Here is a 72,089-nt window from a genome sequence, read left to right as displayed (position 1 = left end):
TCACCAATGGGCTCTGTAGGGTCCTCTAACAATATCTAAGAGACTAACTAGCTTCACATTCCAAGCCACTTAAGACAAGGAGTTCTGATTGTTCTCTGTGAGGAAATCAAGTGACAATCATAGCTGGTAATTTAGGGTAGTTTCTTCAGGGCCCAGGCAAAACCTAATACACAAGTAATAATCATTGTTAAGTGCATCTCTGACAAGGATTCATCAAGTAGCAAAGAGGTCTATAAATTGGGAGAAATTATGATCAAAGACAAACATAGACCACAGTTATTTAATTAATGCTCAATTATTTATGAGTTTAACTTTGGTTAACCTCATTTTCCTTCTTCTAGACAATTTCCAATTCATCTCCACAAAGAGACCAGAATACTTACCTTCCAAAACAAGATTTATTGTGTTCCTTTAATTCAAAGCATACAGTGACTTCTACATTCACTCCACCAAGTTTTGCTAGGAGAGAAAAGGAGACATTATATTTTGTCTTGAATTACATATGCCACCATACTTGACTTAGCCCATCCTACTGGAAGCACTTTGACGCAGATTCTACAGTGTTGTCTTACATCCTCTACGGAATCAAGCCAAGGGAATCACACATAGTTACAGCTGGAAAAACGTTTGTTCTGGGTTGATACTTTTAGCCTTTACCACCAAGACTTTATCACCAAGATCTATCTTTACAGTCTCTAAACAGGAGACCTTCTTGGCTTCCATTTTCATATTGACAAGGAAGGTAAAGGGAAGAACTGAGAAGTACCCAAAGTCAGCTAGCAGCCAGCACAGATAAATCATCTGTGGAGATATTGTTTCTTTCAAAAGATATAAACATGAGAGGAAGTCCTAGTGTTTGAAACAATTGTGCATAATAAAATTCCATGAAAACCTAGAAATCCAGATGCAGATCAGTAACATATTGGCTAAATAAGCTGTTATGTTCATGCAATGGACAAGTGTACAGACATTAAGAAGAACGAGATACTCATTTCTATGAGATTCTCTTTTCACTGAACTCATCAGTGCTGCAAAAACAATGTTACATAATACTTTTTCTTTAACATTATATCAGGCATCCTCATCTTGTCCTGCATTTATTGCCAGTGTTACTAAAGTTTATCATTTACCTCTTTCTCTTTTAGACATATAATTTCTTCTTATTTTGGAAGCATTCATCAATCCCTATTTTACTCTTTCTTCTAAATTACAAATGAATATTGAACTTTAGAAACTATCTTTTGGGGGCTATTTCAAGTGATTGTATAGTTTGGCTCTCCTTGGACCTTGTTATATGGTAAATTATATTTTGTTATTTTATATATGCTATTTATTATATTTCGTATTATGTTTACTAATTACATTTATTATATTATAATTACATTATAATTAAGGTAGCATTTTGTTTTAGATAGACAAAACAACCAGTGGAATAGGAAGCATCTTAAAATTAAATGCAAGAGCATAAGGGAATTGAGATTAAAATAAAATTCACATTTTGGATCAGTAGCAAAAATTATTCAACAAAAGTGGGAAAATATGGCTATCATTACTAAATTCTAGATACAGCAACTAGTTAAAAGTTAAAAAAATAATGAAACTGTAAAAGTATCAGAAACCTGGGAGACATGAAATAAAGTATTCATGAGGAATACCTTTCTAAGATACAAAGAAAAAAGGATACATTTAATTATATAAGAATTAAAATTTGCCTCATGGCAAAATGCACTACAATGGTCAGAAAACAAGCAAAAGAAATTGGGAAATATATTAAGAAATGGATATGCTTTGTTTACAACTTTTGAGAGAAGCACATGTTTCTTTTTCCTTTAACCTGTTATGGGGGTATTCATCTATAATGTAAGTGCATGGTTCCTTTCCTTTAACCTGTAATGTGAGATTTAATCCATATGGTAAGTGCATGGTTCCTTTCCTTTCATCTGTAATGTGAGTGTGAACATGTGGCACTGTTCCCAAGCACAGACTTTGGATGTTCCTGTACTGGTCCCATCACTGACCATCCACAAAAACTTACAAATGTTGCTTCACTTTCCTGGGGGTTAGAGTCTTAGCTACGAAATGGAAGCAAAATAGAACTTTCCCACAGGGATGATAGAAGGTTTAAAGGAGTAAATATGTAAGTGCCTTAGCACAGTGCCTAGTACAAGAGAGATCAATATAAGTACTTATCAATTTTTTAAAGAGACAGATGAAAGAAATAAAATGTGGTAATTTCAATCTATTGATATATATTCTTTTTTTTTTTTTTTTTTTTTTTTTTTGCGATATTTGCTCTATTGCATATTCACTTTATTGCAGTGGTCTGGAACCTGGTATGCCTGTATATCTTTTTCCATTCTTTCTTTTTTAATTAATTAATTTATTTATTTTTGGCTATGTTGGATCTTCATTTCTGTGCGAGGGCTTTCTCCAATTGTGGCAAGCGGGGGCCACTCTTCATTGCGGTGCGCGGGCCTCTCACTATCTCAGCCTCTCTTGTTGCGGAGCACAGGCTTCAGATGCGCAGGCTCAGTAGTTGTGGTTCACGGGCCTAGTTGCTCCACGGCATATGGGATGTTCCCAGACCAGGGCTCGAACCCGTGTCCCCTGCATTAGCAGGCAGATTCTCAACCACTGTGCCACCAGGGAAGCCCCTTGATATATATTCTTGACTTTAAACTACCTTTTCATTCATTGGATGACCTAACTTGCTCATGCTTTTTCTTACTCTAGTGAACTTGGGTAGCTAATATCATAGTTTAAAATTTTTGCTTTTATATTTACAAGGAAATTTGACCTGTAAATTTCTTTTTCCTTACAGTCCTAATCTATTTTCAGTATTAGGATTATATAGACTTCATAAGATGAATAAAGGAGCATTCTTCCGTCGCTTTCTCTAGAAGTTTTTCTTTGTTAATATTAACGTTATCTGTTTAATAGAAGTTCGATAGAATTGACCTCCCAAATGATCTGGCTGGGTCTGGTATTTTCTTGGTGAAAGATTGTAAACTATTGACATAATTCCTTTACTGGTGAAAGAACTCCAGCTATAGATTTCCTCTTGTGTCAGTTTTGGTAAACTTTAGGAGCTAGGAAATTGTCCACTTTACAGAAATGTTCAAATTTACTGGCATTTTATATATTCTCTGTTTGTACTCTCTGCTATAACATTGTCCTGATTCTTTCTGTATATTATTTACTTATGTTTTTGTTTTGCTTAATCAAAGTGTGTTTTTTAAATCTTTTCAAAGAATATTCCTTTGACTTACTAAATCACCTCAATTTTATACTTTTTTCTGTTTTATTAAGTTCTGCTCATGTATTTATTATCTATTTTTCTATGTTCTCAGGGTTTATTGTTTTACTCTTCTGATATCAATTAAAACACTTGATTATTAATTTTTAGAAATCTTTTTAGTTATAAATAGTTGAACTTTTTGAAGATTCCAGCTTAGTTGTAAGTATCTAAGGGTCAGCTCGTCCACATTGTTGCTAGCCTAAGGCTTAGTTCACCCTATCGCAATGTATATATTGACATTTTTTACCCTCGACTTTCTGTGTTTTGCTACTTCTCACTTTTCTTTGGAGAGAAGCCCTTTGAAATACCCTTAACTTATTTTACAGCCAATAAGTCTTTAAAATAATGTGTATTTTTTAAAGATAGATCTACTTATATAATTAGGCAGAAAATCTGATCTGCCATATTTTTAAAAACAGCATAAATTCACTCTTCTCCATGATTAATCTGCTGTATTACACGACCTTCGAGTTTTTAGCTTTATCAATGACATGTACTTGAAAATGTTTTAAAGATCCTACCCAGTCTTTTAAAACATCCTTGTTCCTTGTTTCAGTTCTAGTTTTATGTATATTTTCTGCCTTGCACCTGATTATTCCAACATCAGATGGATGGCCTTGGGAATCTAATTCTGGTATTGATTGCTTTTTGCTGATTCTCTTCACTTCTAGCTGATTTCTTCATTATTGTGTAAATTTAGATCATGAGCTCATGTTTAGCTAAACTTTATCTGTGGGAATGCTATAGGCCTGTGTTGAAGGTCTACCTCTCCAGAAAGGGTTTAGTTTTGTGTTTGGAATACCACCGATTTGGGAGCATTTTAAGTTAATTTCTTAGCTTCTGTTTGCAAGACCGCACATAAGTTTGCAACCCAAACACTGGGAACACAGATCTGGGGTTCAGAATTCTGAAGATTTCCTACCTGTTTCCTACCCAGAGCAGAGGCCAAGAGAATTTGGTCTTAGTCTCCCTTTGCCAGCAGATATTTTTTCTCCTGGCACACCCTTTCATTGAAGGTGAAGCTAGGGATAGATAGGTTTAGTTCTAACTTCCCATCTAGTAGGAATGGAGTCTTACCTCCTGCCTCTCATGTGGTCATGGCCATTTAAAAACAAGTTTCTATGTCAGGTGTGTCATTAAACTAAGGCATCCAGACAGAGGCCTGTTTTTATGGCCTATGAGCTATGAATAATTTACACATTTTAACTGGTAACGTTTTAAATGGTTACCTAAGTACCTAAATAATATCCTCAATTTTGCCTCTTTGGTCTACAAAGCCTAAAATATTTGCCACTTGGCTCCATAAAAACAGGATTTCCAGCTTCTGTTCTAAGCTATCAAGATCTTCAATCCACTCCTAATATAGCTATAACTCTCACGCATGTACCACCCTTCTTTCATGGGTCCTGGAAATTTCTACTGCATACTTCAAAAATCAACCACGCACTTAAAAATAAGTTGTGTACATTTAACCTAGCATACCTAACCCTTTTCCTTTAGGAGAGTTTTTCAAGTAATCTTGCCCACCGTATTCTTTAGAGCTTCATTAATAATGGCAAAAAATTAAAACAACTTAACATTTAACAAATGGGAATTGTTCATAACAATTATAGAAGCACATACAGTAGAAAACTATACACTCTTATTGAAACAGTGAGACATAACTAGTTTTATTCTTAGAGAACTATGTTTATTTAGGTCCCTTTTGTGTAAATAAGTATATTTCTGTGTATGTATGTATATAGTCATGTATTTATATACACATACATTATTTGTATGATATAGTTATATAAACATATGAAATACATACCTATACACATACCTTTGATTTATATTTGTATACATACACAGGAATATAATTATATATATTATATAGTTATATACATTGAACTGAAAACTGGTAGTATACATATATATAGTGTATAAATGTGTGTCTATGTGCATGTGTAGAAAAGCAGGTTGAGAGATATGGAAGCATGAGTTAGACAGGGTTCACGATTGTAAAAGTAGTTATGTGTAGGTAGTGAGGTTAAGGCCTATTTGATTGAAAATATTGCATATTTTTACATCAATTGTTATGATGAACAGATTCCTATGTAAGTAAAATTATAAATAGCTATACATACTTGTATGTGTAATGTATAATTAAAATATATATAGTTTCATAGATGTATTATATTTATATTACATAATATAATTGTCTTATACTAATACATTATGTATTGTGTTATATAGAATATATTAACTATAGTGTATTATATCAGATAATAATAATTATATATTTATAATATATATATAAATATATATATTTATAATTTATATATTATGATATAATTGTTTTATAATCAATATTACAGGATATATCATATTAATATTATGAACATATTAACCATATAAATACATTTCATTACTCATATATTTTGTATATAATATATGCTAGGCAAAAATATATATTAATATAATACATAATTGTTATACATTAATATAAATATTAGTATATTACATTTATATATCAATATAATATTTAATATTGGTATATTATAGTTAATATATACATAACTAATGCTCTGCTACAAGTAGAATAAGACCAGGAGTATGGCCAAAGCAAATTCTAAAAATATTAGATTACTTCTATTCATTTATATGTCATTTTCCTGGAATCTGCATCTGGCTATTAGAGAGGACACACAGCAAAATCAACACAAAGTGCCCAGGAGGACATTGGATCCTTTGTTTATCGGAGCCTCAAAGGAAACACAGTGCTATCCAGTCCCCCATCAAAGAGCCAAGAGCAAACCTTGAAGCACCCAGTAAAAGCCCATTCAAACAAAAAAGCTTTTCCGGGCTTCCCTGGTGGCGCAGTGGTTGGGAGTCCGCCTGCCGATGCAGGGGACGCGGGTTCGTGCCCCGGTCCGGGAAGATCCCACATGCCGCGGAGCGGCTGGGCCCGTGAGCCATGGCCGCTGAGCCTGCATGTCCAGAGCCTGTGCTCCGCAACGGGAGACGCCACAACAGTGGGAGGCCTGCATACCGCAAAAAAAAAAAAAAAAAAAAAAAAAAGCTTTTCTACTTAAACTGGAAAAAGTTAAGTTCCCAAGAGACCCCCTACATCGACCACCAAAGCTCATTTGGCAGTAAAAGCAATAACGTTCACCGAACAACAAGAAACCCAAAACAATAGTTGTTTTAGCACAAACACAAAAAAGCAGCTAATTAGTGTCTCTCCCGTTTGAAAGAAGGGGGTGGGAAGTGGGCAGAAGACCTGATAGGAAAGATAAAAAGCAAAGGAAAAGGAAAATAGAAGTTTCCAGTTTGACACTCAAGCTGTCTTCTGCATCCATTTCGTCAAGACCACCAAGTCAATGTGGAGGCTTTTTCCTCCTTCCCTTTTCTTTTCATGAGACTGATCACAACCAGCACTGCAGAGTCCATCGAATTAAGGAATGCTGTTGCCTACATGTGTGAATGCGCTGTGAGTAAAGTACTGAAGTAGAGGACACCTAAAGTGAAACGTCTTCATGAATGTCCATGTGGCTGAGCAGGAAGTTAACCTTTCATAGATGTGCTAAAGAAGAAGAGTTGGCTTTTATTTTATTTACTTTTCCCTGGACTCTGTTGAATGACTATCATCTACAAGTTCAGGCTACTTTTTGCTGAGGATTAATGCACTGGGAGAGCTGAGAGAAAACTGAACAGTAGAGCTGTCTTTTTCTTGACCAGTTCACCTTACTTTCCCAAACTCTAAGTCTTTCCCTAATTCTTTCTCCTTTTTAGTGTAGTAAAATGAACAGAACACAAAATTCACCATTTTGATCATTTTACAATTCAGTGGAATTTAGTACTGTCACAATGTCGTGCAACTATCACCGCTGTCCAGCTGCAAAACATTTTCATCCCCCCAAGAGGAAACCTACACCCATTTTAAGGACTCATTCCCTATTTCCCTCTGTTCCAAACCCCTGGCAACCACTAATGTATAATATTTGCCGTGTGTATGGATGTGCCACTGCTGGACATTTCGTAGAAATGGAACCATACCATATGTAGCCTTTTGTGCCTGATGATAAGTTGTGCAGTGGTAGGAAAAACTAAAATGCGATGTACTGTATGATGTATGTTTTACTGAAGTGGCTTGGTCAGATTATAATGATTTATGATAGAAATCACGTAAAGCAAGCATCACAATTCTCCAGGAATGTTCTGAAGAATGCTGATGTTAATTATGAATATGTGAATCCCAAATCTTTCATTTGTATTGACCTTATCTCATTAATTCTTCTCCCAACACTGCCATAACTAGAGTTGAGTTCTAAAACTTACCTTCCTCTTTCCCCATAGAAATTGTCCCACAATTTCAAAAAGTTCTCAAAGGTGAAAAAGTGCACACGACGTTTATCACGTTTGCAAATGCCGATGGAAATGCTAAGCTAACACTGTCCAAAATGCAATATTCTTCTGTGAGAGCACCCAACTTTAAACAAATACACATATTCTAAATACAGCTTAGATCTGTGACATGTTTTGGTCACTGAAGTATGAGCAGACATGATGGCCCTTAAATGAGCAGAAGAGGCCTTAAATGGGCTTGTGCGGTTGGGCTCACCTATGTTTCAGTGAACTTTTAGAGAAGACAGGGCCTGGGAGCTGCGGCCTCACAGTTGGGCTCCAGACGAAGAGGCGTGTGACAGACCTCAAACTGACCCAAAACACGGAGCAAAACTAGCCATCTAGAGGTCTAAAAGAGAGCCACTGCAGCTAGCCCATAGGTCCAAGAAAAATAAATTCTTGTTTATGTAACTGAGTTTGGGGTGATTTGTTCCAAAGCATTATCACAGCAAGAGCTGACTAACACAACATCCTCCAAATCATTGTTATGTAAATGGATGCCACCATGCCTACATTTAAGGCAACTGTGTCCTCAAATTGTGAGAAATCTTGAACCCTTGGTGCCTCTCCAACACAATGTACATGGCTAAATTTCCACAAATAAGTTCACTAATATACCACAAAGATCTCCCTAAACTTGTATTAAATGTAATGCAAAGTTCTTTCTTTTCATTTTCTGCTTCTACATAGTTAAAATGCTGTTTATCAATGGAAAACGGTTCTTGCCGTTTGGCTTCTGTCGTTAGAGTCCTTTGAACTCTTTGGCTTTTCAGCTCCTAGGCTGTAACATTTCAATCAGCAAATGCCCCAAGGAGAAAAGCTGCACCAAATGTGAAGCTTGCGTCTGTGTTTCCCTTCTCTCCAGAACTTGGCCCACATGTCTTGGTGTCTCTCTAACACTCAGACGCCAGCGAACAGAAGTTCTCCTACTCTATCCAGCTTCTCTAACATTTCTTTAGACTTCGCCTGATCTTCTGTTATTATTCAACTATCATCTCAATTAACCCTAGGAAGCAAATCTACCATTTTTAGAGAAAACAGAACCCTGGTACACCGTTGGTAGGAATGTCAACTGGTGCAGCCACTGTGGACAACAGTATGGAGGGTTCTCAAAAACTAAAAATAGAACTACCATATGACCTCGCAACTCCAGTGCTGGGTATAAATCCAAAAAGAACAAAAACATGTGTTTTCAAAAACATGTATTTGAAAAGATACATGCACCCCAATGTTCGGAGCATCAGTATTTACAATTACCAAGATATGGAAGCAACCTAAGTGTCATCAAGTGATGAATGGATAAAGAAGATGTGGTACATATAACCAATGGCATACTACTCAGCCTTAAAAAAGAAAGAAATGTTGCCATTTGCAGCAACATAGATGGACTTGGAGGGCATTGTGGTAAGTGAAATAAGTCAAACAAAAACAAACACTGTAGGATATCACCTATATATGGAATCTAAAAAATACAGCAATCTACCGAATATAACAAAAAAGAAGGGGAGTCACAGATATAGAGAACAAACTAATGGTTGCCAGTGCGGAGGGGGAGGAGGGGGCAATACGGGGTGGGGAAGTGAGAGATGTCAACTACTGGGTGTACGATAGGCTCAAAGATGTATTGTACAACACAGGGAATATAGCCAATATTTTGTAATAACTGTAAATGTAAAGTATCCTTTAAAAAGTATACAAAATTTTTTACAACAGAAATCATACTGAAAATTGGAAACAATTTAAATGTCCATCAACAGGAAAATGCACATATAAATTATTGCATTTCCCTACATGGGAATCCTACATAGTGAGGAAACTACATGAACTAGACAGATCTTTACGTGTCAGCATGGATGAACCTAGCAAAGATAACACTAAAAAAAGCAAGTAAGAAGAGAAAACATAGTAGAATACTATATGAGGTTTAAGAATACTTAAAAATGTAGCCTAAATAGAAAGACATCCATGCAGTGATGGAGACCAAGTTCAGAAGAGTGGTCACCCAGAGTCAGCTGGGGAGTGCCTGTGTTTGGGAAAGTGGTCACAGCAGGCTCTTCAACAGGAATGGTAATGTTTCACTTCACATGCTGGCTGGAGGACGGAGGAGTGTCTGCAGTGTTATAATGTGAGCACGCTGCATGTGAAAGCCATTGCTGACCACATCTAGGGGATCTGATACGCGGGAGCTGGTAGTGGGTGGAGGCATCCAGAAGGTGGTGGTAGAAGAGGAACGTTGTATGCATAACGCCTAAGGCCTGACCAGAGGACGACCACTGTTCTAGAAACTGGACACAAATCCAACTTCTACGGCCAATGTTAAAAGACAAACTGAGGCATGTTTAAAAGAAGACTTTACGTGAGCAAAAATAGATTCAATTCAGGCACCGCCAAAGCGGAAGTGGTGAGGAGCACTCCAGCCACAGGAGCTGCAGAGATTTTTAGTTTCAAAGGGCAGAAGCAAAGCAAGGAAATGACTGACTTGCTATCGCTTTAAAGCCTAGTTGGTGGTTTCTGACTAGCTGTCCTCAGCGCTGTGCGTCACCCTGAGGCGTTGACAGGCTTAGATTTCGGTTGCTTTACGTAGGCGGCCGCATCACTAGAGCCACCGCAGGCTAACGGCCTCCTTGCAGGGTTCATTTACTAACACCAGTTGTCTGAGTCCTTACTCTTACTCGGCCACTTCACTTCCTACGCCTCAATTTCTCTTCTGTAAAGTGGATATTCAGTAGTAAATTCTCTGTGGAGTTGTCAGTACAAAACAAAGTGATTATTAGTAACCACGATCATGTCCTGAATGCATGGAACACGTCACCATTTGCCAACTACCGTGTCAAGTTAGCAGAAACTACGGAAATTAAGAGCTCTCCGCATAAATTCACACACCCGTGCACCAGGTAAGGGACCACAGGCAGACGTTCACTCAGCCTTTCGTGTGTCCCTCACGGAATACACGCTCTCTCCTGGGCGGGGGGAGCACAGACACTTACGGGAGTTTACTTTTCAAATGCGTTGATACAACCAGGTCTCACTTTTGTTTGGATGAGTCAGCAAACGCTTTTTGGAAGCCCCAAAGTCTCCACACCTCCAACGTTTCGCGCTGCCTTAGTCTCAGAGCTCAAGCCCCTACTCTTCAGGCCGCGTCACCATGGGAGACAGGGCTGCATGCGGACGTGACGCACGGCGAGCGTGCTGACGTCCTCGAGCCCCGCCCTCACGGTCCCGCCCGCTGACTTATAAACGGCAGCCCCGCGGCGTGGAGGGCGTAGATGCGTGCGCCAACACCAGGCCCTGCGGGGTCTCCGGAGCGCGGCATGGGGGGGTTGGCGTAGCTGGGGCCCGTGGCCCTATGTCTTCTGGCTGTGACGCCGGTCCTGCGCACGCTGCGGGGCCGCAGCCGCCGGGCGGTGGGCGCCCGAGGGGCCGGGAGGCGAGCCGGGGCCCCCAGGCGGGTGTGGGCATCATGTCCGCAGCCAGCGTCCCCAAGGCCGCGCTCGGGCCATGATCCCTTGGTGAAGCTGCGCCGGGACGGCATGGCCGATATCTTTCCGCGCTCTGAGGACCTGTGCACGCTGCAGGACTCGGTGCCTCTGCCCTCCGTGCGCGCTTCCCTACAGGAGGGCCTGCTGGACTTAAGGCTGACCGCCTCCGCGGGGTGCACTGGGCGCCGCTCCTGAGCACCCGCTGCCCCTGATCTGTATCCAGAGCTTCTTCCAGCCACGGCGTGTCGAGACAGGTTTGTACTTCCCGCTTCCAGGGCCCCTCGTGTGGGCGCTGAGAAGCGGGGTTTTAAATGGTGCAAGGTGGAGGGTGGGCACTAGAACCAGTGCCCAGTGACCGGGTGTGCGTGCACTAGACAGGGCGTGTGGCCTAGGACTCCTGCCAGCTCGGTGACCCCGGCCGAGTGCCTTAAGGCTTCAAGGTCTCAGTGTTCTCATCTGTAGTGTGGGCTTAACAGGACCCAGTCTCTGTGGCGGTTACAAGGATGCACTGTGTTAATGCTTCTAGACTCTACAAAGTAGAACACTTAGCACAGTTTGGAGCATCGTTAATTGTTGCACAGATGTTACCTGGTCTGTTGAATGACTTTGCCTGGTACACACCAAAGCGATTAGGAAATGGATATATCCCAGCTTCATTTCCTTTCCATTAAAACAGGGCTCAGGAAAGAAAAAAATCTGTTTTTCAGTAGTCGTATCATATAGTGGAAAGAGCACTGGTGTGAAGGCAGCCTAGGGTTTGAATTCCAGGGCTTATGCTGTCTGCGGCCTGGGCAGGTTTCTTTTGCACTACAATCCCCACACTTGTAAAATGACATTAATAACCACTTTTTCTGTGGGTTCTTAGAATGAATTAAGCAGGTTATGTGTGTAAAGTAGCCTGGCACTTGAATGAGTTGTCAGAACCAAGGGCTGCTGGAGACGATGCTTCTGCCCTAGGTAATCTTCCCTTCTACTGGGCAGCAAGTAAACACAAGCACAGTAGTCAGTGCTCTGGAAGAAGTGAGTTCTGGTGCTATAGAGCACAGAATCTCTTTTTTCTTTAATTTAATTTTTATTTTATATTGGAGGATAGTTGATGTACAATATTGTGTTAGTTTCAGGCGTACAGTAAAGTGATTCCGTTATACATGTATCCATTCCTTTTCAGATTCTTTTCCCGTACAGTTTGTTCCAGGCTATGGAGTAGAGTTCCCTGTGCTGTGCAGTAGGTCCTTGTTGATGATCTATTTGATATAGAGTCGTGTGTCTATGTTAATGCCAAAGTCCTAATGTATCCCCCCCCACCTTTCCCCTTTGCAGAGCACAGAATCTTGGAAGGGAAAGTTCAGGGTAGGCTTCTTGGAGGAGGTGCCATCCTTTCTAAGGATATGTAGAAGCTACTGGGGTGGCAGGAGGGAGCAGTGTGTGTCAAAGTTTGAGAAATATAAGAAAATATGGCAAAACTAAGGTATAGGACTGGAACTCAGGGTTTGGGAAAGAAATGAGAGTTGATACTGGAAACCTAGTGGGGCCCAACAGAACGGGGCCTTGTTTGTCCTGTCAGAAGTTTAGATGTTTATCCTGAAGGCTGTGGGAAACCCTAAAGAACAGTGAGATGGACTTCTGGTTTAGAGACTTACTCGGACCTCCATGTGCAAGGCACTTGATTGGGTGCAGGGTGAATTGTAATCTAAGATTCCCACTTAAGTTATAAAAGGTTGGACTGGAATTTGCAGATCTGAGAGAGGATGGGTGGGGCCTGGTGACCAGTTAGAAAAGAGAGGGCAGCAAGCGTGGGTGACAGTTTACAGCTGCATCTTTTTGAGAGATACAGAGCACAGTAGGGAGGTATTGGGGGTGGGGAGAGGATTTTAGTTCATCTTCATTGCTTTAGAGGGGCCTGGTAGACAGGTCTGGGCCCAAGGTTCAGATCTGGGCTTTTGGGGAGGAGAGGTGTTTGAAGGCATGGTAGAGACTTAGGTTATCCACAAGAAGATCCAAAGAATCATAGGTCTGAGAGATTTTTAAGTGGGTATATTTGAGGATGTTTATAAGCTGTGAGAAAGTAGCCAGCAGAGGAAGGGTGTAAAGATCTAGGACAGGAAATGATTGTTCATTTGATTTTGAAAAGCTGAATACTTATCGTGTGCCTGGCCCTTTTCTAGGATCTGGGGTTCACACCATCTGTTATCTCTTCTGCAAGGATAGTTCAACTCCTCCCCTGGTGAAGAGAAGTCAGATTATTCTTTGCGTCCCATTCAGGTATAAGAACTGTTCTGTACCTCTGAAGGGACTTTACTTAACCAGAGTAATAAGTTAGAAATCAAAAGAAATTAGAGCTGGAAGGGACCTTAGAGGCCACTGTACTTAATTTTGCCTGATATTTGACATTGAATGTAAGAAAAATTTATTGTAGAGCCCATTCTCTTCAGAGTTCCTTCACTGAACTTTCTTTATGTCTTGCATCCAGTGGGTCTATCTTGTAAATTTTGGCCTCCTCCTAAATTTGCTTCTTCATCCATATTACATTTTGCCCAGACTATGGCAGAAACTCCTGGGTGGTTTCACGGCCCCTGGTCTCAGTTCCTCTAAGTTCATCTGCCTACTCGGGTTGAGTGATCTTCTAACACGACAAGATATGCCTAAAATAATGCTGCTAATGGCTTGCCCACACAGAGTTAGTGCATACTAGCCGCCCAGCGTGTGCTCTGCACAGAGGCCTGTAGTCTGAACTGTGCTTTGCCAAGCCTCCTGGGGCTCTTTGGCCTTGAGGAAGGGGAGCTTTTTGTGATCACTCCCTTTATCTAATTGGTCCTTCAGCAGCGGGGCGCCTTTTTCTAATCAGCGGAGGCACCCTTACTCAGCCAGTGGTAGCCCCAGGCCTCATCACCTGTGGGATACAAGCCATGCTCTCTCCCAGGCTTGCTTGGGCCAACATCTCTATTTTTATTTCTGTCTCTTCTCACACTTGGACCCCTGGTCTTTAGTCATCCCCACCTGCAGTATTTACAGTGCCCAGCAGGTGTCAGGCTTGAGTGTCTTTGCACAGGTGCTCCCTGTGCAGTTAATGCACCTCCTACTCTAACTCTGCATAGCCTCATCTTTCTAGACTGTACTTCAGGGTTATCATGAAGCCGTCACTTAGATATAACTTTTGGCCTCCATAGGCACTTCTGTGCTTAAAGGTTATGGTTCTTTATCTCATGTGATTGAAATTTTGAGTTTATAGATCTTCCTCCTTAATGAGGCTTTAAGGACAGGAGTCATTTCTAATCCTTAGCACAGAGCAGATGCTTTTTGACGGTGATAAAATGTATGGTTTAAATGACTCATTTTACAATAATTTTGCTTTAGCTTCCGATAGAAATAAAGTTTCCAGATGTTGTGTTCCTGCAATAAGAAATAAAGATGTGACCTTCCAGTTGTGTAAAGCCCATCAATGCTGTGTAAGTGCATCGGGTGCGCTAAGGAACGTGGAGCCAAGTGGGCTAGTTGTGAGAGAGAGAGACTTAACTATGTTAACAAAGGTAAGCCTTCATTGTGTCCTGCCAACATTTGATAGTTGCTTTTGGGCAAACTAAAGCAATAAAATTTTAAACTGTTCCTCCCCATTAAAGGGGTTGAATATTTGGCCACTTTGGTGCACCTGTGTCTTGTGAATTGTCCAATTGGAGATGGAGGTTTAGAAAGTGAGTTTCAGTCTTGTTTCAGTCTCTTCCCATCAGACTGGTCTCGTGATTTCCTACACACCATGTTACTTCCTGTCTACCTTTCCTTGGTGGTGTTCATGCCTGGATTATCTCCTGTACCTGCTCAAACCTTGGTCCATTCTCATTTGTACCATGGAAGTTTGTCATGCCGGATACTGTCAGAACTAATTTTACTTAAGTTTGTGTTAAGGTGCAAAGCACACGTTTTGTATATTATCTGTTTTTTGTGTTTGTTTATATTTTTATGGTTTCTCTTCAAGAAATATTATGAGTAGGGAAATAACAAGATGTAAAGAGCAAAAAAGTCATCATTCTCTTTTAAGTTGTTAGAACATCTACCTGCAATCATAATGCACTGTGGTATGTGTTAAAATAGGAAATATATGTCATGTCCCGTAGGAGCAGGAAAGTCAGTGGTGTTAGTGAGGGTGTGTCATGGAAGTAATCACTAAGCAGGTGACTGCTGGTTGGGGTCCTGAAACATTAGTGTGTGTTCCCTGTGTCCAGTAGTGGTCTGGAGAGGTCAGGAAGCCTGCCTTTCAATTTGAGGGAACAGAGGGTTTGAGGTCCTCTCTGTTCTATTGCTCTAGTATAGTATACTTCATAGCAGCTCATAAAATACTGTGTTTATAGTTGATATTTAAATCGCTGATTGATCATCAAGATTGGGATGTATCATTGGAAATGAAAATAGGAAGAGTCTTATGCTTTTTAAGTTTTTCCTTTTTTCCCGATGTCTCAGAAGGCTCTTTGACGGGGGACTTTTTATTCTCCCATACAATTCCATGAATACTTATACCCTGGCACTTATTTTAATGTCATTTTCAATTTATAAATGTCTCTGAAACACATACTGTAAACTATTTGAGGGTAATGACCATGGCCATTGATGACACATCTTAAATGTGCATCGTGTTAATGTTTGAGTGTCAGGTGGTCTACCATCAGTGCTTCCTTCTTTCACCCAGTTTTCTTCCTCATTTCCTTCTCCAAATTTGTCTCATTTTTCTACTCTCCCTTTTGCTTCTCTATTCTTGCTTTCTCTTTCCCATTGCATGTGTCATTCTTCTTCTTCTTCTTTTTCTTCTCCTTCTGACTTCATTATTATGGCCAACCAAAACCTTTTCCAGGATTGTCTCTATCTTCCTTTCCTCTTCATTGCCATCCACAAACTCTTAGAGAATATTCTTGCTTGACTCCCTTACTTCCTAGCATACCCATGTACTTCCTGGTCACTTTAGAACATTGAAAAGGGTTGGGATTTTTAAAAATAGGTAATTATAATCAGTCTTCTTTCACCTCTGGCATAAGACTCTTCTTCCTCAATCTGACCATTCTTAAATCTAGAAGTACTCCAGCTCATTGGTCTCCCTTACCCCCATGTTTAGGCCAAAGAACTTGTGAAACCTTAGCCCTGTTTAATACTTGAATTTATCAAAACATAAGAGGGCTAATTCTGCCTAAGGGCACCAAAGAAGAATAAAGATGCCACAAATAAATGTTTAGTCCAGATTTATAATGGACTCGTAAGTGCCTAGTTGAGTGCTAACCGTTAACTCACTTGAACACCAGGGAGGTCATGACACAAACTAACATGTTAATTGTAAAGACACTTCACTTCACCATTCCTCAATGTAGCTGATAAACTGCATCCAGTTAGCTTAAATAACATGAATGATGAATTTCCCTGTGTATATAAATCGGGAGTTTCTAAAGTTTTCTTTTTCCCTTTGTACAACTACTGACTGCCACCTCGCTTGGTCAGTGCAATAGGAAATGATGACCAAGAAACACATTGTCTCAATATCAGTGGACATAATGTCCTAGTAGTCTATAAAAATCTCAAAATTCTTAATCTAAAAGGTAGGTCTGCCAATCTTATATCCTTTTCCTTTGTTAACATAAGTATCCAATCTATGAAGGTCTCAGTTTCCTTACTTAGAATATGAGGTGGATAGATTTGCTAATATCTAGGGACCTTTCCAATTTTAATATTCCCTAGTTATAAGGGCTGAGCCAAATACAATGGCTCCCTTAATCATTAACCTCGCTCATGATGAAAGTTATCAGCAAGTTCTACTTGTAAGAGATCAAACATTCATATCCATGTATATTGTAGCACATTGACTTTTACAGAACTCAAAGTAACACAACATAGTTACATTCATAGACTTAAGGTCACTGTGGTATACTTTACAATTTTTCTTTTCCCTAGGAAGGAAATGTAGATCCCTAGGAAGGGATTTCTTTCTCTGCCTTTCAGTAATGTAAGCCTTTTATTATCTCTTGGATCCTAAAAATGAGTAGGGTTTTGGCAGGTGGAGCTTAGGACAGACATTCCAGGTGACAAGGACAACAGGAGAAAGGGCAGAAGGAAGAATGGATTTTCAGAAAGACTTGATATCTTACATGATGAGAGCAGCGTTTCACAATCTCTGTCCTGCAGAACACTGGTTTTAGATGATGTTAATGCAGTTACAGGACAGAAGCATTTGGGAAGAACTGTACTCTACATCCCGACATGAAATTCAAGTTTCACTTTGTTTCATTACATACTCTGAAAAGTTTTGGAGGAAGGAATTGATTTATTTTTGTTTAATTCAGTCTTACTCACAGTTACTTGACAAACCTATATTCAGCTGATGGGACTGTATTTTGTGAAAGGCCAATCGGAGAAATGGTGAGATGGAGCTTAGGCTATTTCTCTGTTGGGACAGGCATGTGATTATTTTTCTTATAATTCTTTACTGTTTGTCCTAACAACTGTTACTTTGCAGGCGTCAGTTTTTTTGTTGTTTTTTTTTACATCTTTATTAGAGTATAATTGCTTTACAGTTTTGTGTTAGTTTCTGCTGTGTAACACAGTGAATCAGCTATATGCATACATATATCCCCAGGATTCAGTTTTAAGCCCTCTGTTTTTATCTGAGTTATTGGGACTCTTAGAAAGCTCAGCAGTCCTGGAGTCTTCATCTCTGATGTAGTTTCCAGAAGCTCCTGGCACTTACCACTATTTCCTCTTGATTCTTTTCCTCCGACTTCAGACTTCTTACAATTATGAGCTGATGGTTTTCTCAGCCTCTAGTGTCAAAACCAGCTACCTCACTCATCTTCATTGTCTCAGTTACAAGGTGCAATATTTCCCATGTTTATATGTGTCAAAATAGAAGTCAGGGATTGATACATAGCATATGCGTAATAAAAATTGTATTTCTTTTTTTTCTTTGTTCAAAGGTATCCAAACACTGGCCAACTTCTTAAATTGAAAGTAGAGTGATCTAACTTATTCAGCTCATCCAACCATCAAAGTTGAATATTTGTCTTTTTTCTTACACATATTTCTTATATTCCAATTGTGACATTCTAGAGCACAGTGAGTACATTTATAACTTATTACTGCATTACTACCTTGGCTATTCCTTGACCAAAATTTACTTCATACAACTGACAGCCTAATTAACCTACTAGAGTTTTTTTTTTAATGTACGCATATATTAAAAAAACTCTAGTAGGTTAACTGCATTGCTAATAACTGAATTTTTACATCTCTATGCACCCATGTATCCAACACCAGATCAAGATATTATAAAATATTTCTAACACCCTACACGGTTCTCTGTTACTTCTTTCTGTTCCATACTCTCCCAGGGCAACACCTAAGCTGACCTCTATCACCATATATGACATACGTGGAAACACACAGTGTGTATTCTTTGGTATCTGGCCTCTGGTTACATATCATTGTATCAGTAGTTTATTCTTTTATTGTGTTTTCCTGATTTTTTTAAACCTAGACATTCATACAGTGTCAAAGTACCACTGAGTTCTTCATATTATTTTGCTGACCTCCATCTTCAGGGGCTTTCTACAGTCTTCCATGTGTCTTTGCACCTACTTTCTCTTCCGTCTAATTATGTTTCATTTAACCAACCTCAGCCAGCCTTCCTCCATATTCCCCAACACGTAGCACTCCTGTGTTCAGCTTTTTTTTTTTTTTTTGTCCCCTATTCCATAAGCCCTTTGTGCCATTCCTGACACTGTGCCTGTTCCCTGCCCGGAAGGCCTGTTCCCTACCCTCTATATACTTGTTCAAGACTCAGTTTAAATGCTACCTGTTCTGAGAAGTCTTCTCAGAAGGAGCCAGTACTTTTTGGAATCCTTCTTTAATGAAATCCCATAGCAAGTGTAATCTGTCCTCCCTGATCTGGTAATTAATTATCCATTGTTCCTATCATATAGTGTTTGTTTTCCTTGTGTGCTGTTATTATTTACTGAAGCAGATTACAGTGACTTGAACCAGGAACTGGGTCATTTTCCTCTTCATTTTAGTGCAAGTTTCTGTGATATGAAGTTAAACTCTTTTTCCCTCACTTCCCATTCACCCTCAGCAGTTGTTAAACATGAAGTACAAGTGAAACTTATTGGTTAACAGGTTTTTGTGGTCCTTGGTTCTGGTCCCTAGGTCTAAGCTGCACTTCTGTAGTGCTAATTTGACTGATTTCTTATTGTCACATAACTCAGGCATTAACTAAATCCTTACAAATTTAGCTACATATAAGATAGTATTAAAAAAACCCAGTGGATATCAAAAGTTTTGGCCTGGAGGAGAGTGTTGTATGAGTCCTAGTTTGGTGGGGCTCACACTTAATGATCGAGCCTTCCAATATTCCACTGTAAGTAAGAAAGAGGTATGCAAATATATGGTTAATATTTAACAGTGTTGATAAGAAAGAGAAGAGAGAAAGGGACGACAGATACTTTGAGGGCCTTTTGGAATTCATGAACAATTATGATTGGATGAGGAAAAAGAAGAACCGAGGGCTAACCTCCCACAAGTGAAGTCAGGAAAGAGAGAAGGGCTCATCTGGTATGCAGGTAGAGAGGTTTGACCTACAGAATCTTAGAAAACCTCAACAATCTGAGCAGCGTTTGCAAGAGGCAAACTAAAGGGCTAACAAAAGTCTGCAAAAGTCTCACACAAAGGACTCTGGCATGGTGTTCATCATCTAGCTAATCCTAACATGCAGACATTTATGAGAGTAAAGTCTGGTCTTTACCAGAGTGGGTTTCTTATTTGGGCAGCTGGGTCAAATGAAGAAAGGCAGGTGTAGGCTGCCAGAGTAATAAATAAGGAGAGGAAAAACAAAAAGAACGAGACATATGATTCATCAGTGATTTCCCCCCAGTATTCTTAGCCTCCAGCTTATCTTCATCTTACTGCTAACACAGGAACTAGACCGAACAGTGAGGTAAAAGGTCTCTACAGAAACTGAGGTAATATAGAAAATAAAAAAATAAAACATAAAATTGTCAATTTTCTTCCTAGGGGTAATTGAGATGGTAGTTCAATAATAACATAAGATGAGGGGAAGTCTAAAGAAATTTTAGAAAAGCTGGATCAAGTAAGAAAACATCTGTTCGCTGCCATCTGAATGTTAGAGAGACACCAAGACGTGGGCCAAGTTGTGGAGAGAAGGGAAACACATACACAAGCTTGACATTTGGTGCAGCTTTTCTCCTTTGGGCATTTGCTGATTCAAATCTTACAGCCTACGAACTGAAAAGCCAAGGAGTTCAAAAGACTCTAACCACAGAAGCCAATGGGCAACAGCTCAAGCTAAAGGCAACAACTAATGGAATGACAAGCTAAGTGTATCTTTAGTCTCACAGGGCTGTGGGAAACATTACATTTAAAGCCTAACAAATACAAGGGTAGTTGGGAATAGGGAGAATCCAAACTTTCACATGGTAATCCCAAAGGGCAACACCCGTAGAGGAAGGACAAGACAGGAATAGACCAACCTTCACACAGACTGAAAAACGGCTTTGAATGAGCTCAAACTGAGAATGGACTAAGGTTACCAGTCCCTATAGTAACTGTCTGCCATGGGCCAAAGTAAATCTTCTGAAGAGAAAGATAACAACATCCAGAATGTGGAGGTATCTTTATAGTTTCCTAAAATAAGTTAAGCCCAATTTTAGTATAAAAAATAATTGGACATAACCAGGAAAAAGACTAAATGATCAAAAGTTCAAAAAAAGAAAGAAAGAAAAAAGACAACATAAATAGACATAGGAGGACAAGAGTTAGCAGGCCTTGGTTAAAAAAAAAAACAACAAAACTACTATGGTTAAACAAAGAAAATAGACACATGGCAAATAAGCATATGAAAAGATGCTACACATTCCATGTCATCAGTGAATTTTGAATTAGAACGATAATGAGATACCACTACACACCTATTTAAATGGCTAAAATCCCCAAACTGAAATACCGAAGTTGGTGATGATGCAGAACAATTGGAATTCTCATTTGTGGCTAGCGGGATACTTGGCAGTTTCTTACAAAATAAACGCACTTTTACCATACAGTGATCTAGTAATCCTGCTCTTTGGTATTTACCCATAGGAACTGAAAAGTTATGAAAGTAAGAGCCTTTACAGTGAGAAAATTCTATGATTCTATGGTTTTTCAACTCATTAATTTGTGTAGTTCATCCATTTTACTCATTGTATACACTTAAGTATATTGTTCCTTGAAATGGCCATTCAGAGTTGTTTCCTGTGCCACACACTATGAATGTTAGGGTTGGTCCTGTGTAAATCTTACCCCCATTGATTTAGTATTATCCCTAAACAAGCAACTTTCTTCCATAAGGAAACAAAAAAGAGGTTCAGAAATGTCCAAACCTAAGTTTTTATAAAACTGTGTTATCAAATCTTATTTATCAAAAAACTTCAAACTTAGCAGTATGAGTTCCTATATACCCTTTACTCAGCTTCCCCAAATGTTAACATTTTATATTACTAGAGTATAATTATTAAAAGCAAAAAGTTCACATTGTCACAATGCTACTAATGATTTATAGACTCGTATTCAAATATTGCCTATTGTCTTGCGGTCCAGATTCAAATCTAGGATCCCTTATTGCATTTGCTTGTCATATCTCCCCATTCTTCTCTAATCTAGGATAGTTCCTCAGTCTTTTTTTGTCTGTTATGACCTTGAACTAATGGAAAATCTTAGCCAGTCATTTTGTAGAATTTTTCTCAAATAGGGTTTGTTTGATATTTTCTCATGGTTAGACTGAGGATATGTATTTCTTGACAAGAACACTTCAGGAGAGATATTATGCCATTTTCAGTACATATTAGAGGTACAAACAAATCTGTATGTCTCACTACTGGGGATGCTAACTTTGATGACTTAGTTATAATGATAGCTGCAAAATCACTATTTTTCCCTTTGTAATTATTTGAGATTGTTGAAATATTCTGCTTCTTGTTTAATTTTCCCATACTAATTTTAGCATCCCTCAATAATTTTTGACTCCACCAATTACTGTGGTGTTTGATGATTGTTCATTTTCTATTCCCATCATTCCCTCTACATTTATTAACTATAATTTGAGTATAAGAAAGAGCTGTTCTTCTCCTTCATTTATGTATTTATCTGGTTATTTGTTCATATATATACATACATCAGTGTGAACTTGTGGATAATTATTTTATTCTACAGGTTAAAATTTATTACTATCATTAATTGTTTTGTTTCTCAAAGTGTTCCATATTTGGTCACTGGTACTCCTTCCAGCTGTCTCCTATATTTTTCCTACATGGCCATACAATTGTTGGAGTAATATCTTACTTTCTGACACCACAAAATGCTCCAGACCCATCTTTTACTTTCCTCTGTCTCAGCCTTGAATCAGTCACTTCTCCATGGAGTTCTTGTTCCTTGCATTAATAATGGTATTCAGAAACCAGAATCTTGGTATGAGGTGGATTTATCACTATCCAAGCTACCTCATTGTGTTTTCAGCAGAGAGAGCTAAAAACATATATACGAATACATAAAAATATACAATATCTCTATTTTCATATTATCTACCTGGGTGTGTGTGTATATACACACACATGTGCATGCACACACATTATCATCTGTCTATCTACATATATATATAACTTCAAATTGATATATGAATTCAAATTGATACCTTGATTCCAATCCAACAGCACAGGGTTTATTCTAGCCTCCCTTACCCTTTCCTTATTTGTCACTCTTTAACAATTAGAAACCTGATTCTCATTATTTGTAGTCTATTCATTTGCTCAATTCTGGAATACACATAAAATATTTAAAAATCATTAACCTGTACACGTGTGAAAAATAAATTTACTAACAAGTTCAATATTTGTGTACATTTCTTTTTGTCTTTAGCTTTTCAGTATATACTGTGCATGGTTAATTACAGTATATTAAAATACTGTTTTCCAAAGTTACTTAGGTTAGCTCTTTCCCACCTCCTTCAGTGTGTTTTTTTTCTTCTGCAGTGTGAGAAAATCTAGTACTTTGTGTTCAACTCAGACTACCAAACCAGAAGTTCTAGCAGAAAAGGTGATAATCCATATGTGCAATAAGATCCCCAAGTGATTCTTTTCATTGGAGAAATATGAGGAACACTGCTTGACGTCTCTACAACTAAGATGTCTAAAATGAAACTTCAATGATTCCTTCTTCCAAACTTTTCCATCCTGCAAATCTTTTCTTCCTCAGTGAATGGTGCCATGATTCACACAAAAAGTAACTCCATGCAAAAACCTGGGAATGATCCTCAGTTCCTTCCTTTTGTTCACTTTCTGCATAGACTGCATCATTAGGTCCTCTGGAATCTCATCTCTCTCTCTCTCATCACATATATAATGTTTCTCTTCATCTTCATTGCCACCGTCTTAGCCACTACCATTTCTCCTTTGCTCTACTTGAACAGCCTAGTATCTACACAACTATCTTTTCATTTAATTGCTTTCTCTTGCATCTAAGATAAAGTCAAAATCCTTAGCCTTATAGATTCTGGCCTTGCCTTTTCTTGTAAGTTGTATTTTCATACTTATAAGTACAGGCACATTCTCACACACACACACACGTATAGTTGGTATTGTTAGTTTAGGTTTTGTTTGCCCTCCCATCCTAGCATGAGAAAATTAAGAAACAAAGTCAAACCAAAAAAAACACTTTAAAAATAAATTTGAATAATATCCTTTCCCTCCAGAACATTTCTCTAAAGCAGTATTATCATTAATGGCAGTACAGACCAGAATTTTTTCCCTTAGACATAAAGGCATGGTGAAGAAGTCTCATTAAAAACTGGAATCTAAGCTTTCAATGTCAAATTCTGTCTCTAATCTTCTGCAGTAAGCCATAATGATTAAAGTATAGGAATCTGAATCAGAGGTCTGGTTTAGTATAATCTTTTTTGTAATAAGCTTTGTACCTTAGACAAGTCATTTATCTCTCCATTCCTCAATTTCTTCATTTATAAACGGAGATGTTAAGAGTATTGATATTCAAGGCTAATGAAAAAAGAATGCATCTAAGTACTGTATCAAACACTTTAAAAAGTAACCAGTTCAGGTTCTCTGCCCATTTTTAAATTGGAATATCTGGGGTTTTTTGATATTAAATTGTATGATTTCTTTAGATAATTTGGATATTAACTCCTTATCAGATATATCATTTGAAAAAATCTTTCATTCAGTAAGTTACCTTTTCATTTTGTGATGGTTTTCTCCTCTCTGCAAAAGCTTTTCAGTTTGATATAATGACACTTGTTTAATTTTACTTCTGTTGGCCATGCCTGAGGAGATAGACCCCCCAAAAATATTGCTAAGATCGATGTCAATGTATTTTTCCTAGGGGTTTTATGGTTTCAGGTCTTAAATGTGAGTCTTTAATCCATTTTAAATTTATTTTTATATATGGTATAAGGAAATAATTCAGTTTCACTCTTTTGCAGGTAGTTGTCCAATTTTCCTAACACCATTTATTGTCTTTATTTCATTGTATGTTCTTGCCTCCTTTGTTGTAGATTAATTGATCACATAACTGTGGGTTCATTTCTGGGCTCTCTATTCCACTGACCTATGTGTCTGTTGTTATGCTAATACCATACTGTTTTGATTACTATAGCTTTGTAGTATAGTCTGAGATCAGTGCATGTCATACCACCAGGTTTGTTTTTCTTTCTCAATATAGCTTTGGTTATTGGAGGTTGTTTGTTTGTTTGGATGATTCTATACAAATTTTAGCATTATTTGTTCTAATTCTGTGAAAAATACCATTGGTATTTTGATAGGGGTTACATTGCTTTGGGAATACATACAAATGACCAAAAGACACATGAAAAGATGCTCAATATCACTAATCATCTGGGAAATGCAAATCAAAACCACAGTGAGATATCACCTTACACCTGTCAGAATGGCCATCATCCAAAAGGGAACCCTTGTGCACTGTTAGTGGGAATGTAAATTGGTGCAGCCACTATGGAAAACAGTACAGAGGTTCCCCCAAATGTTAAAAATAGAATTACCATATGATGCAACAATTCAACTTCTGAGTATCTATCCAAAGAAAACAAAAACACTAATAAGAAAGGATGTATGCACCCCTCTGTTCATTGGAGCATTACTTATACTAGCCAAGATATGGAAGAAACTAGTGTCCATAAATAGATGAATGGATAAAGAAGATGTGGTGTATATATACACACATATATAATGAAATATTACTTAGTCCTAAAAAAGAATGAAATATCTTCACTTGCAACAACATGGATTGACCTAGAGTACTAGGTGTGCTAAGTGAAATAAGTCAGACAGAGAAGAACAAATACTGTATGATTTCACTTATATGTGAAATCTAAAAAAGAAAACAAAAGAGAAACAAACTTGTAGATACAGAGAACAAACTGGTGATTACTAGAGGGGAAGGGGGATGGGGACTGAGAGAAATAAGTGAAGGGTATTAAGTGGTACAAATTTCCAGTTATAAAATAAATGTCTTGGGGATGCAATCTACTGCATAAGGAATATAGTCAATAATACTGTAATAATTTTGTATGGTGATATATGGTTACTAGACTTATCATGGTGACCAATTCAAATGTATTTAGATGTTGGATCACTATGTTGAACACTTGAAACTAACATAATATTGTATGTCAACTCTACTTCAATAAAAAAGTGACCAGTTAACATTAATTGGTATTATAATTACATTTTCTCTTCATAAAGGCACATTTTATTGATTTTTTCATTATAAAGTATAAAAGTACCTTTTACTTTCAAGATGAGTTCTAAGATTACTTGTTAATGTTAATATGGCAATTTAAAATACGTCTAGATATAATTTAATTTTAATTGCCTAACACAAATATGTCTGATATTCACCATTATGAGTTCAAACCTTTTAGTAAAGATGTCAAATGAGTCACCAAAACATTTTTGTTTATTGCCTCTCATTGAACCCTAAATGCTAACAAGACTTTTTGTTGGAATGAGGGATCAACATTTTATACTCTTTAAGAACTAATGCCATAGCTGTTTTATTTTTATAAATAAAGCTCTTTCCGTTTACTTTGTAGTGTACAATTTTTGACTGGCCTGGAAAGAGAAAAATTATTCTTTGGGCTGACAAAAATGATAAAGAGGCTCATTGCTGATGAAGGGAAGAAGACAAAGAAGAATAGAGAATGAAGGATTAGTTCCTCTTTCAAAAGGGGGTAAGATACTAGAGCTTTCTGCAGGGAAACTGAAGCACACCTTTCTTTCTGAGATTTGAAAGGAAGAGATGCCCTACATTTAAATATCTAGAGTATATCTTCCATTTAAAAATGAACCTAGCTAATCATCCAGTGAGGAAGAAAAGAGTAAAATAGCCTTTGATCAAGTCCTTTCTGTGGTGTTAAATGCAACGAATTATAATGAATATCACATATCTAATGAGTTCAAGAATTCCCCTTGGAAGAATTGGTCTGTCCTTTACAAAAAAGAGAGTTCAAGTGAGTTATTTGCATTTGGTAGGGAAGCTCTACTGTCTAAATCATACTCATTTAAAGGTGAAGTTCAGGGCTTCCCTGGTGGCGCAGTGGTTGAGAGTCCGCCTGCCAATGCAGAGGATACGGGTTCGTGCCCCGGTTTGGGAAGATCCCACATGCCGCGGAGCGGCTAGACCCGTGAGCCATGGCCGCTGAGCCTGCGTGTCCGGAGCCTGTGCTCTGCAACGGGAGAGGCCACAACAGTGAGAGGCCCGTGTACCGAAAAAAATAAAAGGTCCAGTTCAAAGTCTGCCATAATTTGTTATTATATATGTAATTTTTGAAAGTAATATACAGTTATATATGTATATAACATCAACAAGAAAGTGACCCACTTTAGAGTCAAGAAAATATATAGGTGAAGTGTAAAAGGGTTGGAATAGATATACCATAACAGTAACAACAAAACAAAACAAGACAACAACAAAAAAACTGGAGTGGCTAAGAAAATATCAGAAAAAAATATATTTTAAGATGAAAATTTTTACTAGAGACAAAGATATTTTAAAATGATAAAAGGATTATACCATCTAGAATGTATAATAATTATAAACTTATGTGCACCTAACAACAGAACTTCAAAATACAATGAAGCAAAATTGGCACAACGGAAAAGAGAAACAGACAGTTCTACAATAATAGTTGGATACTTTAATACCTTTCTTTCAATAGCAGAACAGACAGAAGATCAACAAGAAAATAAAAAAACTTGCACAACATTATCAATCAACTAGACCTAACAGCCATCTATAAAACATTCCACCCAACAGCATCAGAATATACATTGTTTTCAAATGCACATGGATATACTATATGCTAGGCCATAAAACAAATTTCAGTACATTTTAAAGGATATAAACAATACAAAGAGTGCTCTCAGATGACAACAGAATGCAATAAGAAATCGTTAACAGAAAGAAATTTGTTGAAAATCACAAATGGAAATTATACAATATATTCCTAAATAATTCATGGGTCAAGTAAGAACTCATAAGGGGAATTAGAAATAATTTGAGATGAATTAAAATGAAAGTATAACATATTACTACTTGATTGGTCGCACATAGTCTTTTGAAAAGCAGAGGGGTTAGACAAAGAGATCTAAATTAATTAAAAAATCATTTATTATTCTGGGAATAAAAAGAACTGGGCTTAGTCTCAGTTTTGCCTTTCTTTATCTTTGTGTCTGTTGATCATCTTGGAATAGTCATTACATAGTCAGAATACAGTTGCCATCTCAGGAATCAAATACTGTTATCTCTAGGGCTACCATAACAAGATACCACAAACTTGTTAGCTTAAAAGAACAGAAATTTATTTTATCACAGCTCTAGAGGCCAGAAGATCAAACTCAGAGTGTTGAGAGGGCCATGTTCTTTCTGACACCTCAAGGGGAGGATCCTTCTTTGTCCTAACCAGATTCTGGTGGTGGCCATCAATCACTGGTGTTGGCATTTTTTGATTTGCAGCTGCATCACTCTGGTCTCTTCCACTGTTGTCACATGGAATTGTCTCTGTGTGTTTCTGTCTCTGGAAACAATTTAAATAGAAATTTGTATTTTAAAAAAACAAACTGTTGATTACTATGCTCTATTTAGATAGTTCCTCTAACCCACCCACCTCCATTTCCCCATATGTATTTGAGAAGGAAAGAGGAACTCCTGTGAGCTATCATTTTGGAAAAAAATCAATGATACCGTGTTTTACTAGAGATGCCTCTTATCTAAAATATTTGAATTAAAAATAAAATCTGGGGAAATTGTCACCCAGTTTCCCTCTTCTAGAGGCATGATCTAAATGATAGGCAGCAGAATATTTTATAGCCATGAGGTTTGCTGACATTATTGATTTGATCCAGAATCTGTATTTTCTCTCTAAAGAAAACAGTATTCTCTCTTTCCTTTCTTTAATTTATAATGTTGATGTCTTAAGATTATTGTCAGAGAGGATGCTTGTAGTTCAAATGATTTGGCTGTATTTCACCAGTATTATTACAAGCTAGTCAAACAATGGCTGGGCTCCAGTATAGACCTCGGTCCCTTTGTTCCACTGGGATACGGATGTGAAAGCCACTGTTGCCTTATATTCCAAAGACCAAATAAATAAAACAAATAAACACAAAAAAACAAGTAAATGAAACTGTCTTAAAACCAACTCTCTTTTCTTCCTCATCCATGTTAATTCTCTTCTACCTAAAATTACTTCCTGGAAGTGATTCTTATGTTTCTTAGAGCCTCTTTATGTATATATCCACACTAATGCATATAAAACTGTTCCTTGTAGATCTTTTACTTTTTCCATTTGAAGAATTATTTTCACATGTCATATAGAGTTTATCCATTGCATTTTTCCTGTGTATTTGAGCATCATAGGAAGATAAATTCTACTCTTGAAAATGTTAACTGGTGACTGAGACACAGAAAGCTATTCTTCTTACCATTTTTCAATAGTGAGTAGTAGATTCTGTAGGGGTGGAATTTTAAGATGTAAGTATACTGTTTTTCTACACTCCAATTACGTTCCCCTTATCATAGAAATTGACCAGTGAAGTGTGCTGCTGACTTTTCAGAATCCATGTACATACAATCCATTAAGTTATTAGATATAACGTTGGTCAGAAAAGCATACTGTGAAATGTTGCTTTTATTTAAACTCCCACTATTTTCACTCCATGGTTTCAAGATTTGACTTCTTTATTGCCCTCTGGTAGTGGGCTCTGTGAACTGCATATTTACGGGTCTGGAGCACATATCTTCCCGGAGGTATTCAACTCCTCAGGTACAAGCTAAAGAGTAGATGATAAGAAGCATTCATATTTATTAAAACTAATTAAGAATATCAGTAGCCTGATGACTGTTGTTTCTAAAAATATAAACTATTTATCCTTCTGTTGTCAGACAAGCATATTTCATGAAAAGAAGTATAAATCCTTTTTTGCTTGCAATAAAAGAACAATAATTGAAGGTATTCTTCATTTGGACCAAATACCTTCTCTGAAAATATAAGTTAAAATAGGAGTTGAACTTTTGCAAAATACTCTTTAGTAAATAAAACTCCACATATAATTTCAAATCATCATTGAATTTTACCTTAAATTTAAATATCTATATTGACTTAAATGCTGTCCTCTGTAATTTTGGATGATTCCCTCCTTTATATCTTCTTCCTCTCTTCAACAAATAAAATACATATGAATGCCTAACATGAGGTAGGGTATTCTCTGTGAAATAATGATGTTGGTATACTTGATTTTGACTTAGCAGAGGGATTGAGCCTCTGTGTTGGTGAATTCTCCCCAGATGGTGCGTGGGGAGAGGGTCAGGCATGTCTCTGTGCTCCTGAAGTTTTCTCTGTGAAACTGTCAACCTCCAATATCAGAAATAACTTCCTTCGTCAGAAGGGATTTTCAGACATTAAAAGTTTTCTCTTAAAGTGCAAGTATTTTTAAAATCTATAAAATATAGGGCATTATACATTTTCTTTAGTTACTACAAGCTGAATTTTAACTGAGAAGACTGGGGACTCCATGTATGTGTACATTCATGCATGCATGCATGTTTGTGTGTTACACGTGTGTGTGTGTGTGTGTGTGTGTGTGTGTGTGTGTGTAGGTCTACTGAGGATACAGAACATATTCTGCACAGAGCCATGGTATATCAGAAGGGAAAAGAGTATAAAGAGTATAAAGGACCAGCTTCACCTGCTTAATTTGTCCCCTGACCTGGTGTCGTCTTATTTTCCACCATCCTTTGCTGATCTGTGTACTAAATACCCAGGGTTCCTGGGTACCCCCAGGTACCTCTGTAAGTTTGACAAGCCTATCAATATCCCATGTACAGTGGATGGAACCTGGACTTTTTGCCCATATAGTTTTCCTTTCCCTCAGAGTTTTCGTCTGAGCTATGTCATGGGGTAGGTACTGTTGTGAAAATTTGTGCTCACTTGTTAAATAGAAACTACTCATTTAACTGTTTAAACAAATAAACAGTATCTTGAGTCAGTTGCACGGCACCTCCAGTCTCCACAAAGCAGAGTTACTTTGGGACAGGAAGTTCTTTTAGTTTCCCCTTAAATCAAAATACAAAGTTATTGAGCAATTCTAGGACCAACCCTATAGTTGCAAACTTGGGAAGAGCTCACAGGATTCTGTAATTGTTTGTTTACCCCCTTACTGGGACAGCAAATAGCTCAATAGTTCTTATACTGAAGTCAAAAGGAAGAATAATACCGGAACAAGATCTGCATTTAACGTCTACGTCTTATTTTTATTTTCTCTTGGCACATAGTAGGTAACTGTTAAATGTTCTCTTGATAAATATTAAAAACACACAAGATACTTCATATACTAGGGGTCATAAAATTTCAACTTTTCTTTTGGTGTAGGGGTTGATGATGAAAAGTTTGGAAACTTCTGATCCATGTTAATGTTCCTGCTTTGAGAACTGCAGGGCGCAGCTTTTAGATGGAAAAAGTTGCCAAGAGGACCAGAAGTAGAATAAAGACATTTATGTAATTCTTCCTTATAATTTCATTTATTGGTTTTCAGCATCTAACTTTGAAAAGTTGCCTGAGGCTGCCTAGGGTCTGCAATAAGGATCACAGCTGTGCTGTCCTACCCCCTCCCCACACGTGGGGAGCAGAGCCTTCCCAGCAGTGCTAATAGAGCCCCATGGCTTTCCGCCCACCTCGGTACTGCTCAAAGCAGTGGCTTTTTTCTACCAGCCTCACCCTTCTCCATGTAAATCTTTTTCTTCTTTCCAGTTTTATTGAGATATAATTGACATGTAACACTGTATAAGTTTAAGGTGTACAACATCATAATTTGATACATGTATATATTGCAAAATGATTATACCACAATAAGGTTAATTAACACACCCATGACCTTACACAATTAATTACCTTTTGTGTGTGTGTGTGTGTGTGTGTGATGAGAACATGTAAGATCTACTATCTCAGAAACTTTTGAGTATGCAATAGAGTGTTGTTAACTATAGTCACCATGCTGTACATCAGACTCCCAGGATTTATTCATCTTACAACTGGAAGGTTATACCCTTTGACCAACAACTCCCCATTTCCTCCACTCCCCAGCCCTTGACGGCCACCATTCTACTCGGTTTCTGTGAGAGCAGCGTTTTTAGATTACACGTAAAAGTGAGATTATGCAGTGTTTGTCTTTCTCTCTCTGACGCATTTCACTTAGCATAATGCCCTCAAGGTTCATCGAAGTTGTTGCAAATGGCAAGATTCCCTTATTTTTTAAGGCTGAATAACATTCCATTCTACATATGTGCCATATTTTCTTTATTCATTTGTCTGTCAATGGACACTATAGAAACAGAAACTCACTCAGTTCCTACAAGTGTCCAAGGTAACAATAGACAAAATATGGATGTTGGTGGGTGTAAATCCAGGCAGTAGGTTAGACTACATCCCACAGGCAGGAAGACCACTATTTTAGGAGGAGCTGCTTTGAATATGAATCAAATAATAATTGATTTATATATCACCAGTTCAGAACTAACTCATCTGTTTTAGACACCTCACCATAGATATGAAATGCGAATGAGTGGAAAAGGAGGCTTCTGAAGGCAAACAGTCATAAAACCCATTATTATTCTGTAAAAAGGAGACTATACAGTCTTACCTTTAGAACCTCAAATCAAAGAAAGACATGTAGCAGCCTCAGTAGGATATAATCACAACAGAAAAAATACAAGCAGAAGGCAGAGGAAAAAGAAGTGCCATTTGGTATGGGAATAACTAGCTCTGTATGTCTCAAAAGCCTCCTATAAACATGTCTGGGTGTCAATACAGTGTAATAATTAATATCCATAAACCCTGAGTCTTAAGAAAAAAGAACTGTATCTTTTGCTTTCTTTTAGAAAGGGACAGAAAGGTAACTATATTTGCTTTAATAAATACAGAGACTTGGTGCACTTAAATATTTGATCAACTAATTTTAAAAATGTTTCTTACAGCATACATCATTTTCTGATGAAACGGGTAAAATAAGGTTCTAGGGTGTGAGGAGGGCATGAGGTATTATACACATTTTCTTTTCTGTCCTTTTGTAGCTGAATATCCTTTTCCAGGCCTAAAGAAGTAGTAAAATTATGGATCTAAGATTGAATAAAAGGTTTCATAGACATATTTTACATATATGCCATTAGATTTCCACAGAGTTATTTCAGGCTGCTGACAGGCTGCTTGCTTGAGCTGAGACCCCTCTAAACAAAGCCCAGGAAGAAACTAACAACTGTGAAAGCCAACTTATTTCTTCTGTGAGTAACTTGGCTGCAGAGCAGACTAATTACGCCTTTAACCACACTGTTTGAACTCTTTGTCCTTATCTGGGAATCACTATTCTGAAAGTAGAGAAGGGGACTAGGGAAGTTAAAAGAGACAAAAGATGTAAATATGGTCTCTTTGCAGAATCTCAGAGGTCAGGCAACAGTTCTACCTCAGGTGCAGCCTGAATGCTAGTCTCCACCTGGAGTGAATCACTGAAGGATCATTTCTCAGCACATAGTCAGTGTTGGTTAAATTTTCATATTATTTTATCCCAGTGAATAATACTGATGAGGGATTTTGAAACTATTACATTCCGCCAAAGGACTTGATTTTGTAATGATACCAAACCTTGGAAAATAAAGGAAGTAGAGATTGGTGAATCCTTGACAAATTATTAGAGTTATAACTGATTGTTTCATAAGGAAAGATAGGGAATGGATCATTTCGGAACCTGAATGAATACTTTGAATCTCATCTATTTCTGTTAAAACTACAGGTTAGTTGAGCTCAAAAATTGTAGGTATAAAAATTGTGTTTTTTATGGGCTTCCCTGGTGGCGCAGTGGTTGGGGGTCCGCCTGCCAATGCGGGGGACACGGGTTCGTGCCCCGGTCTGGGAAGATCCCACATGCCGCGGAGCGGCTGGGCCCGTGAGCCATGGCCGTTGAGCCTGTGCGTCCGGATCCCGTGCTCCACAACGGGAGGGGCCACAGCAGTGAGAGGCCCACATACCACAAAAAAAAAAAAAAAAAAAAAAAAAAAAAAAAAAAAAAAAAAAAAAAAAATTGTGTTTTTTGGTAATAAAATTTGTTTTAACCCTTCTCTCAATTATGCATTTAAATGTTGACCAATTCACAAGTAACTGTTTACGGTCAATGGATTGGCAAGTGGCTTTGGGATCATTCATTTTATAGTCTGGGATTTCCAGTGTTATCTTTATTTTCCCATGTATACTCTATTTCATACATTTTATTAGCAGTAGTAGTAGAAATAGTAGTAGTAATATCATTATTATTTAGTTAGAGTAGAATTGTTTCTATAACTTCTTACGGTCAGACATATACTAAGCAACACACATTTTGAAAGCACTGGTGTTGGAGTAAATTCGATGTTGATGAGACTCGTCACTGCCCTTAAAGGAGCTTGTCTTCTAGTTGGAAAGATGTGACATATACAATAATCTGAGGCATTAAGTAAATACATGGGTCTGAGGGCAGAAGATCCTGAAGGAAGCAAGCTGCAAAGAACTCATTTTGAATCCTGGCATTCATATTGGCAGATCTCCTCACACCTTTTTAGGACAGTTATAGACAAAGCAAGTAGGACTGGAGAATACACTACAATGGCCAAAATAAGATTTCATGTCATTTCAGCCTAGGGGATTCTTTCTAGGCTTTGAGCATATGATAATTTAAATGCCACCTAAATAGTAAATTTACTTTAATGCTGACAATGTAGAAAAGATATTTTGCTGCAAAAGTATACACAGTAGTAACAAGTGGATTTTGGAAGAAACTAATATTTTGTCTTATACTGATACTACACTATTGCCCTAGACCTAGCAGCAGCCTTTACTCTTTGTTGTTTTCTTCTAAGACTAAAGAGCCTCTTTTTTTTTTTCCACCAACAGATCTCAGAGCAATCTGAGTGCACTGGCCAGTTGGGACACAATTATCATTAGAATTTTTGGCTAGAGAAGAAAGCTCCTAATTTAAGAATGGCTTTTTGCCTTCTGAGAGCTCAGAAGAGCAAATTGCAAGCCATCTACATTTATAAAACATGTTTTAGTATGGAAAATTTCAAACATCTACAGAAGTAAAAAGAAAGAAGTAGAAACGTTCATCAATTGTTCTCATCAAATGTCCATTTCAGGCCAATACATTTTCTCTACACCCTCTCTGACTACTACTGCCATAATCCCCAGCAATTTTAAAGCAAATCCCAGATTTCTTTTTCTCAGTGAAAACGTCAGTATACACATTTCTAAAATGCAAGAACTGCCCTTTGTAAGCTCAACTATGTCATTATCACACATCCGCAAATAATAATAATTCCTTAATATCAAGAAATAGCCAGTCAGTTCATGTTTCCTTGATTGTCCTATACATGTATTTTTATTTTAATAACCATTATTTATTTGATTGCTGATCCAAACACAATTTCTTTTAAAGTATAGGTTTAAAAGAACTCAATTTGCTCATTTTTCTTGCAAGTGTTTGTCATTGAATTCAAAGCATTCATCAATTAGGGTTCCCAACTGTCTGGATTATGCTGATTGCATCCCCTTTATGCTTATACATTTATCATGCTCCTTTGGCCCATGTATTTACTGTCAGTTGGTAGATAGATCTAGAGCACTGACATAATTCAGGTGTGATTTTTTGTCAAGTTTACTTCATAGATAATATTGATGAATTCCAAAAGGAACTATAAAGTGTCTGTCTTACTGTGATGTTGCAGCCATTAATGATCAATGTCTAGCTCCATTAATTTATTAAGGGTACCAAATGGTGATAGTCTACTAATTAGATTATTATTCATTTATTAGCTAGAACATTATTTCATCAAATACTTGGTTGCCCTGAGTTACAGTTTAATTAGGAAAGGAAGAATAAATGTTTCTTTTATTTTATTTACCAGTTTTACAAAAAAAGGAAAAAAACAGGAGAGAGAAAGGTTGACTGCAAAGTAGCTTCCGAAGATGACTAATGAGGCATTTTCTTTCTTTGTTGTTGTTTTCAGTGAGGTTGTTATAAATATCGATGCAGAGATTGTCCCCTCTTAGGTTCACGGATCCTGTTCAAGTTGGCTCCTGAGTCCTTTCCACACAACCACAGTAGTCTTTGAAGTCTTCCCAGCTCTCTTGTATGACAAGGTGTAACAGGAACATCTAGTTCGTTTCTTATGCTGGATTTGAAATCAGCTATTTCTCCAAGGAGGCATTATCCACTGTGTTTATTCAAACTTGTGTTCCTTCTAGTTTAACCTTCTCTCGAGACATGATTTTTTTAAACAAACTACTTACTGAATTTTTTCACCTTTTCAAATCTTGCTATTCTCCAATCACTTCATTTCTGATTTTTTCTAATTTCTTTTATGTTTTTCTTAAAACCAGTTTCTATTCCTTTTAAAATTTCTTTTACTTTTTCCGCAATATCAGGCAATAAATTTCATTTGTTCTGTGGACGTGTCTTTCTGTCACGTTTTCAGGATTTGCTGGAACTTTCTTTTCACCCTTCTTTTTTCTTTTTTTTCCTCACTGATTTTCTACAGGATGTGAATGGAATACTCTTCTGTCACTCATTTTTAAATGAAATAAGTTTCCACTTTAGGAGGGAATCATAGATCAGAATATAATTTCTAGCTTCAGAACTCCAGGGCTCACTATCTTCTATTATGTTCACAACATAATTTTTAAAAATGACCTTAAAATTTCTAAAATCTTCCTCCTCGGCCCTCCTCTGCCCATTTACCCAGGGCTCCTCTTTCTTGTCCTTGTTGAGTATGGGGATTTGTTCTGGAATGGTGCTTTGGTATGATAGGTGTCAAGGTTTCACAGACCCCAGAACACTTGGCATCCTCAGAACATTTCAAAGTTCTTGCACTCAGCTGCAAGGTGGAGCCTGCAACGTTCACTCCCGGTTTCTGTCGCTGTTCTCAATGAGTTTTTGTCTCAGTGAGTTCTTGAACCATAGTAACCTTTGGCTCTCCTGAAAGAGAGAGAGAGTCCTTCCCTCGTCTTCCTCCCACACACCTTGGGATACACATATGTAGGTCTTTTTCCTGTTGTTGATTTGTTCCTACCTGGCTGTATGTTGCAGTTAATGTGGACACCTTGTTGTAGATGTTGTCTGTGGGTTTTTGATCTTGCTATTCTAGATGCTTTTCTTTCTTCTTTGTGGGGGTGGGGGCTTGTGTATTTAGGGGAGGGGTGGCATATTCAGGGATAAAAATCTTCTCTGTAGCCACCATCATTTCCCCAGAATCCTCTGCCATTAATATTTAAAAGAAAATCATAGGAATCATTATCCGGATCCTTAGGATAATCATTACATTGTATCTGTCTTTTTTGCAGGCTTCAAGCTGCCTGTGGCTCCCCACGTTAGTATACTGACATGACTGGGCAATGCCTAATTTGACAGGTTCTTTCTGTACTACCTTCCTCCTAATCATGACAGTCTTGTACGCTATACGTAGTCTTCTTTACTGATAGGGAATTTAGAAAATACAGGAAGCCATGGGTTTAATAGCTGAAAGTGGAATTAATGTGTTATTTTTCTCAGGTAAAATATCATAAGACTCCTTAGGCCAAAGTTGTAAAATGAAATCGCAAATTTCCTGGAATCATTTTGCAAACGTGAATGCCCACATAAAGTACACTAGGACTTGAATCCAAGGAATAACACATTTTTAGAGCCTCCAGATTTATAAACTTAGTACAATTCTGCATTACTCCTTAAGGCAACTGAAGAAAATAATTTTGTGATCAAATAAATATTGATTTTATTAACATAGTTATTTTAAAAGTTTATAAAGCTTTTAAAAAATGTTAAGGCTCTGTCAGGCTCATCAGTTGTTATTTCTTTTCTAGAATCTTGGATAAAGGAACAGTCGTTTGAGGGGAAACATGGTATAAAATGGGAAGATAATCTAACAGTGAAGATAGTTATATCTCTTCCTGTGTGATGAACTACTCCTAAGCTTGGTGGTTTAAAACAGCAGGCACTTTATCTCCTCACAATTTGTGAATCAGCAGAATGGGCTGGGATCCCCTGGGTGGATCTATCTTGCTTTCTCCTGAGGTGACTACTGAGGCTGCCATCATCTGGTTGCTGGACTGGGGCTGGTTGCTTTCACATGTCTGGCCATTGATGCTGGCTGTGGCCTGGGCCTATTCTCCACTAGGTTAGCCAGGCTTCCTAACATGTCAGGTTTCCATGAGGACAAGCCCTAAAGCACGAGTACTCTCCAAGCTTCAGCTCTTGATATGCCATTGGGCCAAAGCAAGTCATGTGACCAAACCCAGGTCAAGGTGGAACAAAACTACACAGGGTGAGAAAACGGGGGGGAGGGTCATTTTCACTGGGGGTCAGTAGTCTAACAAACTGCTGCAATAACTATATAAAGAAAAGCCCCCCGGAGGACAACTGGCAAAAAATAAATGTGTGCGGGGTGGGGTGGGGGTTTGGCATGGGGGGGGAAAGGCAGTAAGCAGGGGCTACCAAAATCTGAAGATTCTGGAATTTTTGGAAAATCCCCTGGGATTACAGGAGTTACACAACCATGTTCTGACACCAGAAGAAAGGTCCCAGTTGAGCATCAGGGAAATCTAGCGCTCTTCCTCCATTGCATCAATTTCCACATTTCTTTGACTCAGCATATTTGTAGAATGAATCATGACTTTCTATAAATTTTTAGTTCAGTTTTTCAAAGAAATAGTGACCTCGCTTCTATCTGCTGTGCCACAAAAAATGCCGTAGAAAAAAATTCCTTCTGGGCTTCCCTGGTGGCGCAGTGGTTGAGCGTCTGCCTGCCGATGCAGGGGACATGGGTTCGTGCCCCGGTCCGGGAAGATCCCACATGCCGCGGAGCAGCTGGGCCCGTGAGCCATGGCCGCTGAGCCTGCGCGTCCGGAGCCTGTGCTCCGCAACGGGAGAGGCCACAACAGTGAGAGGCCCGCATACCGCAAAAAAAAAAAAAAAAAAAAAAAAAAAAAAAAAAAAATTCCTTCTGTTAAATCGCTCACTAGGTGAAATTGTATGTGTAACCTAGTACCAAAGAGGTATTAAGAATCGCCACAGCCGAGCCGGCCCTCCGCACCACGCACCCTATAGCAGCCAGTGGGTGAGCCGGGAGTCGAGGAGGTCACCGTGGGAAGGAGGGGCGCGGGCAACGTGTCAGCCTCCTTCCGTCTCCGTGGAGCCACCTCGTGCCTCTGGTACAGGGAGTCGTCCACAGCAGCCGTCGGTGGCCAGCCTTGCAGCGCTGTGTTCTAGGTCAGTAGCTTCCAAGACTCCAGTTGGATTCATTGGAGTAGGCAACGTGGGGAATCCAGTGGCAAAAGAGCTCTTGAAACATGGCCAGCCACTCACTATTGCTGATGTGTTCCCTGATGCATGCAAAGAGCTGCTAGATGCAGGTGAACCCGGTAGTGTCTTCTGCAGCGGACGTAGCCGAAAAAGGTGACAGAATTATTACAGTGCATCAATGCGCTAGAAGCTTATACTGGAGCAAATGGAATTCAAAAAAAAGTGAAGAAAGACTATTAATAGATTCTAGTACTTTTGATCCTATGGTTTTGAGAGAATTGGCCAAAGAAGTTGAGAAAATGGGAGCAGTTTTCACGGATGCCCCTGTTTCTGGTAGTGTGGGAACGGCTCGGTCTGGCAACCTCACATTTAGGATGGGAGGGGTTGAGCTGCTGTGGTGCATGGGCTCCCATGTGGTGCATCGTGGAGCTGTTGGGACTGGCCAGGCTTCGCAGATCTGCAAACACTTGCTGTTAGCTATTAGTAGGATTGGAACTGCTGAAGCTATGAATCTGGGACTCAGGTTAGGGCTTGACCCAAAACTCTTGGCTAAAATCCTAAATACGAGCTCAGGACAATGTTGGTCAAGTGACACTTACAATCCTGTACCTGGGGTGATGGATGGAGTTCACCTGGCTAATTACTATCAGGGCGGATTCTGAGCAACACTCATGGCTAAGGATCTGGGATTAGCATGAGGCTCTGCTACCAGCACGAAGAGCCCAATCCTTCTAGGCAGTCAAGCCCATCAGATCTGCAGGGGTGTTGTGCGTGAAGGGCTACTCTAAAAAAGACTTCTCATTCGTGGTCCAGTTTTTGCAAGAGGAGGAGACATTCTGAGTTTGCCCTCTGGCTGTGAACACTGAAACATTGAAACCAAACTGTGTCTTGGAGCCCCTTATGGCTCACTCCACAGGAAAATGGGCTTAATCAAAGGTCAACTGTCTGCTTTTGAGTGTCTAGGTCAGGGGTCCCCAACCCCTTGGCCTTGGACGGGTACCAGTCCACAGCCTCTTAGGAAATGGTCTGCACAGCAGGAGGTGAGTCGCAAGCAAGCCAGCTATAAGCTTCATCTGCCGCTCCCTATGGCTCACATTACCGCCTGAACCCCACACACCCCGCCTCCCCTCCCTGGAAAAATTTGCTTCCAGGAAACCGGTCCCTGGTTCCAAAAAGGTTAGGGACCTCTGGTCTAGGTCACAATAGATCCTGGGATTTTTCACCCATTTTAAACTGCTTATTCTTTTTATCTATTTAACAAACATATCATCTGTAATTTTTTTTTTCTGCAAGCCACTGATGGTAACTGCTAGCTAGCTAGCTGATTGGCCTTTTTCAAAAGTTTGATTCCTGAGCATCTTCAGCTAAAACGCTGCCTATTTCACTCAGGATATTATTTACTCCACTTTACAAATAAAACTAAAATTGTTTTCAACAGGATAAAATCTATCCTCGAGGAAAGAAAAGAAATTGGTGTGAGAAAAGGTATTAGAGAAAGGGGAAGTATAGTGAATTACTACCTGTGTGCCTCAGAAAATTTGTCCTGTTATCCCAGTGGTGATATTCTTGCATTGAGATTACTGGTTTATTTTCTAGTTGTTAAAGCAAGAGAACTCCTTGCTGCATGTTATGTAATTTGGACTCTGTTACAATTATCTTGGTGTGCCCCTCTTGTAACAACTTCCCATACTCAGCAAACTGCTTTTTTTTCATATTTTTGCTTCCTTGTACATTTTTACTGCATATTTTTTACTTCAAAAGAATGACATCTTTAGAACTGTTTCAGAGCCAGCGATGATATGTGCTTTAGATAATTATTACACTATGCTAAATATAACCATATTCTTTTGAATTCAAATAAATTTCTATGCTGATAAAAAAAGAGAGGCACATTTCATCAATGTTTAAATAGTATCCTTCCTCCTCTAAAACTTAAAATAGGATTCAGTCTGATTCCTAAAGGGTTATTTTCTTCAACAACAAGAGCTGACTTAGGCCATTTCTTGGCAGTGGAATCTGAGCATAGAGGTCTCTGTCTCACTGCCCTTTGATTCTCACTCACGGTATCCTGGGTGAATGTAATGGATGGGCGTGCCCTTATGACTTAGCCTACTGCTACTGCTCCTGATGAGGGCTAATGGTGTGGGCCACTTTAAATCTTGCCCAGCAAAGTGCTGACATCTGGGGTTTCCTATCAAGTTTACCAGATATTCCACAGTAATTTCATAATTTACACAACATAAAAACACTGATCTTGAGCTTAGGAAAGCATTTCATTTAAACAGATACAGAACACTACTCTACAAAATGGTTTAAAATTTGTGAGCAATTGCATTAAATAAACTCTAATATAAATTAATCTAATACAAGTAAACTAATAGTTGCAAAGCTACTGGTCGCTTCAGAAGTGGTGGCTACGGATAACTTCAAAGTTGTTTCCTCAATGCATTAAGAGGCGAAACTATTTGCTGTCAACTTCTTCTTGGGGAAGCTTTTTTCCTTAGTTTGATGCTGATTCGCGTTATGAATGTATAGGAACCATTACTGGTTCTTCCTTTCCATATTCAGTGCACCATTATACTTCTATCCTCTTAAGATCTGGATATCTGTTACTGCTACTGTTGGCTGGAGCCTGGCAGGAGGAAAGCTCTCAAGAAAAAAGGTCAACAAGTGTTAAAGAGTTTTAGCATACTACTGAGACTTTTTATCTACCATAATCATAAGAAATAATAATTAAAATTACAGCCTGGTCAGTGAGACCTTGAGTAAATTGTGGAAGCATCCGTGTTTCCTACAGTTTCAGGGGATGGATATTTCCTGTTATTAACTCTATATCCTCTTCAACTGGAACAGAGAGACCTTTCTCTGTTGAAGCAGTTTTGTCTTTTTCCTGGGCATTTTTAGTTTTCTCTTATGAGAGACTTGTAAAGCTTACCTACACAAACTTACACATACACGTATAAAGCAAAGAAGGGATAGAGTAGTCTTGAGAGGACACTGTTTTGTAGCAGGCACACAAGACAGAGGTAATACTCCCTGATTGCATTTGCCTCCCTAGCCCCATCTCCTTTGTGGAAAGCATCAGCATTCTGAGTGGTCTCTGCACCCCACTAACTGGACGGAACACTGCATTGGCATTCTTAGGGAGCACTGATGGTCCCTACGGAAACTGTGGTTAGAGCTTGTGCAGCCACAGTGCACAGGAAAGAAACAAATATACTTCATATAACATGCTTACTCTGTTTTGCTTAATTAGCACTTATTCCTTGTAAAAGGCTGATTTCTGCTTTGACAGGGAGTAATCGAACTCTGTATTCACCCAAACCATAAAATTAAAGTTAACATACCTCAGCTTTTCATCCTACTGGAAGAAATGTATGAAATCTAAAGTTATTTTTTAATTGCTGCTGTTTAGAATGCCTGAAGCCCATTTGCTGAACTTGTTAAAGAGCAGTGTTAATGAGGGTATTTTTCGTTTCTTTCTTTTCCGACCACAGCATGAATTCTCAGCCCAAAGTGTGCCCTGTTTCCCACAATAGAGACGGGGAAAAGTGCGAGTCTCTCACCACAAAGCATGAGACAACTACAAATACTTTTCTCCCAGAGTTAACATTGATGACAGTCTTTGTGGAAAAGGTCTTCCTCTTTTTGCGGGAATACAGTAGAAATGCAAGTCATATTCTCCATAATTTCACTACTGGAAAAATAATTTCATAGTCCATATATATATATGTGTGTGTGTATATATATATATATATATATATATACACACACACACATATATATATATATATATATATTTTTTTTTTTTGCGGTACGCGTGCCTGTCACTGCTGTGGCACTTCCTGTTGCAGAGCACAGGCTCCGCACGCGCAGGCTCAGCGGCCCTGGCTCACGGGCCCAGCTGCTCCGTGGCATGTGGGATCTTCCTGGACTGGGGCACGAACCCGTGTCCCCTGCATCGGCAGGCGGACTCTCAACCACTGCGCCACCAGGGAAGCCCCATAGTCCATATTTTTTATTGGTCTTCTTAAAAACATATACAGTGTTTACAATAAGGAGTAAAAGAGAAGATTTTCAATGCGATATTTCAAGGAGCATTTTGTAAAGGTGGGATCCAGTCCAAACTTTGGAAAATTAACACACACCTATGAGATCAAAGAGTCACCTGCAAAAAATTTTATTATGTTTTTCTTTCATACTAGTTTCCTAAAGGTGCATTGTTACTTCTTGGTAATGTAATAGTCAGAAATGACTATAAGGTGGCCATTTGAGGAAGAAGTAGCTCTTACATAAGTGTCTAGTGACCGTATCTCTTTTGATACAATACCTCTTGGTTTCAGAGGCTTGCACAGATTTCCTCTAAATGAATAAACTTAGTAAGATTTTTCTAACTATCAGTTAATCTAAAAGTAGATTTAGAAATCTACTTCTGAAGCAGTTTTGTTAATTAATTATTGGTCAGTTCTCTTTCTGATTGGTACTTCTTTCTGCAAAACAAATCCCTGTACTTAGAACAATGAATACCACCATCCCTGGCTCCTTGATTATTACACAGTGATGTTTCTTGAGAAAAAAGCTTACCCTTTTTGGGGGGAAACTTCAGTCCATGAAGTAAAACTTCATTAAAACTAGATCTGCTTCTAATGCCAGTGTGATGCAGATCAGTATCCCCTTTCTTTTGACTTTCCAGGCTGTGTGAAGAGAATGGTATGGTTTGGTTTAGGAAGGGTTGTAGCTTAAGAGGATTGCATTATGTTTCTGTGTCACTTTGGGGGGTTTTATTTCAATATTATATCCTGTTCTGTAAAAACACCATAGTCATTCTCTTACTTCTTATTAAATAATTAAACGCTGCCCTTTGTTTACTTTCCCCTTCTGATCAGAAGACTCCTCTCCACTCTAGGCCTTGATCTGAGTTCCAATTCATCAGCTTGTAGTAGCTACACTTCTGGTTTCTGAAGTGAGACAGATATGGGTCCCATTTCTGTCTTCATCAGTTATAATTTAGCCTCTGATATATGCATACCAGAGCTGGCAGTGACAAACATTTTGCTTCTCCTTATAGGGTTCTGTGCATTTTAATAGAGGATCACAATATTTTAAGTAGAGCTGGGATGGGGTGGAAAGAAAGAGCAGGAAAACATGCTTTTAGGAAGGTCTGAAATACAAATCACATGGAGGTAACTGCTTGAGAGAAAACCACCCCTACCTGAGTATTGTCAATAAAGTAGCACAGGGAGGCAAACGAATCAACTGTTCACTAAAAATATTTTTCTTCAGAAGAGTAAAATTCACAAGAAAGCCTCATTGCAAATAAAATATATTTGTTTTCCTAAAGGAAGATATTTGAAAAGTCGTAGTAAATACCTGCTTTGACCTTCTGTGTCCCTAGTGTTCTATCTCCACTAAGTTTTATGAACACTACATAGAGGAGGAGCCTGAGTCTCAAAGACCATAAGTAAGAGAGGGATTCCAGAGCCTTTGCAAGGTCCATTATGCCCCATGACTTCCCATTGCTTGTGCTGTTCATCCAGATAGGTGCTTAGGATACCAGAATGAATACATCTCTTTCGAGAGGTTTTTAACAGACATTAGATACTAAACAAGTACAACACCTAACAAATAGAACAGAATGCTTTATTTAAAGCAGAAACAGAATAAATGCTCACCTAGTATCGTTTAAATCCCCTTTAAATTATTTTTTGAATCAACATGTTTATATTTGAGGGTATTTTCTTATTTTTTCCTAGTTCCCTTTACTTGTACCTCCTTTCTTTTTCTCTTTTCCCAACTGAAACGTTTATGGTTTCAAAAGTAATTACTTCTTGAAGAAAGTTTTCGTGTATACTAAGTGCTACCTAATGGAAGCCATAAGCATAGAGTCTGCTAGCATTTAGAGTGGTATAATACATAGCCAGGTTGAATCAAGTGGGAGAGAAGGTTAATCATTCTTTGAGACTGGCAGTGTTGCCGGAGGTGGATTAATATGCTTTTTGAATCTCTTATGTGCTCTAAGTCTCCTTGATCACAATCACTATGTTAATGGTTGAGGTTTTGAATTAGAGGTGGCTCAGCTGGGCCAAGTCCCTTCATCTCTCTGGCCATATTAGGTGATAGTTTTCTCATTTCAATACACGATCTATGTTAGAGGGAGTGTTGACTATACCAGACTTTTAACGTGGGCACCCAGAAAGTGGAAGAATCTCTCTATTGGTGATTAATCATAACTCTTTTCATTGTGAATATAGTCCTTCCCTTAGGTAAGGCAGGAAGACCATGAAAAATAGAAAGTTCTCGGGTGTCTGTGGAAGCTGGAGTGCTCTCGACCTGTCAGCTCACTGGCAGAGCAGGCTTCGTCCGGACACTAGAGAACAAAATGTGAAATTGGCACCAGCCAGCCTCTCCATTGCACAGGATATCCCTATTTAAATTTGACAACCAGGATATTTTACAATTTGAAATTCTTGTCATCTGGTTTTCTTTAGTTTTTTCTTTGGGTTGAAAAGACTGAGAAGCTTGTTAAAAAATCTGGAATTCTGATGGTGAGGATTAACCAGATGTATTGAGTCATCAATCAGCAAACATTGACCAACGCTTACCATTCCCCCAGTTACTATACTAAGGACCCAGACACGTCTCAGATAGTGGCCTTGCTCATTCACTGTATTTACAGTACTTTTTTCTAAATGTAACCAGAGCTCAGGTAAAGACAAGACATTGATTTGAGTCTGAAGTAAACAAAGCTGACTGGTCTGATCCCTTCAGTTTCCAGAATTACTTTGTTTCAGGTAGTAATTTTCCCAGACCAATAGAACAAAGTTCTATCGTCTATTTATTTAATATTTTATCACAATAGTCCTTGCCCCTTTGACCTCTAGTGAGGAAACTTGCCTAAGAAACTGAAATATGCTTAGGTTCTATGGGTAAGTGCAGATAATGATATGAATGAAATTGAAAATGAAAGCCAAAGGTGGAAAAGGCAGTTCTGAATAGATGAAGTAAGACAGAGGTATTTGAAAAATCAAGTAGAAAAGATACCATAAGGAATGGAGAGCTTCTGGAAGTTTTCTAATAGGTGAGGTGTTGGTACATCTTTTTTTTTTTTTCTTAATAACATGTCTGGCAGTTGTATGCCAGAGAAAGTTATAAGGGGGTTGACTATATGCGTGAAGTCCAGTGAGAACACTGTTTCTGTAGGCCACTGACGATGTTCTGAGTGTACATTCTATAGTACTAGAAATTAAGTTAGGAAACAAAGGGTAATCTGATGTCATTTTAAATGAAATTTCACAAATGATTAGAGCTAAAAGGTGTCTTTTCACTCAGCCAACACGTTGAGCACGTACTATGGGGCAAGCACTGTGCTTATGGGTAAGAGATAAAAGAAAAAATAAAGGCCAGAGGAACTCAAAAGAGAGTGTGAGAGATGCATGAACAACTCATTACAATCGAATAGGGATAGCCTATTAAATAAATAGATCATAAAAATATAAATTTGTAAAACAGAACTTGGAGTCAGTAACCTTTCTAGGGGATATTAAAGAGAATGCCAACAATGAGGGGGTCTTGGAATTAGGTTTTGAACGTCAGTAGGAATGTTCCACGTGGAGAGAAGGTCAGGGGCATACCAGGCAGAAGGAACATCCTGGACTTGAGAGCCAACACAATATATTTAAGTGACTGTAAATGAGATTCTTCTTGACTAGAGCGTAGGGTATAAGTTGCCAAATGGTAGAAAATAGAGTATAAAAGTTAGGGTGGAATGAAAGTATAAAGTGTCATAATTCTTATGATGAAAGATAGGTGTTTTCTACAAAATGGGTTACTTATAAATATTTTAAAAATAGAGACCCCGAGAGAGGAGCGCGCCCGAGGAGCAGCCCCCGGAACGGAGCCTCGGGAGCCCGGGGCTGGTGAGTGAGTCCCCACAGGGTAGGTGTTGCGTCTGCAGGCCTGCAGGCGGTTGTGGAGCCTGCGGCCCTTGGAGAGCAGGGCTTGGGAGACCGCGGCTTGGAGAGCGGGGGCTTGGCTTTGCCCGCCCCAGGGCCCGCAGTAGAGCCACCTGGAGGGTTTGACCGCTTCCCGGAGGTGGAGGGGCCGGGCTGGAGGACAGGGCTGGCTGCTCCGGATGGGGCTCCCCTGGGACTTGTGAGCTCTGGGTGTCCTGGGGGAGCAGGGTCCACAGGCTCGGCCGGGACGTGCCGCGTCTTCCCCTCCGTCCAACCCCCATCCTCCTCCTCCTAGTCCTCCCCCTCCTGTCGCCGTCTCTGCATCTCGCACGTGTGTCTCAAGGCGCGTCAGCACCTTGGTTGTCTACTGTAAGCGTCCGCCGCCCCCCTGGGTTGTGCCCTGTGGAGTCGCACAGTGTAATCGGTGCAGGATGAGTCTGCAGGGCTTCTGTCCTGCTGCCTCAGGTGAGGAAGGAAGCGATGGGGCCTGAGAAGGGAACTGACTTGTCCTGGATCCTCACCGGGTGTGCACATGGGGTCGCTCACAGGACTCCAAACTCCTAGGGCAGGTGTTCTGTCCACTTAAAGTCAGCTTTAATAAAAGATGTTTTCGAGCGTCGCACTTAAGTTTGTAAAGTTTGTACAAATCATTGCAAGACTGAAACGCACCTGAGTGTGTCCCTTTATTCTGGGTATCCTGTGGATATTCTGATCTAAGTTGTTAACAGACTGAGAAGAGGTAAACTATAAGCGTTTTTTAATTTCATATTTAATGACGGAGGTTTATTTTAATAGGATTCAATGTACACTCGCTACGGAAAAATAAAGTATCCCCTCAGGTACCACAGTCACGTGGGAGTTACAGACCTGAGGGTGGTTGCTCCCTCCTTATTCTCACAGGCCCTTCTGAAGGTGAAAGGACGGGTCTCCCACAGGTGTCTCTTGTGGAGCGCGGGGCGGGTGCTCGTGCACCCCGAGCCGCTTCAGTCGTAGCTTCACTGCCTGCGTTTTCCTTCTCCAGGTCCGCCTCCACTGTCACAGTCCTGCACGTTGTTCCAAGAGCAGCGGAAAATGAATCAGCCTCTGGTGAGTTTTGCTGTTTACGTATTTACCTGCTGCTGTTCTTTTGTGATAACACCTTGGGAGGCGCATAGTTCAAAAGTTAAAATGGGAAAGTAGGAGTCGGTAAAAGATGTGGTTAGACAAAGCGTAGAGGAGCAGGTCAGCACCAAGTGTTTCTGGCAAGTTCTACGTGTAGATCCCACGATCCTCTTAGAGCCACAGTACAAGCCTCGTGTTCTTGACATTTGTGGCAGAACACCATCCCTTGCTTGACTTATATGGTCCTGCCAAATCACTTTTGTTCTCAAGCGTTAAAAGGTTTCCCTGAGGATCCCGCTGTAGGCCGCGAGCCTTCCTGAGAGATAGCCCCTAACGTGTTGACGTTGGTGCCTTCCTTGTGCTTCCTGTAAGCCGAGAGCGTGCTGTTCAGGGAGCACTTAGTGCATATAAGTTGTCTGTTCAGTAGAACACCGTTGTCACATAGGTACATTGTTTTCAGTGCTCAGTCGAGGGGTGCAATGAGGATCATCTGGAAGAACAGCCTTGTCACCCTTCCAGTAAACTGCGCTCTTTGTCTCTTACAATCTCAGAGGGTCGCGCTACACACCATGCAGTGAGGTCTCTGGCAAAGATTCTTGTTTCCCAGCTGAATTGTATCGTGCAGCCTGCGGTCTTGGTTCTGCCCCTCCACGGAACCTGATCCGGTTGAGGTGACCTGGCATCCAGCATACAAAGCAGTGGAGATTTGCCAGTCGTCACCTCAGACCACTGTCGCCTTGCCACCTGCAGAGTCTGCTCTGTTGGTTTCTGTGACAGATCTCTCCTTGCTGTCTTCCTGACTGACTCTGTCTTCCGCCCTCTGTGTGTGTTGTCGTTTCACCCTTGGTCCATGACTCTCCACCCCGTCTGATCTCACCCTCTGGTGCTTTTCACCTCCAGCTCTGTCAGTTCTCCCACCTGGACCAGACAGAGGCCTCTGTCCAGCCACTTGCCAGCATCTCTATGGCGTTTGTCCAAAGGGCACCTCGGGTGACTAGATCCAGTAGATCCAGAAATGATTATTTACAGCTCCCCTGCCCCTTGCCTTGTCCTGTTGTCTCTGGCGGCTCATCGTTGCATCATCCAGCCTGTCACCTGCCCAGAAAAATGAGTTCATTCTAAAGGCCTTCTCCATCCTCTGTTACCACGTTGTGGTGTGAGGCTTGTTAATGTCGTCTTCTGAATGGTTTTTATTCGTTCTCCTTCATCCCATACTTGCTACCATTAAAACAGCTTATCTGTTCATTCCTGTAGTTACAGAAACTTTTCTTCTGTGCCGCTACCTCTTTCCTCCAGCAGCTCAAGTGTATTCTCCACGCTGAGTATTTCTCCTAAAATATTAATCACAGCGTTTTGTCTGCATGTGGGAAGCACTTTAGAGGTTCCCTGGGTGACTGGACAAACGAGGTTGCCGTTCCGCGGAGCCATTAACCATCGAGCCCAGCACTGGGCGGAGGTCGTACCTCGCTGATGATGCGTTTGGATGGATCTGTGGGGTAAAATCCTGATCGGAGAGGCTTAGGAGAGAGGAGTGGGAGAACTGGGTTTGTTCTGGTCCCAACTTTTTCAAGACATTTTGCTGTGACGGGGAAAATAGCAACTGGACAGTAGCTGGGGTAGGAGCTGAGGTCCGGGGAGGATGTTGTGTTGTGTTGTGTTGTATTGTGATGGGAGAAATAACAGTGGGAATGATCCAGTAGATGCGTGTGGGGGAGGGGAGAGCTGCTGCCCGTGGTCCTGGAGTGGGGAGGGGATGGCTGAGCAGGGTTGCAGTTGGGGAAGCCCTCCGATGGCTTCTCTGTTCTCAGGGAAGCAGCTGAAACAGAAGGCTTGCAGGGGCCTTCTCTTTGAGGGGAGAGCAGAGCTCTGGGGCCCAGCTCCATCGTGACCATCAGCACACACAGTCCAGCCAGCTGGGAAGACTGTACTTGCCTTCCCTGCCTGAAAAGCCATCTCCTTTCTTAAATGTGGGAGTAATTACTCTTTGGGGAGCCTATGTAATTACATGGGTGCTTCTCAGCTCAAAACGAATTGAGTGCCAGTTCTGGCCACGGACATTTTCTTCTCTGCTGATGGAAGGGTCCCCAGAGGAAGTGTCCTGCTTGCCTGGCTCTTGGCCTCGAGGACCCTTCACACCATCTAGTGTTGTGTCTTTTATCTTTGACATAAATATCAAATGTCTTCAGGTTGTGCATGTGATCTTAAGAAGCAATTCCCTGCTTCCAGGAGCTTCTGTTCTCCTCGGGAAAGGCACTTCACAGACGTAATTACAGGAGAGGACGGGAATCCTGCCCGTCGATACGTAGGGAACTCCAGAGTGCTGACAAAGCAGAGCCTGCTTTTATTTATTTATTTTATTTATTTATTTATTCATTTAAATTTTTTATTTGTTTACTATTTAACTTATTCAGTTTTGGCTGCGTTGGGTCTCTGTTGCTGCGCGCGGGCTTTGTTCTCTAGTTGTGGCGAGTGGGCGCTACTCTTCATGGCGGTGCGTGGGCTTCTCATTGCGGTGGCTTCTCTTATTGCGGAGCATGGCTTCTAGGCATGCGGGCTTCAGTAGTTGCGGGTCCCGGGCTCAGTAGTTGTGGTGCGCAGGCTCAGTAGTTGTGGTGCACGAGCTTAGTTGCTCCGCAGCACGTGGGATCTTCCCGGACCAGGGTTCCAACCCGTGTGCCCACCATTGGCAGGCGGATTCTCAACCAGTGTGCCACCAGGGAAGTGCGAGAGCCTGGTTTTAAATGCATTGTCAGAGCACGTGGCTCAGTGACTCGGGAAAGGGGGACGGCCCTCAAGTGCCCAGGACTTGGGTAGCTGCAGAGGTTGGCGAGGCTCTCAGAGCAGCGTGAGGTGGACTGGATGAGGCTCCTGAGGTGCTGGTAAGGACCTCCCTCCTTAGGATGTGGGTCTCCCGTCAGGAAGAGCGGGACGTGAAGGCAGGCAGACCCTGAGTTTGACTGAAGAGCCTCCCCTCTGTGCTGGTTTTGGTTTCTTCCTGTGGAGAAACTGAAACCTTGTAATTGGGACAGTGAGTCATCTGATCAAAAGATGTCATGTGTAGAGACTGTGGACGGCATGAAACGCGGGGTGGGGTGCGGTGGGTCAAGTCAGGGGGACTCTGGGCTCCAGCGCGATGCCCGACAGGAAGGGGCGAGGCCGCGGCGTGTTCCCGCTCATCCTAGGCCCCGGTAAGCAGTATGGACGTTCCCTTGGGGTTTTTCTGAATCGTGAATGAGGTTGAGAGTATTTTCACGTGCTTAGAAGCCGTTTCTTCTTTTTAATTGGTAGACAGTCTTTAGAGCAGTTTTAGGGTTATAGGAGAATCAGAATCAAGCAGACAGCACTTTCCTATACCCGTTCCTCTGGGTTCCCTCCCTTGGTAACGTCTCTGGCTTGTGTGGTGCGTCCTCTCAGTGATGGATCGGCATTGACACCTAATTCTCCCCTGGAGTCTGTAGTTTATATTAAGGCTCACTCTCTGTGTCCTACTGTTCAGGTTTGGACAGGTGTGATGACCTGCAGCCACCACTGCAGTGCCACCCAGAACCATTTCACTGCCCGAAACATCCCTGGGGGCCACCTTCCCTACCAGTGCCCTACCAGAACATCCTACCAGTGCCCCCAAGCCCCTGACAGCTGCTGGTCTTGTTACTGTCTGTGTTTTTTTGCCCTTTTGAGAATGTCACGTAGTTGGAGTCCTTCATTCTGTGGTCTTTTCAGACTGGTGTCTTTCTGTTTTTATATGAAGGGCCTGTTCATGTCCACTGCCTGTCTTCCTGCCCCAATACTGTCTTGTTTTGTTTTGTTTTGTTCTGTTTTGTTTTCCTTGTCTTACTGCCTTTCAGAGTCGTCTTAAATGTTTCTAAATTTTTCCAGTTGGGGTCCTGTTAGTAAACATTGTTTTCCAAGGTTTATTGTCATTTTCCTGTATTTTCCCGCATTGCTATATAATTCATTACTTTTTTTTACTTTGAGAGGTTGAATACCATGCATTTCAAAAGTTTCTCAAAATCAGCACATTTGTGTGGATAAGATTCCTAGTTGAAGAGCACCCTCCTTGGTCAGTACTGGGGTGCAGCTTCTTTGCGGGGGGAGGAATGCATTGGTCTCCTGGTTCCCTTTCTGTTGGGTCTCAGTTCCCCTTGCTGGTTCTGGGCACTGCATCAGCCACTCTCCTGGGATAGGCCAGGCAGGTGGGGTCCTCACTTCCTGGCTCCAGAAGTTGTGTGTGTCTGAGAACACCTTTGTTTTTCCCTGAGGAGCAAGAGGACTCTTTTAGTTGGGGAGCGGCGTCCTAGGACTGCGGCCCTTGGGCCCCCACTGTTCTGTGTCATTTGGGCCCCAGCCATGCGTGGGAGATCTCTGACACAGGGACGCAGCTGTTAAAGTCCTCTTGGGGTTGTGTCATTTACAATCCTCTGAGGAATACTCCTTTTCTTTAATGAAATTCCAGTGCTTAAGCTTTCTAGTCACTCATGAAAGGAATCTCAGAAAGGAAAGGAGACCGGTCCTCTCTGCCCCCAAGCAGGGGAGTGAGCCGACACTGTTAACCTAACAGTGAGAAAGTGGCTTGTGGGAAATGTGTAACCAGTTCTGAGTTCTGTGATTACAAAGCTGTCTGTGGAATCTTACTGTACCAAGGGGTCTTTTAAGACACATACATCATGGGTTGTTCCCTTGTGTTTTGAAACTAACCTAAAACCCCTAAATATTTGCAGTTCTGATTGCTTTCTTAATTTGTTATCCAGGTTTCCCGAAATCCATTTTCTTAAAGTTGAAAGTGCGAGAAGAGTGCAATTTTCTCATCTTCCCTTTACATAAAAGTGAATGTGGTCAAGCCGCTTAACCCATCACCAAATAGAAAATCATCTGGAACGTTCACATTAATGCTCTTTTCAAGCAGGAACAGTGCGTATATTTTTATGCCCATTACCAGTGAAAACTATAATGTTTTCTTATTGTGCTGTTTTTTTCGCATCAGGCAAAATGACAAGCAATTAGAAAAGCCCCACAAATCACACATTTTGTGAAATTACAAATGCAAAACCGGAAAGTAGAATAAGGTGCGCGTGATTCTACTTAGGCATTAAAATTAGAGTAGTTCATGGTCTGATCCCTCACTCTCTTGCATTTGGTAGTAACTTCCAGTGTGTGAACGAGTGGGCCCCCAGTCTTCATCCGGGCAGCCACAGATGTGACCAGCGACACCTGAATGGAATATGCGCAGAGCTTCTGGAAGACTTGCTGTCGATTTCTGAGCCAGGCTTCTCGAGGCTGAGCCGAGGCAGTTCTGCACAGACGCTTGTCTGCCTTGGGCGGCAACCAACTCTTTCCCCCGGCCCCCCTCATCCCCCCACCTCGTGTGTCCTATCAGCAGCTGGGCACCCTCAGCCTAACCAGGCCAGCAAAGCCTGGGTCCCAGACATCTCTGCATCTGGAGCTGGGGGTCAGGTGACCTGGCATCTCAGGGGACCTTGCTAACAGGACCCATCCTGCCTCTTCGATTGTTCCACATAAAGAACTTTGATTTGCAGTCAATGTCAGGAGTTTGTTGCCATCTGAAACGGCCTCTGAGCTTGGCATGGTCTTTTCCTTAACCTCCTCCACACCATTCCTTAGTTACACTGTGGCACGTGGGGTCTCAGTGTCCTGACCAGGGATTGAACCCAGGTACCCTGCATTGTAAGGCAGATTCTTTAACCCTGGACCACCAGGGAAGTCCCTACCCTTATGTTTTAACAGTTTTGGAGGTCTTCACAGAGATCTTGGATGGATTCACCTAACATCACCAGGTAAACTTCGTTTCAAAAGTAGTGCACCTCATTCCTCAAAACTTTTAAAGTAGAACTATTATAAGATCCAGAAATTCCACTTCTGTGTATTTTTTCGGAAGAAAACAAAAACACTAGTTCAAAAAGACACATGCACCCCTATGTTCATTGAGCATTATTTATAATAGCCAGTGTATAGCAGCAACCTAAGTGTCCATCCATAGATGAATGGATAAAGAAGATGTGTCATATATACATATATATTTATATGTCTACATATATATATATATATATACACATATATATATATATATGTATATATATATATAACTGTACACACACACACATAATGGACTATTAGCCAGAAAAAAAGAAAAGAAGAAGAAGAATGAGGGGCTTCCCTGTGGATGCAGTGGTTAAGAATCCGCCTGCCAGTGCAGGGGAAATTGGTTCAAGCCCTGGTCCGGGAAGAACCCACATGCCACGGAGCAGCTAAGCCCGTGTGCCACAACTATTGAGCCATGCTCTAGAGCCTGTGAGCCACAACTACTGAACCCACGTACCACAGCTACTGAAGCCCGCTCACCTAGAGCCCATGCTCTGCAACAAGCTAAGCCACCGCAATTAGAAGCCCATGCACCTCAAGGAAGAGAAATCCCTGCTCACCGTAACTAGAAAAGAGGCTGCATGCAGCAACAAAAACCCAATGCAGCCAAAAGTAAAATAAATAAATTTTTAAAAATTAAAAAAAATGAAATCTTGCCATTTTGTGGCAACGTGGATGGAGCTAGAGTGTATTATGCTAAGTGCAATATGTCAGACAGAGAAAGACAAATACCATATGATCTCATTTGTATGTGGACTCTAAAAAACAAAACAAATGAACTAATGTCACTAAACAGAAACAGACTCATAGATACAGAGAACAAACAGGTGGTTGCCAGAAGAGGGTAGGTGGATGAGTGAAATAGGTGAGGGAGATTAAAAGGAACAGATAAGCAGTTAGAAAATAAATGAGTCATGGGAATGAACTATACAGCATGGGCAATACAGTCAATAGCATTATAACTTTGTACGGTGACGGATGGTAACTAGACCATAACTAGAGTTAATCTTGGTGATCATTTTTTAATGTACAGAAATATTGATATTATGCACCTGGAACTAACGTAGTATTGTAGGTCAGTTACACTTGAATTAAACTTTTTAAATTCAAACGAAAACAATAGTGTGCCTCGTTAACTAGAGATGCTTAGTCATACAGCAGTTCTCTAGAACGTATTCATCCTGTGTAACTGTAACTTTATACCCGTTGAACAACTCCCCATTCTCTCCTCCCCCACCCCTGACAATTTATGGGTGACTCTTTTAGATACCTCACCTCATGTAAGTGGAAACACACAGTTTTGTCCTTCTGTGACTGACTTATTTCACCTATCATAATGTGTTCTGTTTATATCCCCGTTGTCACAACTGGTAGGATTTCCTTCTAATAGGAAAGTCTGAATAATATCCTATGTATATACCCCATTTTCTTTATCCATTTCTCTGTGGATGAAAATTTGCATTTTTTTCCTACCTTGGCTCTGGTGAATAATGCTGTAATGACTATAGAGGTGCATGTATCTCTTCTAGATATTGATTTCCTTTTCTTTGAATATACAGGCTATATTATATTGTATTATATTGTATTACATTATATTCTATTACAGTTATTGTGCTTCCCGGATCTTGTGTTTTTCACAAATTGAAGGTTTGCGGCAACTCTTTGTTGAGCAAGTCTGTTGGCACTGTATTTCCAACAGTAGTTGCTCACTTCTTGTCTTTGGGTCATATTTTAGTAATTCTCACACTATTTCAAACCCTCCATCAGCAAAAAGGTTACTGCTCGCCGAAGGCTCAGATGATGGTTAGCATTTTTTAGCAGTAAAGTATTTTTAATTTTCTTTTTGTTTCGGCTGTGCTGCACACCACATCACGTGGGATCTCAGTTCCCCGACCAGGGATCAAACCTGCGCCCCCTGTAGGAAGGCGGATTCTTAACCACTGGACCACCAGGGAAGTCCCTAAAGTATTTTTTTAACATCTTTATTGGAGTATAATTGCTTTACAGCGTTGTGTTACTTTCTGCTGTATAACAAAGTGAATCAGTTGTATGTATACCTGTATCCCCATATCCCCTCCATCTTGCGTCTCCCTCCCACCCTCCCTTTCCCACCCCTCTAGGTGGACACAAAGCACTGAGCTGATCTCCCTGTGCTATGCGGCTGCTTCCCACTAGCTATCGGTTTTACATTTGGTAGTGTACACGTGTCCATGCCACTGTCTCGCTTCGTCCCAGCTTACCCTTCCCCCTCCCCGTGTCCTCAAGTGAATTCTCTATGTCTGCGTCTTTATTCCTGTCCTGCCACTAGGTTCATCAGAACCACTTTTTTTTTCCTTTGGTTTCCATCTCGCTTCGTCCCAGCTTACCCTTCCCCCTCCCTGTGTCCTCAAGTGCATTCTCTACGTCTGCATCTTTATTCCTGTCCTGCCACTAGGTTCATCAGAACCACTTTTTTTCCTTTGGATTCCATAAATATGTGTTAGCATACGGTATTTGTTTATCTCTTTCTGAGTTACTTCACTCTGTTTCACAGACTCTAGGTCCATCCACCTCACTACAAATAGTTCAATTTCGTTTGTTTTTATGGCTCAGTCAAATTCCATGGTATATATGTGCCCCATCTTCCTTATCCATTCATCTGTCAGTGGACGCTTAAGTTGCTTCCATGTCCTGGCTATTGTAAATAGTGCTGCAGTGAACATTGTGGTACGTGTCTCTTTTTGAATTATGGACTTCTCAGCGTATATGCCCAGGAGTGGCATTGCTGGATCATATGGTAGTTCTATTGTTAGTTGGTTTTTTTTTGTATAAATTTATGTATTTTTATCTATTCATTATTTTTGGCTGTGTTGGGTCTTTGTTGCTGTACGCGGGCTTTCTCTAATTGCAGCGAGCAGGTGCTTCAGTGTTGTGGTGCGCGGGCTTCTCATTGCGGTGGCTTCTCTTGTTGTGGAGCGCGGGCTCTAGGCATGCGGGCTTCAGTAGTTGTGGCATGCGGGCTCAGTGGGTGTGTCTCGCGGGCTCTAGAGTGCAGACTCAGTAGTTGTGGCACACGGGCTTAGTTGCCCTGCGGCATGTGGGATCTTCCCGGACCAGGACTTGAACCCATGTCCCATGCATTGGGAGGAGGATTGTTAAACACTGTACCACCAGGGAAGCCCTATTTTCAGTTTTTTAAGGAACCTCCATACTGTTCTCCGTAGTGGCTGTATCAATGTACATTCCCACCAACAGTGCAGGGGGAGGGTTCCCTTTTCTCCACACCCTCTCCAGCATTTATTGTTTGTAGATTTTTTGGTGATGGCCATGCTGAGTGGTGTGAGCTGATACCTCACCGTAGTTGTGATTTGCCTTTCTCTAATGGTTAGTGTCATTGAGCATCCTTTCATGTGTTTGTTGGCAATCTTATATCTTCTTTGGAGAAATGTCCATTTAGGTCTTGTGTCCACTTTTGGATTGAGTTGTTTGTTTTTTTGATATTGAGCTGCGTGAGCCGCTTGTATATTTTGGAGATTAATCCTTTGTCAGTTGCTTCATTTACAACTATTTTCTCCCACTCTGAGAGTTGTTTTTTTGTCTTATTTATGGTTTCCTTTCCTGTGGAAAAGCTTTTAAGTTTGAATAGGTCCCATTTGTTTATTTTTGTTTTTATTTCCATTTCTCTAGGAGGTGGGTCAAAAAGGATCTTGCTGTGATTTATGTCATAGAGTGTTCTGCCTGTGTTTTCCTCTATGAGTTAGACAGTGTCTGGCCTTACCTTTAGGTCTTCAATCCATTTTGAGTTTATTTTTGTGTTATGGTGTTAGTAGTGTTCTCATTTCATTCTTTTACAGGTAGCTGTCCAGTTTTCCCAGCGCCACTTATTGAAGAGGCTGTCTTTTCTCCATTGTATATTCTTGCCTCCTTCATCAAAGCTAAGGTGACCATATGTGCGTGGGCTTATCTCTGGGCTTTCTATCCTGTTCCATTGATCTATATTTCTCTTCCCCAAAGTATATTTCAATAAAGGTATGTACATTGTTTGTTTAGACACAAGGCTGTCACACACTTAACAGACTACAGTATAGTGTAAACAGAAGCTTTTCATGCACGGGTACACCAGAAATTTCATGTGACTCGCTTTATGGCGGTATTGGCTTCATTGCAGTGTTCTGGAACTGAAGCTGCAGTGTCTCTGAGCTGGGCCTGTACACCCAGAAGTGGGATTGCTGGATCATATGGAAATTTTATTTAAAAGATTTTGAGAAAACTCCATACTGTTTTCCACAGTGCCTGCACAATGTTACATTCCTGCGTACAATATGCAAGGGTTACGATTTCTCTACCACCTTGACAACTCTTATCTTTAAAAAAAAATAAAAAATTGTAGGCATTCTAAGAGATGTGAGGTAGTATCTCATGATGATTTTGATTTGCATTTCCCAGATGATTAGTGACGTTGAGCACCTTTTCATGTACCTGGTGCTGTGTTACGTCTTTCTAACACACATACACACACACAGAGGGATAGAAGGAATCTTTTGGAAGTGATGAGTATATTATCGTGATGGTGGTGATGGTATCACAGGTGTGTGCATATGTCCAAACTCATCAAGTTATATACATTAAACATGGGCTAGATTTTGTATATCAGTTCTACGTAAATAAAGCCGTAAAAGCCCAGCAACAAGTGGTGTATTTCATGAGCCAGTGAAGCCCAGGTACATCTTGTCTCCTCTCCCAGGGGTGAACCCAAGCAGCCTTTGAACTTGGCTCACTTTCTGTTTCTTTAGTTTCCCCTTCTATTACTTTTGTGTTTCTCCTTTGTTCTCAGATTCCAGCTAAGTGGTTCCCCATTGGTGGCAGCAGTGGTTCTGAGTTTGGCTCTGTCGTTTGAAGACTTGATGGTCTCTAAAGGGATTAAGTTTCTACAGAACTGATCTCAGTTAGGTGAGAGGTAACAGAGGATCTAGTTTGTTAGTCTTTTCTTAGTCTTTTCTGTTTGTCTATTTGTCTACTTTGACAAGCTCAAATCAATTAAGAATCTCTTGCCCAATGGGATGAGAATGGCTCTTTAGTATCTAGACTGGTGAGTGTTTATTCCTGACCCAAGTCTAAGACTTAAAGCTGCAGGTAAAAGTTCCATTTCTCTGTATGTCTGTGTGTCTATAATTCAAAAAGGTCTTTACCTCTGACAGTGCGAATATGTAATGTTTTCCTACTTCTGGATCTATTAAAGTAGATTGTAGAGTCTGTTAAATTAAAGGGTTTCTGTCCTGATTGGCTTACAAAGATACAAATGTGCTTATAAAAATTATATATCCCTAAAATTCTCAGAGAGAAAGGAATTAGAACTTCTAATACTTTAAATGTGCTAGAAAAATATTCTTATTGAAATCAAGTCCGGGAATTCCCCAGCGGTCCAGTGGTTAGGACTCGGTGCTTTCACTGCCAGGGTCCAGGTTCAGTCCCTGGTCAGGAACCTAAGATCCAGCAAGCCCCTCGGTGCAGCCAAAAAAAAAAATCAACTCAGAAATTTAAAGACTTCAAGTTTACATAATTTAGGTAAATCTTTGACACATGAAGCTAGTTTAATATTTTTGGTTTAATAAAAAGTTATTCGTATCTTATTTATCAGTATTAGGCATACATTTAAAACAATTCTACTTGGGTGTGTTCTTCCTAAATTTATATAGGTGTGCCCATCAACTAAGCTCATATTACTTCTACTTAATGTTTAAGGTTATGAAAAATGTAAGTTTGTGTTTAACCACATTTAGTTTTTATTCTGACAAACTTTCTTTCAACAGTAACTATGTTTTCTACTGTGTTAGCTTGTCGATAAATTCCCAGATCTTCAGTTTACGTAAACCCTTGAACTGGTACTAAGTTGTGCTACTTACTGGATAATCATTGGATACCGAGGTCATTTGTAAGCAAGACAGAAACCTGAGGCATTGATTACTAAGCATAATCTCAAGTTATATGCTCTTGCTGCATATGTTTACTTGTTACCTAGAGGCTCTGTCTGTGGGTGTGTTAATGAATGTGTTTGTCTCTGCCACTTGAATAAGTTGTGTAAGGGATGTTTGTGGCTGTGTAAAGTTGTGTTATGTGTGTTCATGAGCTCTGCTAGCCTGAAATGCTGATGTGTGATGGGCAGTTGTCAATCATTCACTCCTAGTTTTCTTTGTGAAATGGAAGTAACTTTGGTTCAAAGTTAGTATTAATATACTATGAATGAGACTTGACCCATAGTGATGTTATCGGCTGGAACAGAACTCAGGTTCAGCTGCTCATCGCTCAGAAGTCAGTGTTCCAGAGACAAGGGTTGGTGGAAGAAGAAAGATGCTTTATTCAGGAAGCTGGCAACCTGGGAAGATGGTGGGCTAGTGTCCCCAATACCATCTCCCAGTTGCCAATGAGAGGGAAAAGGGGTTGATAGGGAAAAGACGGGAAGTCTCTGGGCTGTGCCGGTGGGGGCTCCATGCAGAGTAGCACAGTCAGCTCTGACCATCCTCTTGAAATTGGTCATGCAGCGGTGTGGTCAGTGTCATGTTGATTGTTTCAGGCACAGTTAATCTTCAATTCCAGTGTTGGTTTGTTCCCATTTCCTTGAGGCCAGTTCCTGGAATTGTGTAAGCCATTGGTTCAGGTCTGCTCAAGATGGAGCAGCTTGTGTCATAGCTCCAGTCTGGTCATCATACAGTTAGCTTTCTCCTCTTGTAGTGGTTTTAGTATCTGCAAAACAAGTTAGGAGTGTGTGTCTGACACTGTTACTTACGTCCTTCGGGAGGAACTAAAGATTCTGTGACTGCTGTTGTCCTAATCAGTAACTGCTTGAACCTGTTCTTTGGTGACTCAGGGGAGGCCTGGGAGACTGCAGCTATTTTACAAACAAGAGGCAGGGGACATGGAAGGGCCCTGCATGGTCCTCCTTGGTTCCAGCAACCGAGAGGTACAACTTTGTATGCAAGATAATGCGATGTAGTTTTGTTTATTAACAGGAACAAAAATAGTTTGGTCCTAAAGTAAAATGACTGATTGTTCCAGCACCAGAAAGAGGATAGTGAAGGACACAACCTGAATGAGTATAGAAAGTTGTAGGAGACGGGTAGAAAGGGAATTTTATTTGTCTGAGCCGAAGGCAGCTCAGTTTTGATGTTTATTCCAGAGATTTTCAAAAAAGAGCTTATGGTTCTCTTAGTAGCAAATATTATATTGATGCAAAGCTGGAGTTTGGTTTTCTCTCTGTACAAATGATAAATTTTTTTCATGGAGTATTGGTCTCTTTAATAAGTGGTTGGAAAAGTTGTTCTCTAAATCTGCCTAAACAGCAGAGATTCTGTATCTCACTGGAAGAGGTTTCTGCACCTAGTTCTGAATTCATCCGGCCTTATTATTTTTTTGAAAATAAATGTACAGGGACTTCCCTGGTGGCTCCTTGGTGAAGAATCCGCCCGCCAGTGCAGGGCACACTGGTTCAAGCCCTGGTCCGGGAAGATCCCACGTGCTTTTAGAAACTAGAGCACGGAAAGACTAAGGTCATGTGAAATTTGAAACGCTAAATATTGTCATAGTGTTAAGCAGTTTGAAGATTGTTGGAAGAAATTATTTGTCATTCATTCAAGCAATAAACATTTGATGAATACTTGCAAAACATAAAAAACCTCTAGAGCCCGTGAGCCACAACTACTGGAATCGATGTGCCTAGATCCCATGCTCCGGAAGAAGAGAAGCCACCGCATGGAGACGCCGACACACCGCAATGAAGAGTCGCCCCCGCTCCACTGCAACTAGAGAAAGCCCACGTGCAACAACGAAGACCCAACGCAGACAAAAATAAATAAATATATAAATAAATGTATTGGGGGAAAAAAAGAAAGAAAATAAATGCACAACAAAATTTCTGCATTTCTGAGAAAGTTAAGCTTCCTTAAAACTGTGTTCCTTTTGGTCTGTTTTTTTTTTTTTTTTTTAAAGTCTACTGTCAGGAACTCCCTGGCACTTCAGCGGTTAGGATTCTGCGCTTCCACTGCTAGAGGCCTGTTTTCGATCCCTGATCAGGGAACTAAGATCCTGCAAGCTGCGTGGCGAGGCCGAAGAAACAGCCAAGACAAAATAATCATCTCTTGGCTGTTAAACAAAGTCAAGGACCTTTAGTTCCTCCTCAAGGGCTATTGGGTAATATTCTGAGCCACGTCCTTGGAGCTGTTTGGCAGAGACTGAAACCCCCAGCAGGTGGAAGAAGTTAACTGCATGTTGCCCACAAGCACGTAGACCCCAGACCAGTTGGAACCAGAAGGCTGATGATGTTGAGTCCCCGTTACCTCACCACTGACCAATCAGAAGAATGACCGTGAGCTGATCACGCACCCTGTAACCCTCTCTTCAACATGTAGCCCCTTTCTCTTTTCCCTGTATAGTCCTCAAGCAAAACTTCAGGAGGGGAGAGTTGGTTCTTCGGGACATGAGTCCACCTCTCTTCTGGACTGCCGGCTTCCTCAATAAAGCTATCTTTCCTTTTACCCAAAAGTTGTCTCTCAGTATTGGAGTCCTGAATGATGCAAGACCTGCCTCATCTTCTGTAGTTTTCTCTACATGAAAAATAATTGAGGACTATTTTTCAGAGTTAAGAAATGTGGTTGGATAATCACAACGCCATTAAGCAACACCTCGTTGGACAGCAAAGAGGCGAAGCCGACTGGTAATGACCACACACATCCTGACTGTGAGAAGACTTTCATCTTTATTGTAGTTCCCCAAAAGCTGCATCGCACGGTACTCTTGAACAATCTAAAATAACATACAAACATGCTGAGGCAAGTTAAAAAATTAGGACTGAATTCCCACAATTTCAATAATGAGAACTAAAAAAATACAAATTTATGCTTACAAGAATTGGGAGGAAATACCCACTATGCTATAAGTAGAATGGAAATATTATGTAATAGATAAAATCAACAATCTCTCTTGAAAATGTGAGTAAAATTGTATATATGTGTAAATATACAACAGCTACAGTTCTCATCACAAAAGTTTGTAGTAATAAGATGTTTCAAAATGAAGACTATTTCAAAACTATTTAAAATAAATATATAAATATAAAATATAAAAATACAATAATTTTATAGGTGACATTTTCAAAATAAGCCAGTGAAACTTAAGTCATGAGTCATGACCCTGTGGCTGTAATTATATATATATATATATTTTTCTAATTATATATTTTAATGTTGTTCCCTCCTATTCTGAGCCGCTACACTCCACCTTCAAATGCTTCTAGACTGGGGCAAACAAGTGTATAAAAAATGGGACCTCCAATGTTCGTCTCAGGGGAGATGGAAATGAAATGATCTGAAAATTGAGGTGGTGCCTTCCAAAAGGGTGGAATCTGAATAAACCCTGTTTTCTTATTGTCCTGCCACAGACTCCTAGAAGCACGCCCCGCTCCTAGGAGTATAACACGAAAACTGGCCTCCGCTCATTCTAGAAGATGCTGGCTTCTTCTCGATGATCTGCACAAGAGGCTTCTCCCTTCCTTCTTCACGGCTGTCGTCAGTGTCTGGATTGACCTCTTGTTGAACATCCTCATCTCTCCTGGGCTCTGTGATCTGGAAGTAAGAGAAGGAGCAAGGATGTCAGATTTCAAAGTGGCAACTGTCCAGATATAAAGGTTTTCACATTCTTAGTCAATTCTAACCAGAATTGAGACTCATTTATGATTGGAGTTTTATCTCAAGTTCTCCATTCTGAACCCCAGTCCTGAACCATTCATTGTTTTCAAGTGTGATTCTTGGACTTTGGTGACCCTGACTCCAAAAACTACTGAATACACCCAAGGTCAGGCCCAGTAATCTGCTTTATAGCCCAGACTCCAGGTGATTCTGCTCAGGGAGCTGGCATTTGGAGAATGCTGCTTTAGTCTTAACTCACCTTGGTCCTTTGGCACCACTTAAATTCTGAACTTGGAAGCACACTACAGACATCACTGACAAGTCAACATCGTGGACCAGGAGACCTGAGGCCGGATCCCTAACCCTAACCCTGCATCCTAATGTCTATGTTATTATTAAGTTTTCATTTATTTACTTATTTTCTTTCTTTTATTTTTGGCTGCATTGGGCCTCTGTTGCTGTGTGTGGGCTTTCTCTAGTTGTGGTGAGCGAGGACTACTCTCCGTTGCTTCTCCTGACAGCTTCTCTTGTTGCGGAGCACGGGCTCTAGGCGCACAGGCTGAGTAGTTGCGACTTGCGGGCTCTAGAACGCAGGCTCAGTAGTTGTGGCTCGTGGGCTCTAGAGCGCAGGCGCAGTAGTTGTGGCGCACGGGCTTAGTTGCTCCGCGGCATGTGGGGTCTTCCCAGACCAGCGCTCAAACCTGTGTGCCCTGCATTGGCAGGCGGTTTCTTAACCACTGTGCCAACAGGGAAGTCCCTGGATCCTAATGTTTAAATAATACTCAGCCCTAAACTTGGTTAGTGTTATGTGCTGAATGTTTGTGTCCCCCAAAATTCTTATGTTGAAATCTTAAAATCTTAACCCCTAGGGTGCTGGTCTTAGGAGGTGGGGTCTTTGGGAGGTTATTAGGTCATGGGGTAGAGCCCTCATGAATGAGATTATTGCCCTTGTAAAAGAGACCATGCTGTGTTGTTTCTAAGCGACGCGGTCTGTAGTAGGGCAGGTTGAATGGACTAAGACAGCTAGCTTGCAAGATTTAAACCAAATGTTTGCTCAATCCTCTGCTCACATCTAGAACTCTAATGTGTCAATTGTAATAAGCCATGCTGAAGATGGCATTCCTTAACCTTCAGTCATTGTGATAAACCCCCTTGACCATAAACGTGAGGGGGAAAAGGTGAATTGTACTAGAGGAATCATTGGTCCAGAAGTGGTGAGTCAGGGGGAATAAAGAGTCACAGGTGATCTGGCCATAGGCAATTTGAAAGTAAATTTGGATGAATATAAAGCTAGTCATAATTCATCTTTTCTTATTGAACGTGTGGGCTGTTCTATCTAATATCCTGTTTGTGGACATTTACTTTGTTGTAGATAAATGCTAGAACCCATAACCCTGAGGGATGTAAGGCCAAAAATGAATGAAAAAGAGAAACTGGAAACACAGTATATGGAAAAGAATCACCATCTCGTCAAAGCTGTTATTTGGACCCAATTGCTTTGGGTGAAATAACTTCAGTGAGACCCATGCGTCTGGGACAAACTGGTTTCCCCGAGGTCTGGTGCCCACGGGCCTCGCGGTGCTGGTGTCTGTGTGTGGCTGTCAGTCCGTGGCTGGCGCAGAGTCGGCACGTGGCTGTGTGCCTGGCTGGCCCCCTTCACAGCGTGAGAGGTGATGTGGGTCCAGCAGTGGGATTCCTCCGATTTCCTCAGTAGACAACACGTCATTCCACCTGCACCTTTGCGCACGCAGACCTACCTTTGCGCAGGCCGATGACCTCAGGCCTGCGTGGTCCTGGGGCCTCTGGGGCAAGAGGGCGCGATCTCTTCCCCACACCCAGAGCTCTGGATCAAAAGCCTGGATCTGGAAAGACAAACAGCCCCTGGCAATGAGGATGCCGCTGCCTCCCATTGCCCCGCCTCCGGTTCTTTCTCGTCTGTCCCCAAGTCCCAAACCGAGTCCCCCATGATCCCCACCTCCTCTCCGTCCCTCCCCCTCCCCGAGACCGCCACAGCCCACCCACCTGCTCGCACTCTTCCCGAGTGACCCATGTCTTCCAGCCCATGGAACGGATGAACTGGGAACGCAGTTTGTGGAACAAGGCATGCTGGGAGCTGTTCTTTCCATAGAGGAACGAAACGATGGCCTGCTTGGGGGCCTGGTTGTTCTCTTCCATGTCGCTGGCCACATAGCTGGGGAAAGACATCAGGTCGCTGTCATCAGGACAGGAAGGGCCTCCACTTGAGATCAGCTTCCCAGAAAAGAGGCAGGCTGAGCATCCTCACACGACCCACCCAGCCCTGCCCAGCGTCACCGGGAGCTGCACAGTCATCAAGGAGCCACTGCCAGGCAGGACCTTCAGAAGGGTGCCTCTCACACCTTGATGATGAGGACACGATCCAAACCCCCCGTTCCCTTCAACTTGTTTTATGTGCACACACCTCTCTTCCTATGTTGTAGGTACATGTACAGTTCCTGAGGGCAGGAGCTGATCTGATCTGTTTCTGCATTCATCCCTCTCCTAGCAAATGACACATTTAGGGCTTGGTTCATATTGATGCATGAATTCAACAGCCTTTTGTGAATCTCTGTTCCCACCACCTCATATTCCCCAGCATGTAGGGTGTACTTTATAAGGTTTGTTAGATGAATGAATGAATGAATGAATGAACATTTTATCTCATGGCCAAATGCAATACTGATTACCTAGAAGTCTCACAATAACAAACATTTGCCCAATGAAAAGAATTGTGCTGAGTGTTTTGGGAATGCATTGACATTTTGACGAGACCTGCCTTCCACGTGGTGTCTAGTCTAGTGGGACCGGGGAAGGGGAAAGGGGGAGATAAGAAATGACTATAATGCAAAGCATCACATTATAATACAATTTGAACTAAAGTGCCTCTGGGATTCAGAAGTTAGGGAGATCGGGCATCGTGAAGGTTTTGGTGTTTGAACCCACTTTAAGGATAGGGTCGTTTTCTTCAGATAAATGTATGGCAAAGATACCTGGATAGAAAGCTCAATAGAAACTTAGAGGGCAGGGTATTTGGAAGGAGCAGTGAAACACAGGAGTAAAGTATCAGGACGGTGTGCTGGAGATTGCAGAGAGAGTTAAATCCCAACGCAGAACTCTGGCCTTGATTTGGCATGTCATTAGCCAATGAAATTGTGTGAAGCGGTCAGACCTGTGTTTTGGAAGGATGTTCAGGCAAATAGAGCCAACTGGCTTGGGAGACTTGGAAGAAACATCAGTGGGGAGCATTTGACACCAAATCCGCGCTATGTGATACGGGCCCCGATTGTGGCATTTGTCGTGGGAATGCAGAAACGGAAGATAATCACACTTGGTGCTGATGTCGGAAGACCTGAGACCGGAGAATTCGAACCGGAAACGTCTCAAGTCTGTTACTCGGGGGCAGGATGGTGTCAGTTCTTTCTTCCTCTCCTCTTAGGAAAGTTTCGCGTTTTGCTTTGTTTCTTTCAGTGTTTTAATTGACATTAGGGTAGTTTGTTTTGACAATGAATGCTATAAAAAACAGAACATGGTTTGAAAAAGAAACCACGGTACCGTAATCCTGTCATTTTCACACCTAGAGTCAGTACAAAGGGGTTTAAAAAAATAGATGAAAGGTCAGAGCCCCACATCTCTCCCTCTGCCCTCCCAGGGTGTTGAATATTGATGGCGGGGATGGAGCAAGGTACTCACAGAGCTATGAAGAAATGGACTATCTGGAATTGCCAGGAGAAGAGGCCGGCCCGGCTGACATACGCTATCACCATCGACAGGAGATACTGATGGAAAGAGGGGAAAAAACGTAGGAGAGAGGTCACATCCTGGAAGAGGAGAAAGAGTGGGAGGGAGAAGGGAGCAGGGGACGAGGAATGGGTGGTGCCACTTGGAGGAGAGACCCCCGTGTGGGGTGAGCCTGATTATTTGGGGAAGGGGAGAGGACAGAAGGTCAGAGTTGGCGGCGCTCCAAGGATGGGAGGCTGTGGGATTGAGGGCGTGGACTTAGGGCCGCGGGCACAGGACGGTGTTCGATGAACCGGAGCCAAGGCGAGTCCCCAGGATCTGAGAGGAGAGGGGACTTAGGCAGCAACCACCAAAGGGGCACTCCTGGGGCTCAGATCCCAGAGGGGACCTCGAGGCCCCTGGAGGGAAGTGTTGACAAGGCATGAGGTTAGGAGGGGAGTGGAAACGTGGGTGTAGAAAGCACCCAGCGCGCCCACCTAGAACAGGCGCTGGAGCAGGAATCCATCTCAGTGGGTGACTTACCTTGTCAGATACTTCCAGGTTTTTGTCCCAGGCGAGGAATTTCTTAACGACGGGATCCTCTGTGAAAAAAGGGCAGATGTTGCCAGTGGGAACAGGGCTGTCGTGGGAGCATTCCAGAGCCAAGAGGGTGAACCGCGCCCCCCTGGGGAAATGCCAAGATGTGGCCCAGGGTGAAGCTGACGGAAAGAGGGGAGGGAAGACCATTCACTGTGGGAGGAAAGGGGGTGACTCCCCTTCTGGGGGTGCCGAGTGACAGGGAGTGATGCCCCTTCATCATGCATTCACGTACCTGCAGAGGGCATCAAGATACTCTCAGCCAATGTCTCAATTGACAGTCATGTCAGGGGGTGAAGATGGCTTGTCAGCCCCTCCTCCCTCCACCCCGAACATGCCAGTAAGATTCAAAAGGCCAGTAAGAGCTAGAGTCTCGGGTACAGTTGAAACCAAGGGAACCTAATCCTGTATCATTTCTAAATCTAACCTAGTCTTGTATCATTTCTAAGTCTAACCTCATCCTGTATCTTTTATGTGCCCCCCATATCCTTTATCCGTAGACAGTCCGCCAGGGACGGAGAGCGCACCAAGTAGCAGGGAATTCTTTTCCACTGGGAAAGTGTAGTCATGGGAAGTTTTGGTTTGTTTGTTTTTCAAGTATAGGATTGGAGGTTGCTGGGCAGGGCGGTGGGTCCTTACCAAGCATCTACTTGAAGACCTCGTGGTGCTCAGGCAGCACTGAAGACACCCGCTGTCGCTTGAGCTTCATCTTGAGCTCACTGAACGACTCCACGACCCAGGTGTCGGCCTCGTGGTGCTCAGGCAGCACTGAAGACACCCGTTGTCGCTTGAGCTTCATCTTGAGCCCACTGAACGACTCCACGACCCAGGTGTCGGCCTCGTGGTGCTCAGGCAGCACTGAAGACACCCGCTGTCGCTTGAGCTTCATCTTGAGCCCACTCAGCGACTCCACGACCCAGGTGTCCTGGGCCTCAGCGGCCGTGTTGCCCTCCACCTCCGCTCTGAACGCCACTGACCTCTTCCTCTTACAGCCGGGGCGCTGAAGCGGGGGGCTGCAACCAGCCCAGGGAGCTGACGAAGGAGAAGAGACTGCAGTATGACGCTCTCGTCTTGGGAATCCAGCCACTGGTGACCACCCAACCCCACCCCGACTCCGCCTCCCCCCCCGAAGCACCTCCGTGCTTTCCAGTCTCACAGACCGCTGACCTTGCCCCAAGTCATCTTTCCATCTTTCTCTGTCCATATCTACCTATCCCTCCCCTGACTCTTTTTGTCATTTGTCCAGCTTCCCGTTCTCAAAACTCTTTCTCATGGTAGATAATTTCTCCCACCAGGAATAAAAAAAAAGAACCCTCCCCTTGTTTCCTCTCTCCTCTTCTCTCATCCTTGGATCTCATCTCCTAACCCTGTTTCTTGCTCCCCAGGTGTTCCGTGTCCCCAGCTCCTGTGCTCTCCTCCCTCAATCCCTGGCTCTCTGAATGTCTCCTTTCTTTCATAGGCACCTTATGCAGGTGCTCCTTCCCGACCTCTGTACCCTTTCCTCCTTACTGGTCAAATCTCTGAAATTCCTTCTCATGCCAGCTCCCTCACCTGATGGTCCTGGGCTTTCTTCATAGACAGTCAACTCCATGGGGTACCCTGAAGAGCTGGACTGGGAGTTCAGCTCCTCAGCCTGGGAAGTCGGTTGACAATTGTCCCTGATGTCTCCCAGACTCTTCCCTTCCTCGAAGCCTAGACTCTGCTTTGTCCCAACTCTTCTTCTGGACTTGGGCTAAACACAAGTGGTCGTCCCTTCTCCAAGCTGCGGGGCAACTGTCAGTGGAGAGAAGCTCTGGCGAGATTCTGTTGTCTACTACTGCTGCCAAGCACCAAGGAGTCTGGTCCATCCAATCGGGAAGGTCGGAAGCCTCTGATGTCATCATCAGAGTTTGAAGGAAACAAGTTTGAAGGAAAACACAAGTAACTGTCAGACCTATGCGTGCACTTGTCCCAGGGATCGGGGTAAATGGTATCTCCTGCCACTGACCCAACCTCTGCCCGTCCTCCAAAACCCCCCTCAAGGTATCCGGACCCCTCTTTTTTATTGTCATAAATGGCAAAATTTTATTCTTTTTTTTTTCTTCATCTTTATTTTTTTATTTTTTTTGCTTTATAACAAATTTAATCAGTTATACATATGTTCCCATATCCCCTCCCTTTTGCGTCTCCCTCCCACCCTCCCTATCCCACCCCTCCAGGCGGTCCCAAAGCACCAAGCTGATCTCCCTGTGCTACGCGGCTGCTTCCCACTAGCTATCTACCTTACGTTTGGTAGTGTATATATGTCCATGCCGCTCTTTCACTTTGTCACAGCTTAGCCATCCGCCTCCCCATATCTTCAAGTCCATTCTCTAGTAGGTCTGTGTCTTTATTCCTGTCTTACCCCTATGTTCTTCATGACATTTTTTTTTCTTAAATTCCATATATATGTGTCAGCATACAGTATTTGTCTTTCTCTTTCTGACTTACTTCGCTCTGTATGACAGGCTCTAGGTCCATCCACCTCATTACAAATAGCTCAATTTCGTTTCTTTTTATGGCTGAGTAATATTCCATTGTATATATGTGCCACATCTTCTTTACCCATTCATCCGATGATGGACACTTAGGTTGTTTCCATCTCCGGGCTATTGTAAATAGGGCTGCTATGAACATTTTGGTACATGTCTCTTTTTGAATTATGGTTTTCTCAGGGTATATGCCCAGTAGTGGGATTGCTAGGTCATATGGTAGTTCTATTTGTAGTTTTTTAACGAACCTCCATACCGTTCTCCATAGTGGCTGTACCAATTCACATTCCCACCAGCAGTGCAAGAGTGTTCCCTTTTTTCCACACCCTCTCCAGCATTTATTGTTTCTAGATTTCTTGATGATGGCCATTCTGACTGGTGTGAGATGATATCTCATTGTAGTTTTGATTTGCATTTCTCTACTGAGTAAAGATGTTGAGCATCCTTTCATGTGTTTGTTGGCAGTCTGTATACCTTCTGTGGAGAAATGTCTGTTTAGGTCTTCTGCCCATTTTTGGATTTTGTTTGTTTTTTTGTTATTGAGCTGCATGAGCTGCTTATAAATTTTGGAGATTAATCCTTTGTCAGTTGCTTCATTTGCAAATATTTTCTCCCATTCTGAGGGTTGTCTTTTGGTCTTGTTTATGGTTTCCTTTGCTGTGCAAAAGCTTTTAAGTTTCATTAGGTCCCATTTGTTTATTTTTGTTTTGATTTCCATTTCTCTAGGAGGAGGGTCAAAAAGGATCTTGCTGTGATTTATGTCATAGAGTGTTCTGCCTATGTTTTCCTCTAAGAGTTTGATAGTTTCTGGCCTTACATTTAGGTCTTTAATCCATTTTGAGCTTATTTTTGTGTATGGTGTTAGGGAGTGATCGAATCTCATACTTTTACATGTCCCTATCCAGTTTTCCCAGCACCACTTATTGAAGAGACTGTCCTTTCTCCACTGTACATTCCTGCCTCCTTTATCAAAGATAAGGTGACCATATGTGCGTGGGTTTATCTCAGGGCTTTCTATCCTGTTCCATTGATCTATCTTTCTGTTTTTGTGCCAGTACCATGCTGTCTTGATTACTGTAGCTTTGTAGTATAGTCTGAAGTCAGGGAGCCTGATTCCTCCAGCTCCATTTTTCGTCCTCAAGATTGCTTTGGCTATTCGGGGTCTTTTGTGTTTCCATACAAATTGTGAAATTTTTTGTTCTAGTTCTGTGAAAAATGTCAGTGGTAGTTTGATAGGGATTGCATTGAATCTGTAGATTGCTTTGGGTAGTAGAGTCATTTTCACAATGTTGATTCTTCCAATCCAAGAACATGGTACATCTCTCCATCTATTTGTATCATCTTTAATTTCTTTCATCAGAGTCTTATAATTTTCTGCATACAGGTCTTTTGTCTCCTTAGGTAGGTTTATTCCTAGATATTTTATTCTTTTTGTTGCAATGGTAAATGGGAGTGTTTCCTTGATTTCACTTTCAGATTTTTCATCATTAGTATATAGGAATGCCAGAGATTTCTTTGCATTAATTTTGTATCCTGCAACTTTACCAAATTCATTGATTAGCTCTAGTAGTTTTCTGGCAGCAT

At 41.0% G+C, this 72,089-nt stretch overlaps 1 long non-coding RNA gene across 1 annotated transcript; it reads left to right on the top strand.

Annotated features, from left to right (window-relative positions):
- Positions 1-29,144: 29,144 nt before the first annotated feature.
- On the top strand, positions 29,145-64,082 carry LOC308611731. The gene is made up of 3 exons (XR_014015021.1): positions 29,145-29,530; positions 48,051-48,115; positions 63,417-64,082. It is a non-coding gene; the product is annotated as an uncharacterized lncRNA (long non-coding RNA).
- The last annotated feature ends 8,007 nt before the right edge of the window (positions 64,083-72,089 follow it).

This window comes from Mesoplodon bidens (assembly GCF_964165515.1).
Source record: "Mesoplodon bidens genome assembly, contig: HAP1_SCAFFOLD_1059, whole genome shotgun sequence".
Taxonomy (NCBI): Eukaryota; Metazoa; Chordata; class Mammalia; order Artiodactyla; family Ziphiidae; genus Mesoplodon; species Mesoplodon bidens.
Note: the sequence above shows the minus strand (reverse complement) of the source record. Positions and strands in the feature narration are given on the sequence as shown.